This window comes from Sprattus sprattus, assembly GCF_963457725.1.
Source record: "Sprattus sprattus genome assembly, chromosome: 19".
NCBI classification, from domain to species: domain Eukaryota; kingdom Metazoa; phylum Chordata; class Actinopteri; order Clupeiformes; family Clupeidae; genus Sprattus; species Sprattus sprattus.
The window spans coordinates 923902-995990 of NC_137917.1; the positions used below are offsets into that span (position 1 = coordinate 923902).

The 72089-nt window shown below is 43.4% G+C and overlaps 2 protein-coding genes across 2 annotated transcripts in view; one reads left to right on the forward strand and one right to left on the reverse strand.

Moving 5' to 3' along the window:
- Positions 1 to 17593: 17593 nt before the first annotated feature.
- Positions 17594 to 52724, reverse strand: mroh1 (maestro heat-like repeat family member 1; the record flags this gene model as incomplete). The annotated part of the gene is made up of 42 exons (XM_080857344.1): positions 17594 to 19265; positions 19410 to 19475; positions 20316 to 20418; positions 20740 to 20874; positions 21026 to 21175; positions 21378 to 21566; positions 22955 to 23101; positions 23376 to 23490; positions 23769 to 23906; positions 24609 to 24811; positions 25127 to 25292; positions 25598 to 25752; positions 30449 to 30601; positions 30803 to 30915; positions 31253 to 31388; positions 34972 to 35076; positions 35186 to 35281; positions 35757 to 35895; positions 36138 to 36217; positions 36588 to 36710; positions 37694 to 37720; positions 39476 to 39622; positions 39888 to 40010; positions 40366 to 40485; positions 41126 to 41233; positions 41513 to 41565; positions 42108 to 42249; positions 42743 to 42786; positions 43272 to 43416; positions 44492 to 44602; positions 44690 to 44812; positions 45239 to 45312; positions 45741 to 45854; positions 46553 to 46631; positions 47282 to 47374; positions 47462 to 47602; positions 50287 to 50438; positions 50684 to 50782; positions 51212 to 51374; positions 51576 to 51707; positions 52350 to 52495; positions 52676 to 52724. The coding sequence occupies 42 exons, from the start codon at positions 52722 to 52724 to the stop codon at positions 19189 to 19191; spliced, it is 4974 nt and encodes a 1657-aa protein (XP_080713470.1). The 3' UTR covers positions 17594 to 19188.
- Positions 52725 to 71586: 18862 nt separating this feature from the next.
- Positions 71587 to 72089, forward strand: part of scxb (scleraxis bHLH transcription factor b) — a gene marked incomplete at its 3' end in the record, with an annotated part of 3987 nt that continues 3484 nt past the window's right edge. Inside the window, exon 1 of the mRNA XM_080857345.1 lies at positions 71587 to 72089. This exon is cut by the window's right edge and continues 104 nt beyond it. Within this exon, the coding sequence (XP_080713471.1) occupies positions 71633 to 72089 (457 nt within the window). The 5' untranslated portion in view covers positions 71587 to 71632.

The window sequence follows — 72089 nt, forward strand, 5'->3', positions numbered from 1 at the left end:
TATTGCACATTCACAGACTTCACAACCAAAATAAAGAGATGCAACAATGTTTCTTTTTTTTAAAGATTTTTTTATTTTGACAATAGTAATATTTATGATACAATCGCTATAAATAATTTCTCCATTCCAAACACACACACACACACACACACACACACACACACACACACACACACACACACACACACACACACACACACACACACACACACACACAAAACACCTGTGCTAATTTACAAGATATAGTATTTACAGGCTATACTTTTATACAAAAAGGAAAAATGATCAATGGATGGATGAATGGACAATGTAGAAACTGTAACAGACATATTACTAATTAATGTCAAAAGCTAGATGTGGATTCCCATATCATAACAAATTACATTACGCATTTTCACTGACTTTCCACTGATATGATTAATACTTTTTAGAATTTTTTTGGCAAACAGACAAACATACAACCCACAACTGCTCCCGTCTGTCTGGTTGATGAAATAACTGCACTCTTTGACATTATTAATAATGCATCTCACATTTATGGGTCCTCCAGTCATTGCTATGTACTGACAGACTAGATAACGTTGGAGGGAACTAATATGTTCTTCAATTGTTTTATTTTCTGAATATGAGGAGTCCATAATGTCCATGTGCACATACATGCTCTCATTTACCTGCACTGCCTTAGACATGTACATTGCTACACATATCCAATGTGTACCACAACAATTGTATCTAACTTCCACCAGTTACTTTTGTGTGGTGGTGTTGGGGGCATCCAGTCATAATTACTGAAATATAAACTATTAAGACTCTGTGTTACAAACGTTGCTGGTACACCCAGAACTTTTGAACTTACAACCTCCTTTACTAATGTATCTATGTAACTATCAATAACAGTGTCGTTTAGCCAACCAGAGCAATCTGTTAAACACCTTTTGTCTTCTTCCCCCAAACTACACAAAGATCTGTGGTCAGTTGAAGATACAAGTGTACTACAACTCACGACCTTGCACGTATCTGAGCATGTGTGATTCTCTGTGCATGCCATCACACTTTCTTCAGAATTTATATCTAACACTGCCAAAACTGCTGTACTAGGTCCTATCAATTTAACAAGTTCCTCCCAGGATATATGACGAGAGCCCACTCCTATGTACCACCCCCCAATGTGACTATCCTTTCTAATTAACATTAAATATGGAATCATCTCAAAACAAAGTAACACACCACAGAGTTTATAGATGTTTCTTTTAAAAATTGTGGAAACTGACAGACTGTCCTCCAAAGAATTGCCTGGACAATCAATCCCTACAAGTAAACTCTCGGGTAAATGGCAGGGGAAAACCTCCTCACTAAGCCCATTGCCACATACACATTTACATTCTTCACCGACCGTTGCACCACGTTGCATGTCTTTAAAATCTACAGTAGTTCTTACTACTAGTACTGAGCTCTTTTTTAATCTAGCTCCTTGTCCATTTTTACACTGAGAACAATGAAAAGCGTGTATATTTTGCACACTAAAAGCATTTCTAAGAAGGTTTTTGGCTTTGAATGTATCTTCAACTAATTGTTCAATAGCCAAAATGCTTTCTTCAAAATGTAATGGTGCGCTACACTCTACCTCAGCCTCAGTATTCCAATCTGTCAGAGCAGTAAGTGTTTCAGTCAGAGCAGTTGACTGAGTAATTTGGCTTGCTCTTTCCAAATCTGCTTTTGATCTGTGGTACGACGCACAAGAAGAAAGTAATAACTTTACCTGAGAGATTACAGCTAAGGTGGAATTTGATTTGTCAGTTACACAATTTAGGAAGTTTTTTGAAAGTGTTAATGACCCTAAGTAAAGTTAATGAGCCTAAGAATAGCAGATTGCAGATTGATTCACACTTGTTAAAAGAGAGTTAATGTGTTAATGAGTTTGTGACATGTTGTGTGTGAAATGGTGAGAAATAATTAGTCTGTATGAAGGTGAGGAATGTTGTTGAATTACAAGTTAAAGGCACCCAGTGCAACTTTCGAGGCTTAAAAATAAACATTCAATTTCTAGTCTTTTTTACACGTAGTAAGTTTCAATAACTCTATCAGTTCTCACCACACAACGACGTCTCATCTTTGCTCCTAGAATGTCGATATGTAATGGTATGGAGTTATTGAAACTTACTACGTGTAAAAAAGACTAGAAATTGAATGTTTATTTTTCATTGAATGTTTACATAAAGTTGCACTGGGTGCCTTTAATGTCTGAAAGATCATCATTAATGGTAGGCCCCATAGGTTTCAGCACCATGGATAGGGTCGATCACGGGAATACGGCACGGGAACACACCTAGGTTAATAAGATAAGATTTCAAAAGTCAAAATAATTCAGCAAATAGGCTAATACTAATATACAGTTTGCTCTGAGGTCGGAAATTCATGTGGCCTTTTCGGATTTCTTGAACACCTGATTATGTAGGCTACGCCTGGCCCATATCCAGTAGCCTATAACAGCGACGAAAATAAGACAGTGTGGACACGTTCATTCTGTGATTTATAGCCTATGTGTATGGACATATGTGGACGTGTAGGGCCGAAAATATAACTCTGATAATATGTTCTGTTGTTTGTGTATGGACGTTCGCGAATAGAAAATATGACTCAGTGTGCACAAGTTTGTTCTGTTGTTTGTGTATGGACGTTCGCGAATATCAATGCCAGCAATAAGATACAAAACAGTCATAAAACAGTCCGCAACATAAGATACAACACAAACATTAAACAGTCCGTTAGTTCGCTGAACAGTCCACAACATAAGATACAAAACAGTCATACGTTGGACTACTAATTTGATACCCATTCACCCGTTTTTCGCTGGAAATATCCCGTAACCCGGAAGTACGCAATTCTTATTTGGGCGTCTTTGGGCCAACTTCACACTGCTGATGAGGCACAGAAACCGGAAGTGATTACGTCATTCCGATCTCTAGTTGTTTAAAAAAAACATTTTTTATACATAATACATGTAAAAATGCATATGGTTTAAAATGTGTCATCTGACCAGGACTGAAAAAAACGTTATGTTTCATTGTCTAATACTATTACTTTTAAACGATTGTTTCTTTTTTATTATACGAAGTTATGCGGCTCAATACTCAACTGACTTAACCTCACTTTTACAAGGCTATAAGCTTACAGCTAAACGTACAACCGGTGTGCTAATTTAACTTTTACACCCTGTCAAATAAGATATTTATAGTATCAAGCGAGCGTATGTAGCCCTCCCACCAATGATGTGGCTCATTTCATTTTGTCTAGGGACAATATAACTATAGCCTGGCCATTACCAGCCTGTGACTCCATTTCATTCCGTCTTTCAGTCTGGGCCAACCCAATGCATTTTGGTTTCCGAGATGGGCGGGTGCTTATCTTGAGGTTTAAAATCATTGGAGTTCCCTTAACCAATCAGCAACGTTTAGTAAGCATTCAGTAGATTAAACTCTTCCCAAAGCCAGTTGGGAGAAGAGCTACGACGTCCTTTCCAATCATAAAACTTACAAGAAAATACTCTTGTTCTCCTTTTAATTTTCTGATGTTCTCGAGAGTTGAGACAACTTTTCCGATAGCTTTTCGTGTCTTTTCCTCCAAGGCGAGTTTTGCGTCACAGCTCTGAACTGTTCGCTGATTGGTCCTGCAAAATTTTTAGTTCTGGAGACGATTGTCAATGGGGTTGGGCCAGACTGAGTATGAGCTTGAAATCAATTCAGGCGGAAATACGTAGGCTGGTGTCACCAGGCTAATATAACTACGGTTTTGGATGCTAATTTAAATGACTCTGACAGAGTTTTGAATTCGCAGTTTAGACAAAAACAATTGCATATTGAATTACACAACATATTCACAAGCAAACAGTTGAACACCGCAGACATAGCACACAATACCAAAATGTTCTACTGACCAGTATAATTTAAAGTTGGTGCACTTTCGAGCTCGTAACCGTCAATTAGAGGTGAAACAAACGTAATCCACTCACGACTTCCAAGGCATTTTACCTGCGCCAGCAGCCTTTAGCGAGGTCCGTGTTTCGCATGAATATGAAGCAAACCTTTTAGCTCCGGCATTGGTCTCCCATTATCAATCATTTCTTGTTTGGACTGAAAGTCCAGTTTTGAGAACTGCTTCAGGTTAGCAATGCAGTCAGCCACATAACCAATCTTTTCGGGAGTACCACTCCGTCTGAAAAGAACGATTTACCTTCTGCCCCGTCGTTTGATCCAAACCTTTTAGCTCCGGCATTGATCTCCCATTATCAATAATTTCTTGTTTGGACTGAAAGTCCAGTTTTGAGAACTGCTTCAGGTTAGCAATGCAATCTTCCATTTTCGCCGTCAAGGTCAAGTAGAAGTGTGTAGAAGAAGTCCAACGTCAGACTATATACCCGAGAATTGCGCTCATGCTCGCCCCCTTCACTGAATCCGTGCTACTGCCTGCCTCAGTAGCAATATTTTTCAATGCATTTTGAGCTCAACTCAAAGGGTCTGCGCTTGCGCACGCATGCGTAAAACCCAGTTTGGAGTGATTGCGCAATCCCTACTGAGGCACTGGCTCAGCTGTCCATAGACAGCAATGCATTTCGCTACCTCAGAATAATAAGGTTCTATCTGCGTTCAGGTAAGTTTTGAGATATTGAGGTTTAAAGTTTTAGCATTGCATACACCAAAACTGACAAATGGGGCACATTTTTCAGAATAAAACACTCAATTTTTTTTTTTTTTTTTTTTAAACACCTTAAATAATGTTCATAAATTATGCCAGAACAGGAATATGTAAATAACTCAATTTTGACAAAAATGTCAGATAGAACCTTATTATTCTAGGGTAGCGATTTGCCCCAGTACACGGCACGTCTATGGCTGATCACTGTCACTGGGAACCGGAAATGCTCAAATTCAGCGATTTTGATAATAAAAATGCTCGAAATGATCGGAATCATGCACAAATGACACTCGTAACACAGATAACTAGAGAAATATGAATATTTATTTTATAATACATAAATATATATGATTATTATAATTTAAAAATATATATATTTTTTGAATATTTTTTTTTTTTACTTTTCAAAATGACTCTGCCTCCCCTGCCTCCTATGACTGCACGTCCCTGAGTAGCCTACGCCATCGGTGTATGAATGGGTAGATTTTGTAAGGGACAACGGCCGAAGAGCTGTCCAGTTCTACGAAGTTAATGGACGCTGCGGGGCAAAGAACACCACGACGCGGAGCGGTGTTGCTCCGCAGAAGTCCATTAACTTCGTAGAACTGGACAGCTCGGAGGCCGTTATCCCGCTTATCTCCCGTTTACAACATCCAAAAATGTTGTTATTATTATTATTATTATTTAGAATTTCCTTTATCTTTAGGAAATTTAATATGCATAATAACCTGATGAATTCTTGATTTGAAGCCTAGTGCTCCCGTTAGAGAAAGTAGTGAGAAAGTAGTGCGTGGAACTGAACCTTTAGTTTCCCCGGGCGTTGCTGCAAAGTGACACTCATGAGCTCACCTCTGTAAAGTAAACGGACACACGGACACAGGTATTGTTCATAAGGTTTTACTATTTACAGTTGAACTCAACGTTTCCGTTGATGGTGAAGTTGGACAGAGCAACAGGGAGGTCAAGTTTAGTAATTTTGGTCGAAGGCTCACAATCGAGCCGGCTAGTTAGCCGTGTGAGCTACCATCTGTTTCAATGTTTTTTTTTTCTAAGCGCTAACAGCCGCCTACAAATAATATTCGAGACTTTCAGTTAAGAATTACAATACTCTGCAACATTCGTGTAGAACATAAACAACTAACCGAGTCAATTTAGACATATAAAAAGTCGTGTAGATAGCTTAATTGACATAAAACATTGCCCACTAACTTGTCCCAACACGCCGCCATCTTGGTTCAAATTATCCTAGCTGTCAAAAAATAAACGTTACGTTGGTTGTCAATGGTAACCATTCAAGAGCATTGATATGGAACGGCGATTTAACGTTTCTACTGGGACTACGTCCAAGGTGTCCGGTTATACGAACTTAATGTACACCCCATTAGCCAATCAGAAAACAGTATTTCGTTCCAGAGGGAGATAAGGAGGCATTAATGTGTAAGGCGCTTTGAGAGCTCTATGAGTATGCATGATTTGCTCTTTTAATGGACAGGATAGCCAGTCCATCAACGTGTCCTGCCCCATGCTGCTCAGGTACGTCTTAATCAGTTTCAATTTGGAAAAGAATCGGCCGTTGCCCTGTCACATGTAATGTCAGAAACAATAGCAGGGCAGTGCACCGAAAGTGGATGTTATGGAGTAAACTTTGACATGTTTACTTTCCCAATACAATAGCCAAAGTATCTTATTCGACCATTCAATTCAACACATTGTTGGTCAAATATATACGCCTTATGGTGTGTGTGTGTTTGCGTGTTTTGCGTGCACACCATTTTTTTTCTTTTCTTTTTCTTAATCCGTCCATGGCTGCAGCAGTCTGGTCCCCAATGGATTCCTCTTCAAATAAGACCTCAGCATGACAAAAGCATGCACAAACAATCAGCCTGGCACTGATGCACACACATGCACAGCCCAAAGCTGTTCCTCTAGATGTTTTGCCTATTCAGTCATTTGGGAGAGCAGAGACATATGTAACATGAATTGGTCATCAAGAAAGAAAGACCAGATTGTTCATTATTAGCCCTCATTATCAGACGGTCAATTATTTTTGATATTTTCATTAGGACATCAGAACTCCAAACTAATTTTATTCCAAATTCACAGTAATGATTATTTGAAAGCATAATTTCAGACAATGAAAACTAGCACCATCAGCACAGCTTAGAGCCTAGAATCGCCACACGCCTCCCTGTCCTTTTTCAGGCTGAAGTGTTGCTTTTCTTTTCCGCTTTAAATGCAGAGAATGCAGAGTGCCTCTCCCTAATGCCTCTCAGTCATTTCCTGCTTACTTACCCTTCCATTTCGCCCGCCCCCGCCATGATTCATTCCTGTTGTTCCGTCTCCTCACAGCCACTCCAGCCCGTCTGAAGGGCTCTCTCTCGGTGTCTCTGAAGTGTGCATCCACCTTCTTAATGTCCTGTAAGAGCACTGCCACAATGGAGAGCCTACTGCCTGCGTGCAAATAGAACAGAGGCGAGCTGATTCAAAGGAAAAGAGCAGCCCCCTCAGGAGCAAGCTCTTTTACCTGGGAAAGCTCTCTGCCAAACGGGGAAAAACAAACAGGTGGATGGAGTGGACCCTGGGAGAGGGGGGGTGAGGGGGTGAGGGTTGCCCTGACTGTAATGAGAATTCAGTGAGGTCTTGGCATGGGAGGGAGGGTACATCAACCCTAGGATAGTATTGTTTCCCTGCCGTAACTGGGGCAATTATTCTCACCGTTTTTTGTGGGAAATCTAGATTTAATTTTGTTGCCGAGTTCCCTATCAGTCCTGAACATGCGGGCGTCCCCCAAGGTCTGACGGAGCCTGATAAGACCCCTGCACCAAGCTAAGCCTGATTAGTGCCCCCCGCCCACACACACACACACACACACACACACACACACACACACACACACACACACACGCATACAGATGCAGACACATGCACTCTCACCCATACCCCACCACACACATAGACACACACACACACACACACACACACACACAAAGCTTTGTTATGAGAGGTAAATAGAGTCTGGAATGATGCTGGGGGACATAGCTGATATCAGAAACCACACAGTGGCCAGCCTTTGAGTACACTGCTCTGTGTGAGTTGGAGAGAGAGAGAGAGAGAGACACACACACACCATTCTCATATGACAGAAAAACATGGGAAGCAACTGTTGTCAGTGTGAGTGTGTAACAGTGGCTCCCTCAGGTCTGACTGTTGTCAGTGTGAGTGTGTAATGGTGGCTCCCTCAGGTCCATCTGTGGCGCTGGGCACGCTGTGGGCTGTGAACACGGTGCAGCGTTGGGATGGAGGGATCATTATGGGATGCATGGAGCTCTAATATATTCCCAGCACTGTTCAGGGGCAGCGGCTCTTAGCATGCGCCACAGGTTCCCTTTGTCCCCAGAGACAGTGATGAATGAGAACTCCTCTCACATAAAGACCTGGGTGTCACAGCCAGCAATCGCCTCCCCCCTCCCTGCATCTGCCTGGGCCGTACTCTCCCCCACCTGGAAAGTCACTCTGAGGAGCGCTCTAATTAAAACAGGCCCTGCAGGAGAGCCTGAGCCACCTCTGCTATAGAGATGTAAAATCAAGCATGAAGTCTATTTTTTTCTGGCAGTATGCAAAGTGTTTCCTGTTACTGTGCAAAACCCAACAGCAGTAAAATCAAAGGCAGAACCATGGTTTAAGCAAAGAATCATTTCATGAGTTTGAAATGTAATGATGGTTTGTTGGTGGTTACTTGGACCACTTGGCATGTGGTTAAGTTAAGCTTTGACGATTCCCAATCTATTCTCAAATATGTCTTCCAGTATTATCTACACCAGAATATGCATAAAACATATGTATTTCTTTTGCATATGAGTGGTTGTTCATGAGCCAACTCTGGGTTTGAATCCATAAGACCTTTTAAAAGAAGAACATCCATATGCTGAACTCACACCTCCCACTGTCAAAGGCAACTTATGCAGGCTGTGGTATAAAAACCTCTATTTATGGAACACAGTGAGATAGAAAGGGCACTTATATGTTAGTGGGGCAACTATATTCCCTTGAAGGTGTGGCCTTTTTTGAAAGAACACTAACTGGATTAAGGGTACATAAGAACATGAAGTGGATATTTATGGTCCTGATCCATGGCGGGTAGAGAGCAATGTCATGCAGCAATGAATTGTCTCTCCGTTTAGTGGGGGCAGTGATCAATCATCACTGTATCCTCACCAGGTTCCAAATCTAATGTAAACATGACTTTCTTTTGAAGCATCTTTGAGCGTCCTCCTCGGAGGATTAGTGACGGTAGCACATATGCTGGTGTGTGCTGCCAGGCAGGAGGCAGGGAGAGGGTTCACCTCCAGCGGCTCCGTGGGGCCATCGTAAGGGCAGGCTGAGAATGGGCATGGCTGGGTGCCATCTGCAAGGCAGCAGAGGGCACAGGGGTGAAAAACGCTGCTTCATTTGTTGGAGGCAGATTGGGTTCTCTCCTGCGCCACCTCAGCGCCAGCTCTCGGTCGCCCTGCCTCTCCCTGATGTGCCCAGCACTAACTGCTTTTTTTAATTAGTCTTTGTTGCAGACGGAGGGTGCGAGGAGAGGAGCGTTGTTGGAGGATGCGCACGCCATCAGCACATCCATTAATAAACCCGCCACAGGCTCCACATCTGGACTGTGATTACATCTCCCTATTTTCAGCCCAGCTGTCTCTCCATCCCAAATCTGACGTCTATCCTGACTGACTCGGCGCTCCAGCAGGAGAAAGTCGGAAGCGATAAACCTGTGGGGAATGTGTGCTGTCGGTGTCAGTTTTATCAAGACATATATTTTGGAGAACAACTCAAGGGTAAAGGAACTGTTGAACCGAAAGGGATGGCTATCAAAGTGGTGTAGGGTCATCTTAGATGAGAGAAATGGAGAAAAATGTCCCAATAGAATTTTTAGTTTCCTTGATTTTCTCAGTTCTTCAGGGTGTGTCATTTACCTTAGATTCACAAGCGGAGAGCTCACGATCAAGCATCAATTTCTAAAAAAGAAACATTACTCAGGCAGGATCCTCCCTCACTGTTGGAGACAGGTGACAGACACTGACTTATAACTCTCAGGTGTCTAATACCTGTTGTGTTTTTCACTGGTCCTTTCAGAACATGGGAATTTCTGGACCAATGGGGGCGGAGGCAAAACCAATACAATCAGGATGGAGGAATCTTTCTGGGATGTCCTTAACTGCCATGTTTTCCCATGACCATATGGAGGCCACGGGTCTTAGCCCACAAAGGGTGACAAATCTGCACTTTTATCAAATACCTTCGTAGACCCCTGTCAAACATCGGCTCTGGTTCGAAACTCATCCCAGGGCTCTCTTTGAGAGCACTGGACTCTGTATGACAGAGCACCATTTTCTGCACCACTTCTGCATCACCCCCACCCATCTTTATCAACCACCTCCATATTACTCGACCGGAGAGATTCATTACTAACAAACACCTCTATGGGTCTAACATATTTCACTGGTGTGCATTATAACACATTTAACTGTTATAAGAATTTTAAATAAAAACATTCAAAAATAAGCCATTTTGATGTATGGTGACCAGATGCAAACAGAGCGAATGTGGGACGAGTAGTACATTTATGACGAACAATGTGGGACATGTTACTAATGCTAAATAGATAGATTTGATATACTGTATATATCACGGAATAAGAAACATTTGAAATTCTGCCTTTCGGCTCATAAACACCTATACTTTGTCCTCTTGTTGCACACAAATTAGGCCATAAAAGATCCAGGCTACAGCTTTTATTATATGAAAGAGGAGCACATTGCTGTATGTTATCCCAAAGGCACACTACATTTGCAATGCAGGCTAACATGTCTTTAATGATAGACGTCCAACATGCATTGGCCATTCCAGGCTAGTCAAAGGCAAATGTCCTTAAGCAATTAAAACCATATGACCAATGAAACTGTGGGACATTATCTCAATATGCACGATGTGAAATAAAGGGTCAAAATGCTGTGCAGTACAACACAAATCGGGACACATGGTCACCCTAATTTAATGTAATGTATGGTTGGTGTTGCCCAGATATCCACTAAAGTCAGCATGCTAGTCAGCTAGCCCTGGCCTGTCTTCTCTCATGATAGCGCTTTGTACCTCAGAAGGCACTAGTGAGTCTGTGTAGCAAGAACAGAAAGGATGTCTTCACTGGCATAAAGCCACACTGTCAGGAACGGTGTTGTTTGCCTTCAGCCTCCGCCACTTTGAACAATATTTGTGTTTACTTCTGTGAAGGGAGAGGAGGTAGGGGTGTGCAAACATAGTAATTCACTACCCCCAGTCTGCTTGGGGTGGTGAGAATCACATAATTTAGCTCACTAGCCGAGAAAAAGGCAGGCATACATATAGCCCCTTTAAAGGCTCTGATATAGGCCATGAGTGTGCGTGTGTGTGTGTGTGTGTGTGTGTGTGTGTGTGTGTGTGTGTGTGTGTGTGTGTGTGTATGAGGATGTGACTGGAGGAGACAGAGACCTGAGCTGCTGACATCAGAGACTGTGGAGCCACTGCTGGAGCTGACTCCCCCCTGCTGGCCCTCTGCAGCCGCCTGTGAGCAGGTCAGAGAGGATCTCCTGCCTTCCACAGATGTGGGCGCGAATAAGAAACCTCTCATTTGAATAAATATCCTGGGAGGGGGGCTTTTAAATAATCAAACATCTATTAAATGTATGGCAAACCATGAAGCAAACTGAATTCATCTAAATAATTTTGCATTAGATGACAGCCGTTGTGCTTACAAGTAACTCTGTGTGTGTGTGTGTGTGTGTGTGTGTGTGTGTGTGTGTGTGTGTGTGTGTGTGTGTGTGTGTGTGTGTGTGTGTGTGAGAGAAAGAGAGGGGGAGAAGAATTAGCTTGAAAGATCAAATTATGAACTGCTTATAACTGCCTTGGGTGGCCAAGCCTTAGTCAATACCAGCACATGTAACACAAGTTCTGCACCGTTGTCTCAAAAACCCAACAGAATAAAGGGCAGTAGTGTCTATATGGGAACTGGATAATGTGCTCGCTGTTCCATAGCAGGAGGAGACAGGTGAACCATATGTGTGAACCATCTCCTCTCCAGGCTCTCTCCAGGACATAACACACTTGTTAGCTAGTTAGTGCTTCTAATTAGGAGCAGGATGGGGTGATTAGGCCTCTGCATATACAACTGCCTCGTCTGAGGGAGGTTTTCACCAGGTGGCCCGAATTCACAGTAGCTAGACAGAGGCAGAGGAAGAGTGGAGGAATTCAGAAAAAAATTACAGTTGATAGACACAGATAGCTTAAAGCATAAACAGAAAACTATAAAAAAGAAAGAAAGAATTTGACTTTCATAATGTTCTTTATTTAAGATGGATAAATCAAATCAATATGTGACTAGTTGAGTCATCCAGAGTCCCTTACTGTCTCAATTGCCTCCATCACACCAAACTCCACATTATCAGTTAGATAGTAATAGTTGAACACTCCTCAACGAATAAGAAAAAGAATGAAAGAAAAAAAATAAGAAAAAAGAGTGCAGGAATGAAAGAAAAGAAATAAAGATTGAGTTTGGGGGTTTCGGTCCCTGGCTTTTATCAGAGCCCTGTTACGGTCCAGTCACTTGGAGGGAGAAAGCAGATGCTTGTGAGAGTAATTATTCCCTGTTTGGAGACTGGGAGCTGACACGTTGAATGTACATCACTCTAAATTGGCTCTCTGTAACCCCTGGCTCTGCCCAGGCAGCGCAGGCCAGCGAGGTGCAGCGGAGGGCCTGGCACACTAACGAGCAGCCTGGCCAGGGACACACAGGGCCGCTGGCATCGGCCAGGGCTTGCTCTCTCTCTCTCTCTCTCTCTCTCTCTCTCGCTCTCTGTCCTTTTTTCCCTCAGTCTCATTTCTCTCCCTCTCTCCCTCTCTCCCTCTCTCCCCCCGTCTGTACGTCTTTCTCTTTACTCTCCATCTCATCCGTTGTGTTGTCTGTGTTGTGTTCTCCTGTAGCAGACACGTGCCTTCCTGTCAAGAGGCAGACACCAGCAGCAGGGCTGGATCACAGAAAGATGAGCTGCACGCCAAACACATGTGGGCCAGAAGTGATGAGCTGCACGCCAAACACATGTGGGCCAGATGTGACGCCAGGCCCCAGGCCTCAGGATGGCCTGAACATGGCAGGCCACGGACAGGTCAGCTCTGAACAAATTCCTTTCAATCAAGCCAATTACGTTCATGGCAAGATTGGGAAGGATTCATTTTGGGGTGTGTGTGTGTCTGGTTTGTTTCACAGCTAAATGTCCCCCCAAACAGAGCCTTGAGTTAAACTGGAGAGGATGCTTGGACAGATTCACATATTTTCTTGAGTCTGAGGAATGAGACAGATGAGATTCTGATTCTGTGGTCATCCTTTAAAATCAATTCTCTGCTCACCAATTTGACAACATAATGTGGCAAGGAAGACCAAGTCAGCGAGAACCCTTTTGACTAAACACTTAAGATCCTCTCCAGGGGTAGCCACTGACTCAATCCACTAAAAACACTTTAAGAGCTTTGCCGATTTAATGCTTCAAGTGACACTTAATGATTCTGAGGAGGTGAGTGATTTCTAGTTAATTAAGAGCGCATTAAAGAGGGGTGATTCGTCATTAATAGTGTAGCCTAAATAACCAGATAAGGTGCATTAAATTATTTTATTGGTGTTATTGTAAAACCTTGGAACTCCTGCATCTCTGGCTAAAATACTGGGTGGCTTTAGTTTTTAGGGTTCTGTTGTTTCTATTCCTATGGTTAACATCTACATATGGTGGGATAAAGTTTTCTTGCCACAATGTTATTTGATGATACTTAATTGGTTGGAATGTCTTAGCACCTTTAGACAACTGACATAGTGGCTAGGAGTATTTCTGGTGACATGATGTTTGGAAGCTGCCTTTGCGGGGCACTAATTGGTGCTGTTTCACAATGCAGTCTGATGTCCATCTGATTCTCCAGAAATATACTCGGCCGCTAAGGGTAGGTGTTGTCACTGGTATGTTTATTTGGGTATACAGTACATACCTATGTCCGTTTTCATAAAAGACTAAAACTGGTCTACAATCAAATGTTACTTGTAGTATATATTATATTTAGAAATGCATTGCAAGGTTTTTGCACATTGATCCTTGTTGCTGTCGCAGACAAATATTCCAACAATACACGTGGAACAGCCAACAGGGAATATAGTCTAAATTGGATGGGAACAGTTCACACATTAAGTGTATTTGAATTTTCTAAATATAGCCAATCTTTGCATCTGACTTATGTTGGGAATGTTTACTCCTCTTAGATGTCTTTCACTGAGACCTTTAAGAAACGCTGTGAGAGAACAAAAGTATTGCCATCCTCTGTGACACTCCATACCAGTGACAGTGACATCACCCTCCCAGTAGTACACAGAAGATCAATCACCAGGGCTTAAGTAGCTATGATTATGACGTTCATCATCTGTTGAAGTGATTTGGATAGCAATATCATAGTCTGTCACTCGAACGGATTTCCCTTTGCAGAGTTATAAAGAGTCATAAATCTTCGAATACAATTTTGCAACACTCCAGGGAATATATTGAATGAAAAACTGAAACAGGGAGATTTACAGTGCAGTTCCCGTGCAGACATAGAAGACAATTTAAAAGGCCATGATAATGACGAGAGTTCCATATAAAAAAGTGTAATGACCGTCATAAACATTTCCAACATTAAGTGGTGGAATTCGACTTACATTAACTGTGGTTTTGTGCAGTTACTTGTAATCCCCCTCCACTTTCCTGGGTTAAAATATTCAGAACATGTCCTAATGATAAGGTGATGCAGTTTGTCTACGAGACAAACTGTAGCCACAGAAGACCTGAATATAAAGGGTGCAGGTGGACGTGCGGTACTGTAATGTCTTTGATAAGAGGTGAAGTTCACTCAAGTTCATCTTGGTAAGAGCATCGCTGCAGCACCACTTGGAGCATAGCAATGGACTCCCTCGGCTCACACCTTAAGACAATCTCCCTGCCCCTCATCCGCCATCAAGATTAGTGCCGGAACTGAAATATAATGGCTCTCGGAACGCAACACGGATTTTCTTTCATTGCATCGTGGCAGTATAAATTGATGGCAACTATCACATGTGAGCCAAAAGCAATCGGGCCAAAGATTAGATCCATATGTCCCCACAGTCAGGTCAGAGTCTGATACAGACCCTCTGTCTCCCCGCTCAGCTGCCAGCAGGGAATGAATGACTGTAATTTCAGAGAAAGAGAGAGAGTTTGATAGAGGGAGAGAGAGGAGTGAGAGTGAGAGAGAGAGAGAGAGAGAGAGAGAGAGAGAGAGAGAGAGAGAGAGAGAGAGAGAGAGAGAGAGTGAGTGATAGTATTGCGTTCAAGGGAGAGATGCCGTGAAAGTCCTTGCTTAAAATGACACCTCCCCTATTTTAATGGAAACGCTCCCTGCAAAATTCCAGGTGGTTGCGGTCCGGCAGGGAGTAGGCCTACGTTTGAAAGTGAGTGGTGCAGACCATAGACACCTATACATGTCTATGGTGCAGACTGGCACCGCGGTTCCAGCAGAAAGGGACTGTGAGTAAATGATGACCGTTTGGCGGGGCGGCGTTGGGGGACGAATTTGTTTGCTTGCGGCTGATAAAGCTGCCAGTGATGAGAGAGAGGCCGGGAGCTGGCAACAGCATAAATACCTCACCACACACAGCCAACACAGGCACCTCTACCTTGACCTCACCACAATATCTCACCATGGTAATCTCTCACTTAAGCAGTCAGGCAGGCGTGAAAGTCACAGTCGAGCATATTCGCAGTGAACTCCGCAGCCATGTCATTAACCAGCAGTCAGCCAGTCCGTCAGTCCATTCAATCATTTTATCAGCTGCATTGAGTAGGGTAATAAAATGAGTTATCAAAATGCTACAATTGAACTCTAATCCTTTCTAAAAGGCTGGAGGAGACAGAAACGTCGATAGGATGCAAGTGGGAGATGAGCCTGAATACAGTGGAGGACAGTTCAGTGTGGTGGCTACACCAATTAGCCTCCCCTGCACCCTTCATCTCCATCAGAGCAGTCACACACCCGCTCGACCTCAGCTCTAATCAACCAAATAGCCTCGTTTAGATAAGTTTTCTTTTTAAAATGTAGGCCGATTAGTTTGTCAGAGTTAATGGATGGAAAATAAAAATCTAATCACAATAAGAGTGACCTTTTGACCTGGGCTTTTTCCTTGGAATGGATAAGCATGCTCTCGGCATCCCCTATGTTAATATATCCATCCCGTCAGGTCACCGTGGAGGCAGCGAGGAGAGTCCAGGACACAGCGCTAAAGATGAGCTTCAGCGCCCTCAAGTGGCTGCATTATGTGCCTACACTGACCTCATCTGAGGTGGCTGCAATTGTATGTGGGGCCAGATAATGTTCTTGCATTAATTTATGAAGGAGGAAGGGGGGTGAGCAGGAGAAGCAGTATAATGGATCAAATGGGCAAAACAATATCTCTTGAGGTTCACTCATCAAACCTGTTGCACCTATAAACTCTACGTGTTGTGCAAGAACTGTCTGGACCTTTGCTATTAAAACAATGGCTAGACTCATTGAGATAATAACTTTAATTTGGTGACATCGTAGTGTTGCATGGACGTGTGACACTATTAGAAGCAAGCAGTAACAGATGTACTTGACCCTGCAGAAGTCCTCCGTCAGGTTGAAACTTCAGAACGAAGCCATTGCCCTCCGAACAGCCACCTCGGCTGCTCACTCCTGCTCTGCATACAAAGTCTGTCATTTCTGCCGCTCCGTTGTAATGAAACATCAGCCTCAATGTCACCAGCTGGGGAGGATCAGCAGATGTCTGAAATTACCTGCATCTCAATGTAAACACTCACAGGTCACTCAGGGTGAACCAATCACATCTCGCAGCGCCGACCTGCTGAGAACAGGTTGTCGTTCAGATGCGCGAGCGCAATTCAATTCACGGCGCTATCAGGCTCCTCTAATTAGATTGCTTCAAGCCTGGGGTTTTCATGCCACCTCGTCATCCCAAACTGATGCAGAGCGCCTTCACTCCGAGAAATGGGAGCTGTTAGCCAATTTAACACAACAAACCCATCTGTTTTAACACTGTGACATAAATTGACTTTGGTCCGGGCGTCTTTTGATTGACATGCATTTTGGGCAATCAGTGTGATTAATGGGGCACTGGGGACCTCAGTGTGCTGGCATCAGATCTGTCTGCGCTGGTAGGAGGCAACTCGACAGGCTATTTTTTTTTTATACAGTTTGGCTGTTTTGCAAATCTGCAAAATGCTTTTACAATGCATATGTAATGCAGCAGATAAGCTGTGAGTTCAGCTTTTTTAGCTGAAGGAGCATAAGAAAATAAATGAAGGCAAATTCTGTGCCTTGCAGAAAGGGTTTCAGTCCTGAGCAGAGAGCCTTAGAGAGACACTCCATGCTGGGGCTGCAGTCCTCGTGCAGGTCTGCCACAACACTGGAAGAGCATATCAACTTACGCATAAAACAGCTGCTTCACAAGATCGAAGTTAAACCACCATTGTACGTATAGAAATAGGTTCATTTCACTTCTGAGGATTCATACATATCCTTTACATCTACGGATCAATGTATAAGCAGTGTTGTATATATCATACATAACCATACTGTACCATCCATCCATCCATACATACATTTTCTCATGTTGAAAGAAAGAGATGCTCTGTGTGGTTGTCAGGAACGATATCTTTAATGATTCTTCTTAAAGGAGTTGATTGCCATCACTCTCAGTAGTCTGATCCCATCTCATGGGGAGTAGCAGTAACATCTTCATATTAAGGACCATTATATAAAACACATGACACAACAGAAGGATGGACACGACACTCTCCCTCCAATTTCACTCCACCCAATGCTACTCACAAGGTCCATTACATACTAAAGTATTTCTACCAACACACACACACACACACACACACACACACACACACACACACACACACACACACACACACACACACACACACAGCATCCAAAAGAGGAGAGTGGCACAAAATCCCCCCTATTCATGGAAAAGTGCTCCCACTACTGAGACAAAAAACACACAGACACAACTGAAGTACCACAAACACTCAAGAGTGTGTATATGTGTGTGTGTGTGTGTGCAGACAGGGCAGGATGGCTGACAAGTGCAATGTACTGTTCAGTGGCTCAGTGTGAGCGACTGCAGTAAGAGCAGCCTCCAGTAACCTGACACACACTCCACCCACACTGTACCCGATGAGGAGGAGGAAGAGGAGGAGGAGGAGGAGGAGGGATGGGGAAGGCTGGATGATACAAAATCTGGAATTGCAGACGGATTCGAGAAAGGCATAGTATGAAAATGGCAAACGTTATTGCATCACTAGAAGGGTAACTTATTTTTTCTACTGATATAAAATATTTGGCACTGTTTCAATCGCAGCTCTCTCTCAACAGGCTGGGCTTGTCTCGGGGTCTACACTTAAGTTGGAAGGAAGAAGAAGAAGCATCAATCTGCAATCTAAACTCTACACACAACCGACGCCAGCTCTCTGGGGAAGTCGTCAGGTCCTACCCTGGCTTTGCGTCACTGATGATCAGTTAAGAAGCTACACACAGCATTTGGGCTCCATGCTACTGCTGACTGGTAAAGGTGTAAACAGTGTTAGAGTTTGCACTTGATGAGGAATGACTGACTCTTCTGGAGCCACCGGACATTATGCCCAGGACGCCTGTACTCTTTACTAGTGTCACAGGGAACAACCACTTCTGAGAGGCTGATGGAGACATGGCGGCCATGCTGTATGAAGGGATCGAGGGCTCTCAACCAACCAGCAGCCAGAGGGCATCTTAAGCGAACCTATCCATTAAGACTAAGAGCTGAGGTCAAGTCAAAGCCCAGCCCCAAGCCCAGTACTCAGGGAAAGAGGGCTGGGTTGGGTTGGTCCAACACCACCACCACTGGCTAGGGAGGGAATCAAATAATGCAGTTACTTTTAGTGCATTAGAGAGAAGAATGGCTTGTAGCAGGCTTCAGCATTGATGTTGTAGTATGGGAGTACTCAGAAGAAAGGCTGCATGTAGCAGGCCTTAGCATTCATGTTTTAGTATGGGAGTACTTAGCAAGCTGCTTCCCTCCCAGCTAATGCTGAACTCGGCTCATTGGTTGAAAGTGACCATCAAACCCACTAGATGGCCTCTCGTGGTAATGACTGCACACGTGCCACCAGGCACTCTTCTCACACCAACACCAGATTGTAAACAGAAGAATTTTGGTAAATAGTTCATGAATGGAATCCCAAAGGTTAAGACTACAACTGAGCTGGATTGGTACACACTCTTTGGTCACTAAACTCCTTCCAGGGCTAATTAAAGTGCAGTGATTCCCCCCTCTCTGTTCTTGAGCGCTTTAAAGGGGAAGAAACAGTGCTAACTCTCCATGGCTGGGTGAGGTGGTCAGTGGAAGTGGCCCATGGCCTCTGCTGCCTTGGCCCGCACTATAGGGTCAGGGTCTTGCAACAGCATCACCAGGCCTACAACCAGAAAGAGAGAAAGAAAGGAAGAACGAAAGAATCAGCTGCCAGTGGATAAAACATGATTTATAAATCATTTGTGTTACTTCATAACTTTCAGTACAACATGTAACACAAATTAAGGGGGAAAAAAGGATTACCCACCCCTTGTTATGTTTCCCATATTCATGTGAATGAAGAGGTCCTCAGGAAGATTCCCCAAGAGAAAGCCTGTTGGAAGAAAAATATAAGAATCATACATTCATACTGAAAAAGCATGACTGACAGAGTGGCTGTGATTTCTGTCCTATTTTACAGTGAAAGCTAAACTCAAGTGACATATGAACAGCTCCCTTCAGAGGTATTATTCCTGAGTAGCCACTGAAAGCCGGATGAGCAGAACAGATGTTCATGACACTACACTCACACAACAGGGTCTCTACACTTCAGCCGCACTGCATTAGATCAACCAACCCAACTCTAGTCTGATCAGTCTTAGGTGATCCTTCATGGGATAGTTCCTTTGACTGTTCTTTCATTCTTAGGTGATTCTTCATTGGATAGTTCCTTCGACTGTTCTTCCCTATCCTCTGCATGTGTACCATACCACATGAGAAATCTGGGTCACAGCGGCGTTTGTTTTCAAATGTTTTTAGAAATATGTACTACATGGATGTAATTCTATTTAAAAAACTAGTGTATCCTTTGAGTAAATGTACCTAATGACAATCATGTCGGTATAGAGATGAATATCAAATTATACCAGCTGTGTGAGTGTGTGTGATGGAATGAGTATGTTTGTGTGTGCGCCTGCATGTGTGAGTGTGTGTGAAGGAGTGTGTATGTTTGTGTGTGCGCCTGCATGTGTGAGTGAGTGTGTGTGTGAGGGAGTGAGAATGTTTGTGTGTCACCTGCATGTGTGAGTGTGTGTGTGTTTGTGTGTGCGCCTGCATGTGTGAGTGTGTGTGAGGGAGTGTGTATGTTTGTGTGTGCGCCTGCATGAAGGCGTTTGTTCAACAACAGAACAAGGAGTGCGCTCTGATAAAAAATGTTGCTGTTATCTGCACTCACCGATAAACATTGCAGCACTGGCACGGATTTCAGCCCAGTTGCTTTTGAAGAACTGAACGACACTGTTGTGGTAAAAGTTCAGCATGGTCGGGAAGTCCTGGATCTGCAGCAGGATCAAAAGAGTCATCAGAACTTTCATCTGGCTCTCACAGGGGTCTCACTCTGAGAAATGATGTAAAAACCACTGAAGCGCGGAAAAAGCGGATCATCATTTCTATTTCAATGCTAATAAATGACTGTGTAACAAGTCTAACAAGTCAACAAGAACCGTATGTACACTTCAAATGAAGTGCCTGTGCTTACTTGGTGCGCTGTGAATGCCAACAACGCTGATGTTGTCTGAGGACACTGGCACATATTTATTTAGGGCTGAAGGGAGACATGAGATGGGACTGGAAAGTCAATGAGGGTGTCTGCAACTCACTAGGTATTTGGTGAGATCGTTGACAAACTCGCCGTAGTGCAAGCCTTTGTCCTCGTGAAGATGCTTCTGGAACATGCTGGTGATCTGCTCCGAGCCCACCAAGGGTGCACACACCCGGATGGAGTACTTACTCGCCTGCCAGTAGCAACAACACAGCACTTCAGTTATAGGCTTTTAAGGTCACTTTATTATTGAAAGGAGTGAGGGAGCCAATTGTAAGTGGAAGTGGATTCTCCTCCTAGGCTGTGGAGCAATGATAATGCCTTAACTAATGATAATGCCTTACCTTGACTACCTGTTGGTTCGGGTCACAAAGATGCAGCAGGAGACTGACCAGTACGTTATGGATCTGGTCTTTGAAGACGGGTTCTCCCGAGCCAAATTTGGACAGGTTCCCCAGGAGCATGATGGCAGCACACCGTATTTCATCACTCTCCTGTTGCAAAGGATACGTTCATGGGTGAGGATTAAACACAAGCCTGCACAGGGGCTCTAGCACTGTGATGGCATAAGATGGAGTATGGACAACATGAACACATTCTAGAGCAAAAATCAGCATTTCACATAGGAACACACTACACTGAGAGTACAGCTAAATATGAAGTGATGTACACAAAGACAAAGGCTGCCAATCTCACATTCTCTAGGAAGGGTTTGATCTTCATGAAGATGTAGACGACCAGCAGCTGCACGTTCTTCTGGTCCAGGTAGAGCAGCACTTTGGAGAGGCCTGACATGGCCTCCAGTGTGATGTGTTTCCCTGGGTCGTCCTTCTCCTCCATCCCAGCACTCATGGCCGCCAGCAGCTCCTTGGCATATTTATTGACCTGAGGACACAGACACCCAGCCATCAACCTACACCACCCATTAGCCTACACTCACACTCAGTCAGAGTAACACCTCCCACAGACACAGGCTTATAATGACTAAGATGTTACTACAGATATAAGTATATAAGATATTTAGGGCCTGATTTACTAACATTGCGACCGCAGATTAATCTGCGGTCGCACATTAACGCACAGTGTTTTTGCGCATTTTCCGTGGTATTTATCAAACCAGATCCGCGCTGGGCAATCTGTGTTTACTCCGCCCTTTAGATCCTGATTTACTAACATTGCGACCGCAGCTTAATCTGCGGTCGCACATTAACGCACATTTTTTTACGTTTTACGCAATTACGTTCGGAAAGTTTAATTTCAGCTATCGTAGTGGGGAAATGTATATTGACCAGTGCACCGTAGCAATGCGTCGAGTACCTGGGTGAATATTTGGCTGAGTGAAGGCTGAGATATACCAACTGCAGATGCTATAACTGTTTGAAATTATCCGGAGGCCAATATTTGCAAATGTTGCCAGGAGTTTAACAACTGATGGAATGGAATGTGATCAGCGGGTGGAGGGTTCGATGTCGTCTCTGATCTGGTCCAGTAATTGAAGTATTGCGTGGCTGGTTAACCTGTACCGTCTAATGATTTGTAGTTCGCTTAACTGAAAAAGTGTTATAAGAGTTGAAAAAATTATTTCTGTGCGCTGTCTCTGTCTTCTTTCTTCGCATTGCTCATATAACTGCTGCCATATCAACGTTTTCAGACTCAATGGAAATGCGCTTCCTGGTTGAGACGTGCTTTTATGAGGCGGAGAATTAGCCCGCAAATCAGAGACGTGCGCTCGCCAGGCAGTTTTAGTAAATACCACGCAATACATCATTAGGCGCACTCCTCCCATTAAATTGCGCTTCACGCCCACGTTACCACCCGCGTTTCCGTGCCATCCCACCTGTTTGCAGGTACACACCAACAAAGCGTTAATATGCGCCTTTACTCAAATGCGGCCCCTTAGTAAATACCGTTTTATGTTTACGACCGCTATTTTACGCCAGAAATGAGCACAATCCTGTTAGTAAATCAGGCCCTTAGTATATAGGTGTAAGACTGATTTTGCTGATGAAATGTAAACTGGAATGATCCTGCTAATGCATATCCATATTTTAACCATGTGATATCTTCTACCCCTAACTACCTCCCACCAGTCACAGTGGACAAATCATTCCCAACTTTGCAGAGGACATGTGACCTAGATAGTCCCAAAGTGAGCAATTATTTTCAAGGCAAAGGAAAGGGAAATACAAATCCATGGGTCCGTTCCCAACTACCAGACAGGAGCTGTGATGGCACAGTAAAGACAGACACTAAAGCAGCCCACGAGAGCCCACCTTCTCTGGGGAGCCCACGGCGATGTTGCCCAGGCCACGGAGGGCCAGCATGCGCACGGTACAGCAGGGCTCCGAGATGCGCTCCATCATGTTGTTCATCAGCAGGTCCATCATCATCAGCTCCGTCACCACATGGTGGTTCAGCAGCTGCAGGACACGCAGGGAGAGATGACGAGGAGCCATAAGGGCTAGAGGCTACAGACTTCACTGCACTCAAAGATCTGTAGCCAGCTACGCTAAATACTGACACATGTCTTTACTCATGAAGGGCAAACCTGTTGCAAAGATATGAGAGAAAGTGCAGACTTAATTTGTCACTTTTACAGGCAAGTAGTTGATGTAGAGTTAGGGTATTAGAGCTGATGCTCTCTATAGTGTTTGGAGGTGAAGGGAACAGCTGTTAAGAGGGTCTGCTCCTCACCTCTGCGAAGAAGGCAGTGACGGTGATTCTCTGGCACTCGTAGATGTTGTTCAGATAAGGACACAAGGCCTCAACGATGGCAGGAAGACGAGGTCCTGCGTGCTTGGCCATGGCTCTGCGGGGAGAAGGAACAGAGCATGCAGTCAGTACACCACACACAGCAATAACTGCAAAGTCATTTCTAGATTGCAGAAAAACTCTACACTAGCACTTTCTAATGTGACATAACTCCAAATAAAGGGCTTGGGCGAGTCACAAGGGACAACACTCAGACCTGCACACTTCCTGCCATACAGCTGAAGCTGCACACACTCAGAAAACTGCATAGTGGAAACTCTCACACACTCTGAAGGCAAACTTTAATGCATTTAATGCTGCGTCAGCCGCACTCACCTGGCCAGGAGCGTGATGCCTACTATATGCTGCTGAGGATCCTTCATTTTGTCCCAGGCGCCGTCCTGGTCCAGGGGCTTCATGACCTCCTCCAGCTGGGCGCGAGCCAGGAGGATCCGCAGGGCCTCCACCGCCACCCTGTGAGCGCGCACACACACACACACACAACAAACACAACACACACACAACACACACACAACACACACACACACCACTCTCATCAGGACCGCCAATAAACATCCAGCCTTGTTTTTGTAAGGCTGGAGCCAGACTCTACTAAAGGACACAAACATTGAAAAATCAATTGCTAGTATTGGTTGCAAATTAAAATGTGTAACACTGCAATCCTTAATGCAGTACAAGAACACCATGCATTAAGTATGTTTCGAAAAGGGTAGTTACAGCAGACAGTAGTCTTCTATAGCCTATGTGACGTGCAGTCAACAACTTATCAAAGCTACACAGCAGTCTGATTCTCCATCATTCCAGGCCCTCTATCCCCAAGTACTGAGGTTTATATCCAACATAATCAGGTAACACATGCTCAATGCAAACGACGAGGCTTTGTCATTTCCTTGTTTTGTATATTTACAAGTAGGTGCGTCTCTATGCATATCGGTGTGCAGTCAAGCGTCTGTAACAGGGTTACAGCAGTGTCACATCAAGGCTGTGTTGAGATGTTGACACATCAAAGGCAGCGGGGCCCTTACACTCCACTCACTCACACACATCAAAGGCAGCAGGGCCCTTACACTCCACTCACCAACACACATCAAAGGCAGCGGGGCCATCCACACTCCACTCACATCAAAGGCAGCGGGGGCCTTACACTCCACTCACCCACACACATCAAGGGCAGCGGGGCCCTTGGCCAGGCCCTTCCTGTCGGGGCCGATGCTGTTGCTGTTGATGTCTTTGGGCAGCTGCACCCCCAGGCTGGAGCCCACCCGCACCAGAAGCGCACTGAAGAGCAGAGGGAATAGAGACGCCACCGCATCCACCGTCTGACCATTCAGCATCAGCTCCCTCAGCGCACAGGTCATCTGATCTCACACACACACGCACACGCACACGCACACACACACACACAGAAACAGACACACACGCACACACACACACACACACACACACAAACACACACAAAAACAGACACACACACACACACACACACAGAAACAGACACACACACACACAGAGAAACAGACACACAGAGAGACAGACACACACAGACGGACACACACACACACACAAAAAAAAGCATGACAATACACACATAAATACAGACAACCTGATGTAAAATGTGTTGGAATGCATAAGAAATAAGTTCACTTCAGTTTATTACAGACAACTGTACTCACAGCTAGCGGTTGGCTGGTGGCCACTTTGGTAAGGCCTGGCCTCATCATCGACTCCTTCTTGTCCACATACGGTGCCAGAACATTCAGCTTCTCAATCATCATCTCCATAATGCGAGACGCAATGGTGCTTTCTGCCCCCAGAGCAATCCACATCTCACAGCTCCAGCTAGATAGAGGGAAACACAATCCGCACCTCATATCTCCGGCTAGACAAAGGGAAAATCACTCCACAACTTGAGGATCTTGACCTCAGTGGAGAGTTTTTCTTGAAAGATTTTTCTAGAAAGTCCCCATGACTCCTATCCAGTCCCCTCCGTTTCTCACTCGCTCATCTCATGACCTGCCAATCAGATTTGCTCCAAAGTGCATGTGGGTTAGGTGTATAATCTCCTCTAGTACTCATCCAAAGTGCATGTGGCTTAGGTGTATAATCTCCTCTAGCTCTCATCCCTGTTGAGTAAGGAGGCTCACCTGTCGAAGGGCAGTGGGTAGGAGATGAGGGTGCTGACGACAGTCTGCAGGTGCTGCGTGGCGAGGATGAGGATGGACTGGGCCACGGCCACCTTCACCTGGTCCTCAGAGATCGCCTGCATCCTCAGGTGAAGCACCTCCAGCACCTCAGGGACCTGCCGCATACACATGGAGTCTATTCATCTGCATGTAAAGAGGGTCTTATATGGCAAAGATTGTGGGAAAGGGATATGGAATGACTGGTTTCACTGTGAAGGAGACGGGGTCAGTGTGGAAAAGGAGAATGTAGAACTAGCAGTACAGATGAGCAGTGGTGGACGAAGTAAACCAATTGTGTACTTGAGTAAAAGTACAGTTACATTGCATTGAATATTACTCAAGTAAAAGTCAAAGTATTCACCTCATTTTACTTGAGTAGAAGTACAAAAGTATCTGCCTTCAAAAATACTTAAGTATTAAAAGTAAAAGTTTTTTTTTTTTTTTTTTTAACTGTCACATCAAAACCCCTACTTGAACAGTTGAACAATGCTTTACATTTGCCTAATCAAACCCAAAATACCCAAAACTATATTATCTTTAAGTAAGACCAAGTGGTTTTGAAGCAACAACACAAAAAGCATTCCTTCAAGTTTCATTATTTTATTTTCCATTAATTTCACTTGTCATAAAGAGTGAAAGTAGTCAATAGCATTCATTCATGAATCAGAGATTCAAAAGTAAAATGGAAGTTTTTACAAATGACAAATACCAATCACATTCACAACTGTTTAAACTCAAGAAAAACAACAGAAATCATTCAACATAAACATTACATTTGCCTAAACATTACCCAAGTTTTGAAGAGGCCATGTAGTATATGAAGACAATAACAAAACGCAACCATGAATTCGACTGTGTCCCCGGCGTTAACGTTTGGTGAGGGAGGCTGTATTAAACTGGCACTTAGCATCTCCACAGATAATTTGGGTGCTAGCATATTGCTTTGGATAAAAGCACCTGTTAAGGCCTAAAAAAAAAAAAAGTTTGGTTCCTGTTGGTTGTCAGTTGAGGACATGGGTAGGTAGGGAATTTATTTTATTTTTTTTATTTTTTTATTTTTCCAGTGGCAGCGAGTGATAGGTAGATTTTTTTTGTATTTTTTATTTTTTACAGCAGCAATGGATACTCCCAGCATATTAGCGAGACAACATCCAATCAACCCGGAAAATGTTTTAAAATCATGAATGACTCCGAAGCTGTTTAGATAAAGTGTAACTCTGGTGTTCTGCGTCTCATAGCCCTGTTGTCCGACATTACTGCCTGCTATTAGTAGGAAAAACATTGGTACAACCGAGAGCAAATAGAGGTCTGTCAGCTAAAGCTAACCTATTCATGGGACATTCAAACTGAAACTGAAACAAAAGCCAACTGGCCCATTAGGCAAACTCTTCCAGGTCACTATTCGCTCTATATTGTACCACATTTTCTCATTGTTTTCCCACAGACAGCACATGGTGACCTCGCACAACAGGGCTATGGGTTGAATAACACTAACACTAACACTTTAAGTTAAATTAAGGAAAATACAACTGCAGGGCCTCTTTAAACCACATGAACACTGCTCATTTCTGCTTGCCATAGGGTCTGGCCACAATGTGCTTTTTTCCAGCCCCAATACAAATGTGGCAGCAGGGCAAGACCGTCTTAAATTTCAATAACAGGGCTAGGCAGGTGTTGCCTTGAGGCCCGCCACAGTGTGCACAGAGATCTTGCCTCCCAAAAGGTGCCCGGTAGTAGTCCAGCTCTATGGGATCACCACACGAGAGAGACAGCCTGACCTGCACAGTAGATGAAAGTTGATGTTTGGGCTCCAGCATGTAACTCCCACATGTAAAAATCCATACCATCATTTGACAGGGCCTCGGCCAGTGTGCAGAGCTGGCAACATTGTGATTCATAAAGTAGTAGCAAGGGAAAATAAAACATTGTTAGGCGGGGGGTCTGAAAAGCCAGAGAGTTCACGTGCTCTGAGATGCAATCTAGGTCATATTAGGACATGTTTTTCTGCAAAATAACTGCAGTAGGCCTATTTTGAGTTTATCATTTTCTCTTTTCCCTGTTGCACACAATTATAGACATACACGAAAAAGTGTTTTATTACCCAAACACATGGTCACTAAGCACTGAACATTAGTTAACATAAAATAAATATGAATATGTATCTACTGATCTATGGTATATATGTAATATCTGTAGGATTCGAATTGTTTTAAGCATTTTTATAATCAAAATCGCTGAGGAGACACGCGAGGTGAGGCAGCGACGAGTTGCGTCTCTGCAGATGGCGCAATCCCTCTCAAACTGGGTTGAGTGCATGCCTTTTGCGTTCTCATTGTCTGTTACCACCGTCATATTTGTAGACACCTTTATTATATGCCCTTTCTATCCATATAAAAGTTAATGTATTTCACGTCTGTGTAGAAGCTATTTAGACTTGCTGATCTTAAAACCGCAGTGAAAAAGCAGTATCTCTGCCTCAATGAAGGGGGCGTGCGGGAGCTTGAAAACGGGACTTTCAATCGAAATGTAAAGTGATATTATTTATAAATAATGGTGGGAGACCAATGCTGAAGCTAAAATGTTTGTTTCAAAATACGGGACAGAAGATAGCTCGATCGTCTTCTCACATTCAAAGCCAAATTGCTATTTGGAACCTCAAGAATATGCTTTGGACGAACAGCGGACTGACTAAATATTAGCAAGGGGGAGCTTCTCACCCCTCATTCGCTAACATTACATCGTTATTAGAGTAAGCCCTTGCTCCGTTGATTTCACATTATTTATCTGAGGATTGTTTAATATCTATGCGAAGCCATTTAACATCATACAAGTGGTTGTGATCACTTTGAACCCAAGACTGCTTTTTATTGGTGAGCTGATTTTGAGGGATTACACTTTCCAGCTGAAGTTGTTTCCTGGTTGATACGTTTAACACTCTAAGTTTTGCTTAACTAAAAACATTGATGCACAAATGGAATATATGATTCTATTCTAGAAGACCTCAGCAATAATATTAGAAAAGGGTTCAATGTTTCCATGGTTGTTCTTTTTATGTCTCTAAGACGAAAACTCAAAAGTAAAAATATCCCGGACGAGGGATATAGACCTTTTAGTGTTAAGTAGTTGCTATGCTAGTTTACTAGCTAAGGACACTTTGAGTTACCTTCAACGATTTAAATGGAAGAGTTCAATTTGCATGAAATGATAGCTAGTTATCTAGCTGATGTTATAGCCTCTTCGATTTAACTATACAATTGTAGTGGGAACTTAAACCCTCAGGGTGCCTGTGTAACTTCGTATGAAACAGTTCATATTCACGAGTTCACATATCCAGATATTAACAAGAGTTTATCACAAGCTAGCAACTGCCAACTGTATACCTTACCAATGTGTGTGTAAAGAATGCTGATATGAAATATGAAAAACAACCAGTTGTCAATGTGCAAGCTGCCAATTGAATGGTGATTTAAGCTACTCTATTGGGTTCATATATTTGTAAATCTGACACTGAAAGAGTCGGTGCTTCAGCAGCCACGAACTTCACCGCTAGTCACTGGTCAAAATTGGTAACGGCATTTAAAAAAAAAAAAAAAAAAAAGTACGGCCAATCCTATTGGCGCGTTACCGGCGCAAGGGACGAATCATAATACGGTTTATATGTGATCTTTTTGAAGTCGTTGTTTTCACGAGAAAATTCGCTCAACCTTGTACAGAATGAAGAGGTGCTGTACAAAAACGTAATTTAAGTCTGCCTAAAAAAATTATAGTCTGCCTTGTGGTTTTTTTTTCTTCCCCCAAGCTCATAAAATAATTTGGGTCGCACATAAATTGACAGGGTCGGTCGGAAACCGGAACCAAAACAAATTTTTTTTTAGGCCTAATGTAATGTATTTCAATGTAATATAATCAACCGGGGCATATTTATAACCACTCTGTTAGTAGTAGTCATGTAATGGTGAACTTGCCTCGATGTGCTTTTTTAAATTTGATGGCGAGTTCCAGAATGCCGACAGCGTAGTGTTCTTAATGCAGAGGCGACACTTGAAGTAATAGGACTCTTTTTTCTTTTCGATGAATTCAAACAATTCGGCTAAATAAGGCCAGGGGTGTTGGGCACCAACTTCTGTTTCATCCGATGATGCTGCAGTCAGCTCCTCAGCCATTTACCTGACAAATAATATTAATCATCTCTAGGAGTAAGAACTCTCAATGACCACAAGCACGTACACCACCTTGTGCTTCCAACTCCAGCGTGACTTTGCAATTCTTCAATCAGGACGACACCTTCAGCAGATAATCGCGCGCTGGGCGCTGCCGCTGATTGGTTATAGTCGCGATACACTTTGACCTTTTGGTATTTTATTAAAAATAAAAAAGGAACGAGTAAGGAACAAGTGTTTCTGTAAATGTAAAGAAGTGAAAAGTAATAATTTTCGCTTTAAATGTAGTGAAGTAAAAGTATAAAGTCTAACCAAATAAATGTACTTGAGTAAAGTACAGATACATGGAAATGTTACTTAAGTACAGTAACGAATTACATGTACTTCGTTACTGTCCACCACTGCAGATGAGTGAAGGCAAGCAGACAGAACTTGAAGGAGGGAACAGTGAAGATGACTCTAGACACACAGAGAAGTGGGGAGTAGTGGAGGCAGTGGAGGCAGTTGAGGACAGTGGGGGCAGTAGAGGCAGTGGAGGACAGTGGGGGCAGTTGGGAGTAGAGGAGGCAGTGGGGAGTAGTGGGGACAGAGGAGGCAGTGGGGGGCAGTGGATGTAGTGGAGGCAGTGGAGGTAGTGGCAGTGCTGCTTTACCAGGTCCTGAAGGCTGGCCCCTCTGTTCTTCATCAGCGTGTTGAGGATGACACTGGAGGCCCGTGAGCAGTTGGACTGGGAGTCCACCAGCCCCTCAAACAGCATGAAGAGCAGCGTGCTGAGCTGCTGCTGGGGCAGACGCTTACTGATGATCTACCACAGGACAGGAGAGACGTCACACACTGCTCATGCAATCCAACACACAATCATCCAAAAGACATCTGTCCTGCTCACTGCTAAGGTCACAGAAGGCCTTACATTGAAGAATGCTATAGACTAAGATTCACACAAGCTCAATCCATCTATGTAAGTTTTAGTTTAGTATAAATTGTGATGTCAGTAGGCTGCTCTCACCTTAGTGAGCTCTGAGCAGGTTTTATAGAGGACCGAGTGGTCCGGGTTGTCCAGCCTCTCCCGCAGGCTGATCAGGCCCTCAACTGACTCATCTCTGTAGTCCAAGGAAAACCCTGTAGAGGGGGAAGAACAACAGATCCATTTGGTAACCGGAGGGAGGTGAGACCTCTGAGACTGAACAGGATGAGTCACACAGACCAGCATCAAATCAAATATTAATTTGAACTGGAGACGAGGGTTGCGAGGTCAAATGAGGCTTTTCACGGAGGACGTTACATGTTCCAGTTTCACAAAGAACCACCAGAGGTTAAACTGAAATCACCATGATAACAATATTTGTATTCCATGTCAAACGCATCGTGCCAAAAGCTGACAGCTATATGAAAGTACTATTCCAAATGAGATGGACATGGAGCCCTGCTTTAAGAATGTGCTGGCTGTGAGCCCCACCCTCGTAGCGCAGCTGGATGTGCAGCAGTGTGTAGATGCAGTCCACGGCCGTCCTCCGCACCAGAGGGAAAGGGTCAGTGCAGCGGGGGGCCAGACGCCCCAACAGGGCGCCCAAGTTGTGGAACGTCACCATGTTCTAGAGACACACACACACACGCACACGCACATGCACACGCACACACACACGCACACACACAAACACTCATACATACACACAGACACACACACACACACACACACACACACACACACACACACAGAGGAGCATAATCCATAGCCACAAGGTCAGAGACATACCATCTGTACAGATACTTTTTGAAACACACTAAGATAGACATAGACGGTGGGCCGACGCTCCATATCTGTTCAATTTGGAAAAATGAGCCATGGAAAACTACTTTTTTCTCCATTCCGTACGATCAATTTATTTCAAGTGATATTCCACTTGTTGTCACGGATATTTCTGTCGCATATACTTGAAATAATAGTTTTATTAACTCCTAGTGGTACAGGCAAACGCGGCGGTTACCAATGTCAATCTAGCCAATAGCGTAGTAAAATAATGATGTAGGAATATGACAAGCCTATCATATTTGGCTATGAGAATCAGCTGTTGGACCACAACAAACTTTTTGAGCAGCCGAGCTGAACATCGCCGAGGAGGGTGACTCGTTTTGTGGGGGTATGTATATTTAATATAACGTTATTGCTATATACCATGTTGGTTACGTAGACAGCGTTGGTCATTGAGTGTTGTCAATGTAACGGTAATCCTAGTTAATTGAGGTAGAAACTTGTATTCGTCTTTCGGGAATGATACATGCAGCTAGCGTGTGGCTAAAACTGTCTTTAGGGTACATTTCGTTTGAACAACAGCCCCGTGTACAAAACTTCTGAGATTAAGTTAGAATGCAGTTGTTTAAACGGGAGGATTCATGGTGCTACCTGCTAACTTAGATTTGAAATCGTAATATATTGATTATCCGTCTATACTCTGGCACACGTGCGGCATACGTAAGTCACATAGTAGTTATAGTCGTAAATTAAGGAGACCTCGTGTCAGTGTTGCATTCATGAAGAGACATTACATTTATAATAAAACATTTAATGAACAGAATTTCTTAAGCAGAAAGAAACAGAGCTCAATATGAACATGTGTGAAATGTTTGAGGCTACAGGAGAGAACCTGCCACCCTAGTCATCGCTGGATGACCTGTTTTCACAGTCTGTGCACAGGCATAGGTCAGTACATGGCAGATCATGCTGTTTGCATGTACATTTGCCCTTCTTAAACTGTTTTTTTTTTTGCAGGCACAGTGTGCCAGTACAGCCTCTGGAGCTGGTGGCAGGGACATCTACTCCACTACGTAGCCATCTCCAGACATCTTCCACCCATGGAGGTGGGATATCCGACATACACTCAAGACTTCGTCGGTGCGCTGCAGCCTGATAGCTTGCCCGCTGAATGTGCTTATACAAGCAATCTTTATTTGGAGGTAAGTCCCTCTCTGAACATTTCCCTGCCTTAAAAAGTTTGGCCCTTGCAACATTCACTTCCCTACAGTCTCCCTGTTCATATAGGTGACATGTGAAGCCCTCCAGTGCTTCACAAAGGTCTGAGGATGGGGTGAAGCTAGTTCCTAGCTCTTGGAACAGATGGATATATTCAGGTCTTGAACAGAATTTTTTGTAGGCTTTTGCTTTGCCAACTCTATAAAGAGCACTCACAGTGTCACATCCAGAAAAGGCATGTAGACCTACAAGGGCATTGCATTTGTCGTCACCAAGATGGCTGTGTACCTGGCTTATGTTAGTTATGTGTGCTGCTTCTCTTCCCTTGGCTGTGTGGAAGTACAGATCACTGTTTATTTGTGGACTAAAAGTTAAGCCAGCACAAAAACATCAGTGTCTGGACTCATAATTGAACACAAACTGGTTCCTTAATATGTACCCTTATATGAGACTTGCCACTAAATGTCATTTATTTTCTCATTTACAGGTCCAAGTTAAGTTCAACATTAACACGACATTCATCTTTTGATACCAACCTTTTGTGATGTTTTGTTGAAATAAAGCTGATTTCTCTCTCCTCTTTTGATCTTAGTGATATTTGTGAAATGGCAGTAGCATTCTCGTTGGTAGCCACTGTTATCTGGTATCAAAGATTCCTCCTGGCCTTTCAAATGTAATCTTTGCACTGCCTCTTCTGCCACAAGACTCTCTCTACATTCAAGTTCTCTTCAGAGAAACACAGATTCACAGAAATTTCCCCAACTGACAGCTGTAAAGGGGCTTATTGGGCCATCAACTTTACTACATGCATGCAGCAGGTCATTGTAGCTGATACAGGTAGGTACCATGTGTCAGAAGAAGCTCCTGCCTGGCTCTATTTTATGACGTGATAGATGTGTAAAACTTGAATGAAATACTATCCTATCCATCCATTCTATAAACTTTTTTCCCCTTTGCCATCTGGTAGGCGTTACCGAAGTATTCGATCTTGCACCCGTAGATTGGAGAGCAGTTTCTTTCCAAGGGCCATCAGGCTTTTAAATGGACAGTGATAACAGTCTTGCACCTTTCACTTTACATGTTAGTTTCCCATTGTTTGCACTACAGTAATATTGCACTACCTGATACGAGGCACATTTGATTTGTCTTTAGGTTAGTATAGGTATATTAGGTTAGTTTAGGTTACTATATTTGTATTATATGTTTAGCAGATGGTATTGTATATTTATTTTGTAGATTTTGTTTATTATATGTGGAATTTATGTTCAGAGTACTTATATGTTATGTTATTTTATGTTATGCTATGGTAGGTTGTTATGCGGTGTCTTGTCCCAAGAATTTCAATGCCCAGTCTGACTCTGTTTTTCTGTGTATATGACAAATAAATACTTGAACTGAACTTGAACTATTGATTCAGACTGCTTTAACGTTACCTCTACATTCATAGTTGTTCTATTTATAGTTGAGTAAAGAGTTCATCACCTCGATTTGAAAACTGAATCAAAAACGTCTAAAAATGACCCATATATTCCACAATTCACACTACATGGACAAAGATGTAAACAGTGTTGTTGGACTGCTCATTAACTTTACTGGCGCAATTCCAAGAACGCGATTGGATAACAACGACAAAATGTCACGCGTATCGGACCCAAAGTGTAGCTGCCCTCTCTATTTGCCTCGGAAATAATGGGAAATAAAGTTATCGTTAACAACTTAATGAGCAATAACTGCAAGTGGCAACAATTTTTGTCTAACGTGAATACAAACGTAGAACATATTTACAAAAACGTGGCTTCTCCATATCCAGGGAACGTTAAAATGCACGAAATCGCACCTCGGCCCACCGCCTAACAAGAGCAGACACTTTACTAGGAATGATAGAAGGGACATGATGAACATATAAGCTCTGTGCAGCAAGTTAATAATTCAGTTTAGGGGAAGGCATGAACTTTAGATATTTACATATAACATTACATATGGGAAATTATCTTTATTTGGAATAACACCTTGAGATGTACCATCTGGTTTTCGAGGGGGTCTACAACACCATCAGACAGTAAACATACATAACATGAACATAAACATATAAACAACAATAAGAAAGGACGAACAAAAACAACACACAACAAACGATAAGCAGAATTGCAGCACATATGCTTAATGATAGCCTTGCTTTCTATGATCCCTGAGTCTCTCCATCTTACCTTCACAGTGAGACTGTCCAAGTAGAACTGCAGGACTTCCAGTGTGGTCAGGATCGCCCTCTCTCGCTCATGGTCCAGCCCAGAACTCAACCATCCCTCTATGTGCTGACCGTACCAATAGACCCAATACAGGGGTGGAGAAGGGAGGTCAAACACCAGGAGAAACTCTGAAGGTGAGCGTATAATAATGTGCAGACAGAGGAGTGCTCCTTACCTTAAAGACGGTCTGAAGTCCATCTGGACTCAGGTCATGCGCCAACACACTCCTCAACAAGTCATTCAGAGCTCTGAACGTCTCGCAGTACAAGACCTGCAGGGAAATTCCGATTGTGAACAGCGTCAATGGAATACCCTTTTCCATAGCGTAATTAAACAGGTCCATATACAGTTCAAAACAGTGAATTGTGATCCAGCGTCCACTGAAAACATCAACTCTCTCTACTGTTTGAACCGCCAAGGATAAATCAGAATACTAAGAGTAGTTGGAGCTGAAGGACCTGCCATCGCTGCAGTGATCCTACGCTAAGCAGCACGCAGCAGGGAGTGGAGGACTCTGGGAAACTCAGGGGGTCTGCATAGCAGCGGATTCTGTGTCCACTCTAACGTAGGTATGTTAAAGACACAACGGATTGAGCAGTATCCCAACGACGTCTCGTTCATTAGTACTGTATTAACTGAGAATGGAACCCTTACCAGTAGCACTGCTAGTGGCAGGGTTACAAGCTGAACTCCAAGCAGGGAAAAGAGCCGAGGGGCACAGAGCTCTGGTTGCCATGGTTTCTCACCTCTCTCTGCTGAGGGTCCAGGGCCTCTTCCTCTTTGCCCTTGTCGGGGGTGTCCATCGGAGGCAGGCAGAACACACCGTTCAGGCAGGTCTGCAGCATGTCAAAGTTCTCATTCTCTGCCAGATGAGGGTCCAGGTTACTGACAGCCGTGTCAAGGACCAACCAGGATCCAGAGAATGCAATCACAACATCACAATATCAACAATGTCCTGGAGTTCAGTGGTATCATACTGCCATACGCAACACACTCAGTTCAAACATTACCCTGCACAGCTCAGTCACTCAGTCCAGATCATCCACACCTTCCACTGAGAGGTCACGCCCTCTTCCTGAGCCCATGACTAGATGATTCAGGCGAGAGCAACAGCTTTTCAAGGATACATTAGGTTGGCACACGTAGTCATGACAAGGTGGCGCACTGGCGTCCGCATCACGTCACTGGGCTCTGCTTTAATAAAGTCCTGCAATGACAGTTCAGCATGCTCATGTGCCTGTGTAACGTCATATCATGACACATCACACTCATAACAGATGACAGAGTAGAGTAGCATAGTGGAGAGCAGAGGGAGTGTGTGTAGTGGGGAGCAGAGGGAGTGTGTGTGTGTGTGTGTGTGTGTGTGTAGTGGACAGCAGAGGGAGTGTGTGTGTGTGCGTGTGTGTTTGTGTGTGTGTGTGTGTGTGTGTGTGTGTGTAGTGGGGGGCAGAGGAAGTGTGTGTAGTGGACAGCAGAGAGAGTGTGTGAGTGTGTGTGTGTGTGTGTGTGTGTGTGTGTGTGTGTGTGTGTATATGTGGTCGACAGCAGAGGGAGTGTGGCTCAGACTGAACACTGACCATCATGACGCCCATCAGCTCCTGCTTGCGAGGGAACATGTAGGTCTGGCGGCGCACACATGCACTGACAGCCTTCGCTATGAGACCAACACTCTGGATCAGACTCAGCTTCATGGTCATGTCCTTCAGGAGTGGAGGGAAACACACACACACACACACACACAGCACACACACACAGCACAAAGCGCACAGCACAAAGCGCACAGCACACAGCACACAGCACACAGCACACACACACGAACACACACACACAGCACACACACACAGCGCACAGAACACAGCACACACACAAAGACACACTCTAAGACTGTGGAAATGAGACAGTGGCTATCAGAAAATCCCCAAGCAAAACAATGAACCATTCAAAATAGAACAGAGTGAAAGGTTGGCCAAAGTGTATTACATTTAAAATTCATCTAACTACGATTAGACAGCTCACACAAGCTAAATGACATGCCCATTGAGCTGTACACAGCACACCTTAAATGAGCTTATTTTAAACCAGCACACATATAAACATATTAGAAGACAGGAATCCCAATCTGCATCTTGAGTTGGGATTGGCAGAGAGGCAGGGCAAGAGGAAGTTGAGAAGATCCCGCAATCAAGAGGGAGTTCACAAAGCGCCAAGTGTAATTGCGTGAATCAGATATGACGACTATCTGAAACCCAACATGGAGTGAGAAGACCATGAGCTCAGAAACATCATTGCAGCGTGATTAGTCAAAAGAAAAAGACGATTGAGTTAGTACGTGGGACCTGGATGAAAACACCAGCTTTCTGAACTTCTGGAGAAAAAAGTACCCAACTCTTGGCAGACATGAATGTGTTTGTCTCTACCGCGGAGGCCTGCTGGATCAGGCCCAAACCAGCAGCTTAGCAGCTCATCAACCAACGCTCACTCCACAACGCCAGTCATTTGGCGCTAATGACGCTTAAATGGAGGCCAAGCCAATTAGCACCGTTTAAAAGAAGGTCTCAGTTTGTTCTAGAAGTTCAGGAAGTTTGGCCCCCTAGAAGTGCCCCAGAGGCAGCAGAGAGGAGCAAGTGGCATCAGAGCGAGGGGACAGAGGGGTCCTCCTCCTGTAGGCTTCCGCTCACGGTACCTTGGTCTCTACTTTTATCCCCAGAACCTGCACAACATAAAATTAAGAAGGAGTTTAAGGCACTGTTGAACATGTCTTTCATATCAATATGATATCATCTCCTCTTTAGGAACACATAGCGTTGCCCAGTTGTTAATACCAGTATTAGCTGTTGTTAGTCAGCCAGTAACTTAGTGACAATGATGTTTACTTGTATTGTAAATAGGAATAGTACTTTGCAACCAACACATTTCCTAAAGTTGCCTTTTAATGAAAGCATCTGAACATTGCTGCATAAGTGTATAATTTGAGCCAGTCTGACAGCAAAGTGAGTAGCCTACTGTTTGAACATAAATTAATTCAAACCAGATGATGACTGCACTATTAGCGGTAAGAAAATGAATTGTCATTTAAAAGTGTGTTTTTGACTGGCAGAGCTCTACAAAGGCATCATCTTAAAAGACTGTACAGGAGAGGTCAACCATTGAGGCATTAGAAAGACAAAGAGAGAGGGACTTCCAGTCATTTGAATGGGCGATATTGTGTGTGTACAAAAGGAGTTTAGAAAATGACAGCTACACAAATTTGACATGGTTCTGGCAACAAACATAAGTCTGAACTGCTTACTTACTTACTTACATGACCAATTCACCACAGTGACCAAAACCCTATGCTGATTAGCCACATTCAGGCAAAATTGAAACAAGCCGATGGGAAACAAACGTTTTGACACCAAAATAGCCCATGTCAACGAAGCTAATTGGTGTTGAAGGTTACAACCTATGCCCCTACATTAGTCAATTCAACTACCAACTATTAACTATTAGTTAACTTTAGTTTAACCCAAACTGGCCCAGAGCTCTAAATTCATACTTCTGTGAAACTGAGAGGCTTCATACAGATGTGAGAAGACAGTTTTAGAGGCTTTCGCCAGGAGGATGAATGTAACAATGAAAACCACAGCCAGCAGTTTTCCATAACCACAGACGCACACATACAAACACACACATACACACACACACATACAAACACACATACAAACACACACATACTCTCTCCTACACTTGCAGAGGTCATGAAATTAGAAAGGAGTGCTTCAGTCAGTGAAAGTTCACTGGCAAAAATGGAAAACAATGACTTCAATGACCTTTCAAGTCATACACCACAATCATTACAAAGTCTGTCCAAAAAAGCTTTTTACTGGAGACATTGTGTCACTCTTGCATGACTGCAAAGTATCTTCCAATTTGCCAAACTGCCTCGTGGCCAGCCTGTGGTGGTCCATTGGTAAGGGTTAAGTGGGCACGGGCGGTGCACCGAAGGAACGGCCACACGTGTTGGCAGTGGCCCGCTCTGCCCGGCAAATATTCCACTGTGAGAGGCGCTGAGTGTCATGAGTCCCAGTGACATGAGGTCATCCCTGCGGACGCCAGCTAGCGGGGCGGCTCGCCTCTGCCTGTGCCTGCTGCTCTGACGGGCAGTGGAAACAGGCCGGCTCAGCCACGGGCTCAGACACAGATATTTGGATTGTTCTCAGCGGCCGTTAGGAAACTATTACGGCTCGCAGCAAAAGAGCAGCGTTTCGCACCGGTCAGGAGGGACTACCTCACAGAGACTGTTTGTGTCAGGCTCAATAAACAAACCCCTCTCGCAAGAATGGCAGATTTAATGGAGTGTGATCGCAGTGTTTAGAAATACTAGCTATGGCTTATTAACCTGCTGCATTTCGAGAGGGACATCAGCCTTCAGAGGGCCCACCCCAGTGCTCTGTGGGACATGTAGTTCTATTTCTAAACCCCATACCTTAGTGTTAAAGTGCTTGCTGATGCTCTTGAGGATCTCAGAGTCGATGCGGGTGAGGATCTGGTCCTCAGGGGCGTGGAGGGCCACATAGCCATAGCACAGGATCAGAGTGCTCTTCATCTTCTCCACGTCCACATCGTTCTTGTCCTGGAACACCACAACACCCCAGTCAGCCAGCCCAGCGCTGATCTCATTACGTCTGATCAACTTAACAATCAGGAATGTAATCTAGTACCCTGCTGTTTTCACCAGGTCTAAAACTGGACTTCAACAAATCTCTTCTACACACCCTGGGTCAGGAAAATACTTTGCTGTCATTAGTTTAATTGAGAGCAAAACAAACAAGTGTTTATTTTTCTATTTGTTTATATTTTCCTCTCCTCCATATCAGCCAAATCAATGTGTTGCGTACTTTGAGCAGACCAAAGATCCCAGAGGATTTTTTGAAGGCATCAGATTTCCCGAACTCCTCCAGCTTTGCCAAAGCGGCATCAAGATGGTTGCTGGCACAAAGCCCGATTCCCATTGCAACTCCCTGCAAAAGCAATTACAACACAAACACAAGAGCTCAATGTATCCCCCAATAACCACACTCTGATTACTGATGCAACATAAAGAGGTTATTATATTCAATTCTGATGAAGATGTTCTGAAACTAGGGATTAACTTGAGACAAATGATAGCTCTAAAAACAGACAAGGCTGTGTTTGAAAATTCACTGAAAATGAATTGCATTTGCGGTCACAAGACTTCTTGGGCAGCTGGGTTTAAGGAAGCACGTTGGATGTTATTCAGAGAGAGCCGATGTTGACAGGAAATTGCACTGCATGTCACATTAAACCACTCAAAGACAGTGAGTTTAGTCTGGGGTATAGGCGGAGGGGCTTCACCTCTCTCTCTAGGTTGTCATGGTGACGTGCATTGATGAGGACCTCCTGCAGCTGCTTCTTGACCAGGTCTCTGTTGAAGCACTGCTGAAGGGTCATCCCTATACACCTGTACAGGAAACTCTGGACAAACACAGCGCAGTCACAAACATGCTCTCAACAAAATACATTCATCTGTATAAAACTGTGAACTTTAAAAGGTATTTAAAACAACTGTATACACTAATGCCCGTTTTCTTTTAATTCTACACTACTTATTAAAGTTAATTCAATTTCACAGCAACAGTGTGATTGTGTTTTTATGGTTGTGTGTGTTTGAAAATGGATCACACTAAGTAACTAACTAACACTAATAACATGAGCAAGATTCTAAGTGGAGCGTTCCATGTATAAATTAGTTCCTTCAAACAACAGGTTTTTCCATGAAACTCCTAAATGATTTCATGTCGGGCAGACTTCCGCACAAGAACCTGGGTCTCCTCTGGTGCAAACCACTCTGTTCACGACCAGAAATGTGTTGTTTGCTCTACTGTAGAGCATTTATTGAGCTCTGTGTGAATGTTAATAAGGTATGGTCATCATTGGGATTGGCTGAAAAAGAATGACTGTGTAAACCTTTATGGTGCAAACTGATGGTACCGACACAGAGTATAGAATGGCCCCTTGACTGACCTATAGGCCCTATAGAACCCCTTGACTGACCTATAGGCCCTATAGAACCCCTTAAATGACCTATAGGCTCGACAGAAGCCCATTAACTGACCTTCTCCTCAAGGTAGTGGTTGTAGGTGGACAGATACCGCGTCGCTTCAATGGCCAGCTGACAGCTCCACTTGTCATCAGATATGGCCACCAGGGTCTTGGCCAAGAGCTTGAAACAAAAACATATATATCTTTACCACCACCAGCACCCATAGAAATGCTAAGTCAACTGTCACCAGTTTTTTTCATTCAATTCTATATAATGTATTAGTTAGTAAGTTATGAATATTATTTCATAGTTGATGAATGAGAATGAATACTATTACTGAGAAATGAATAACATTCGTAAAGCAATAGGCTTATAGAGTAATTCAACCACAAGATTGCCAAAGTGAGAGTAGAAAGAAAACCATCTGATAACTTTGCCTTACCAACTATACAAACCCACCTGCAATATACTTTCTTCCCAGTTATACTGGTCTATAGTGTCAGGAGAGGATTCTGTCAAAGAGAGACAGGAACATTGAGAACATGAAAAAAAAAGAGACAGACAGACAAATAGATCATAAAGATTGCTGCTGACAAGAATAAACAGTTCAATAAAAAAACACTTTGTGTGGTCCAGCAGTACATAAAAGTCAACATAACTCAGAACAAGCGATTACATTCAGTGGAACATTACCCAAGGGGCAAGATGTGCACTTTCACAAGGGGATTACAACATAGCCAAAAGTGAGAGAAGATTTCCTTTAAAGAAATATGCCGTGCTGGACTTGTAAAATGCCATTTCTTATAACATCCCCTTAGCGGAAGTATTGTGGTAGAGAGAAAGGGGCTCAATTCATTTACTAAAAATCCATTTTTATGGAAAGCATAAAAATACCTCCAAACTATCAACCACCATGAAATAAATCAGATGTCAAAAAGCTTTCAGAGTCGGTATTTGAGTAGATGGAAGACTGTGTGGGCCATAAACCCAGGGTTAAGATCTGAGTCTGCCCAGTCTGGTTTTGGCAGCGCTGCCGGTGGCCCAGGAGACTCACCTTCCAGCTGAGACAGGAGCGGGGGGATCTCCTTCTGCCACACCTGCTCTGCACTGGGGTGGATGTTGGGAGAGAGAGCATCCAGCAGGCTGAGAGACGGAGCGCCGTGGCCACGCCAGCGGAACGGGAAGGCAGCGTTCACCTGGGACAGATCACATTAAACATTTACAAACCAGCAGCAGCAGCAAGGGCTTTTAATACAGGACTCTTAAACAATAAGCAATTAATTCTACCAAGTAAAAAGGAACATTTCTTTTTCATTAATGGTCTGTTATGGAAGAATATAATCTGACAATCTCAGGTTTGTAGTTTTGAAAAGGAGGCCTGTTCTAAAAAGGTAAAAGGGGCAGAGGAACCATGAGGATCTCAGTAGGAGAAGATATAGCTATATATATTTTTGCGTGTGCATGTGCGTGAGCGTGAGCGTGAGCGTGAGCGTGAGCGCGTGAGCACGTGCATACGTGCATGCGTGCAGGTGCGTACGTGTGTGTGTGTGCGTGTGCTCTGATACAGCGAGTATGTCTGCTTAGGCTGCATATATAGGTTTAATCAAAGCTGCATGGCATCACTTCCTAAAGGCACAAACTTCCATGTCCACGGGACTAATGCGGTCTGAGGAGCGTCTGCTGGCTTACCAGGAGCCTGATCATCAGGACGTACGGGGACGGGAGGTTGGTGCCTGTGGGAGGAGACAGAGCCAGGGTAAAGTCAGGGGAACACTCTCACGGGACACACCAATCTAAAGGCATTACAATTAACGAGTAAATGATTACCAACTACAGCGCGCTCACAGAGAGGCCTAGCTTAATCATCGTCTCCTCCAAAGAAACGATTATGGCTTACAGTTCAGGACCCTGCACACATTATTTCAGTGATAAATATGGCTTTTCATTCAACTAATTAAAAGCAGACACGTCTGGCCCACGGAATGGGCCTTTAATGAAAACAAAATGTCTGCGGCTGCGAGCTACTTCCAGCGGCCGGGTGGAAAAAGAGCGCCTGGCCACTCTGAAAGCGCTGACGTGTCGAAACTGCAGCCACACTCAGGCTGTTTACAGTTTGCACCCTGGGCACGGGCACGGGCCTGGCCTGGAGCCGCAGGAGTGGAAAAGCCCTTGTCACGGCAACGCACACTCATTATGTCATCACCGCTGCCGAGGCTACCTGGGGCGCTGAAGTCGATGGTGAAGTTGAGCTCCTGGGCAGCTCGTTTCTTTCTGGCCAGCAGGATGAGGCTCTTGCAGAGGGGCGTGGTGGCATTGGAATACTGTGCTGGAGTCAAGTAGCCAATCAGCATTGGCCACAACACCTATGGAGACCCATAAAAAAATGAATAAAATAGCAAAAGTTAATCATCTGGAAATAAGTAGTTTTTGTGAACAAATACTCCATGCCGTTTTATGAAGTACATGAAATAGAAAAAGGTGAAATTATTTCACGGTGTGAAATTACGGTTCCATCTCTCTGAAATTACGGTTCCATCTCTTTTTTCAGGGAGATGAAAAAGAGCACCTTATAAAATGAACAGCTACCATTTTTCTGTAGCCGAGACGAGTGCAACAAACATGAGATATTTCAGCAGCTTGTAAACCATGTGAGGAGACATCTTGGCAACATCAGTGCAGTATGTGTTGGTGTTGGGAGCGCCGCTGGAAAAAGGGCTCATATCTTCTGACTGCTGCTGTACTTGGCTGTCAGGCTGAGGCGCCGTATGCCCAGGGCTTCCTGAGATCATCCATTACTGCGTGAGCACTGATGGAGCCCTAAGCCTGCACTAGATCTGTGGGAAAGCTGAACCCTCAGTGGGAGGCCTTCACACGGGAGAGAGATGAGGACTTCTGGCCCTGGTGGCTGATTTATAATGTATCTTTCTTCAGATGACGCTTTTGTCAGCGATGTCCTGAGTGTATTCCAAAAGCACATACAATCTTACTGTCAGTAAGGAAGACAGAGATTGGGGGAAATGGAAGCATGAGAGAGGGTCAAGGGATGTTGTGTTTCTTCACCTCAAATTCAATTACCTCGAGGGTCACATGCACTTGTGAAATTAAATTTGTTTTGCTGTTCAAGTGCAGCTATTCAGTGGCTCAGATATGCAGGAGAACAACAACCAGCCCCATACTGACCCACCATCAAACATAGTCTATGCACTGCTTTGTGAAATAAAGTGAAACATACTGTATAAAGCATGTGGTACATTCCAATTTATATGACATAGCAGGTATGAATAGGGACTGAACCTGTTCATTTAGGGCAGTTTGTCCAATGCCATCAGTAGAGCTCCAGCGAAGCACATTTAGAATAAGACCATTTGGAGAGCAGAGGGGTGATACAGTGAGGAGCAGAGGGGTGATACTACAGTGTGGAGAGTGTTGGAGACTCACGTCAGTCAGGCGCCCCACAGTGGTAGTGAACAGGTGCAGGGTGTTGTCACACATGCTCCTCAAGGCCTCATTCTTCACCTCCTCTGGATCTGCTGGACCACGCTGCCCACGCTACAACCAACAGGAAGGCAGAGGTCAAAAGGCACATATCTAAATGAAGACTGACAGGTTGAGACTGAGCTGAGGAGACACACTCACATAGCAGGTGTCTGGGAGAGCACAGTGCTGAACTATAAAGCGCACCAACAGATCTCCACCGTCCAGCTCCAGATAACCGTGGTGGGCCATGGCACTGATCACCTGAACCACCATTTTTTTCACCTTAGGAGGGATTCATACACAAAAAAATATATTCATATTCATCTCCCAGAAATTCATACTGAGAGACACATACACAACAAAAACATACAGGCATCTTTGTTTGTAACAGATACAGCTCATTACATTGTTGCACCAACACACCGCCTTCCAACAATGTGTTTGACTAAAAAAAGGTGGTCCCAAGAATGTAGACAATTCTGTTCATCACCCACAAAACCATATTAGGCTCTGCATTTTAATCGGTGTATTGAAACTTGAAGAGGCTATTCAGAATACAGATGTCTTTCATTCAAACAAGTCGAATAGGTTTGTTCGTCATGAAAACCAGGATGGTTAATAGGCTACGACTAGAAGACAACAATTAATACAACTAACAAAACACTATAAATATTGCATACAACACTGGACATGGGTTTGCTGCATTACCTTATTGCTGTGGTCTGCCAGTGGCGGTCGGATGCTTGCCAGAATGAGCAGTTTCTTGCTCTCCATGATGGATGCTGAGGGAAGAGGGTGAATCAGCACAGAAGCGCTGCTGCATCACAGACAACACACACAGAAACTAAAGCTGATCTACACACAGAGATTGAGGATTTTTAGCACATTTAACTATACTAGCACATAAAGAATGTTTTTAAACTATGTTTTTAAGCTATGTTTTTAAGACATGACTTTTAACTATGTTTTTTACTATGTTTTTTAACTATGTTTTATTATAGGCTGTTTTAACTATGTTTTTACTGTAGCACTCTGAGATTAATTTGAATGTAGAGTGCGTTAAATGAAATGTATTTATTTATTTTATCTACAATATTGAGCATATCAGCCTTGTGTCAGAATGACTCAGCAGAAGCAGCAGTAAGGCAATAGGCCCTGAGGCAGCACGGCGGGGGGAGATGGGCAGCCCTGTGGTGCCTGTGGCTCTTACTGGAGGAGTTGATGAGGTGTCTGAGGACCGCCAGAGATCCAACTCGGTTCCTCTCGTTACTGTTCTCCAATTTCTGCAGAACGAACACCAGCAGCCTGTCAGGGAAGGTGTTGGCTGGAAAACAAAAAGGAGAAAAAGAGTCAAAACATCGCCTCAGATATCACAAAGCAGGGCTTCTACAAGCTATGCATGTCGGTTTTTTGTTGTTGTCATTTTTTTGTTGAAAAACACCACAGTCATACACCAGACTTCTAAAGCAAAATGAGAATGCTTCTCTTCTCAATTTTCCTATGATTTCTCTCCATCTTCCCACAGGTGTTTTTGACACTTTGTTCATCTTTGCACTGGGCTAGAAGTAAAGAAAACATGAAGACTGAAAACCCTCCTTTCATCCTGCTGTCTGAGTTACATCACTGTTGCAGGTTTGGAACAGTCCCATTTCTCACTGACTAGAACTACATCTCAACGCTAAACAGAAGCTCTGGGCTATAACGAAAGCTTAAAGAGCTCTTTAGACTCCTGACATTTCATATGGCTTAAATGTGTTGCTAGTAAACTATAGCTCCCTGTTAAGTGTGGACTCTGTTTCTACTGAGTGTCACCTAAGAGAGTAAACATTTATTACCCCCACTGTGCCCGTAGCGACTGTGTGTCCAGACTTCTGAGGCCTAACTCAATCCTCCTCACATGACTGCAGGATTACTGCCCTGGTCAACTGATTTTGATTGAGCATAGAGGACACCCTAATCCAAAGGACAGATATGAAGAAACACAGAAATGAAGATGAAATGTGTCCTCAGGTCAGAGCCTACCCAGAATACTGAAGCATCGTAAGACCTCATTGTGGTTCTTCACCGTTGGAGGGTTACTGTAGTCGATGGGCGCACAAATCTGGAATGGGAGAGATGAGGGAAGAATAGTAACCAGCCAAGGAGAGGGATGGTTTCATTCACAAAAGAAGCTGTACAGGCAGATAAGCCAGGATCCCTCCAAATAACAGGGTTCTACAAATAAGTCATCCATGATGTTGCTCCTTCAATGTTCACAGGCAGTTCATTAAACTTATCAGCTGTACCTCTAGGGTCAAGGATCTAAGATCTGAGAGGAACCTTCTTTCCCAGTCGATATCTCACCAGAGGTTCACAGGCTAACATTTCCATTCAGCTCTAGATAAGTTCACTTCAACTCTCACATCTCTACAGCCATTGACAGGAAGCACATCAGTGCAAAACACCTGATGCCCTGTTTAGAAACACTACACATCCTCAGCCTATGTCAACATTTCAAATTGCAATATTGAACCATATTCAAATTGTAAATCTAATTGTAATATTACAAGATAAACAATGAAGTGTTGCGCATCGACAATGATTTGCAATGTAGATGAGTTTAAAGCCTCAAAAGAAAAGTACATAACAGTCAGATTGACAGCCCAGCGCAGTGACACAGCACTGAAACCCTGCAGTTGTGTATGACAGGACACAGAGAGCGAGTGGGTGTGTTGGGGCTGTAACTGATGTAGTCAGTGCTGTATACTTTACCTGCTGGTGCAGAGCCAGGAGCAGGCTGTCCAGCTGAGTCTCCAGCACCCGGCTCCCCATGCTTACAGAAGCATCTAGAATCTGGCACAGACTCTGAAAGACACCACCAGTTTCATTAACACACAGAGGCCAAGAAAGCCAGCAACATGTCATCAAGAGGAGAGTCAAGGGTGAACCTACCTTGCTGATGATGTAATGCTCTGGGATCTTCTTGTAGAGAGAGAGGATTGTGGGTATGAGTTTGGGCAGCTGCTCCTCAAGCTTATCATGCGCCATCAGGTGACTCATGGACCCCAGAGCTTCCGCCACAGTCAGACGCAGCTGGAGCACACAACACAGTCAGGTTTCAAGGTGTCTTAGCCCAGTCCACTCAGCTTATCTGTGCGGCTGACTCCATATCCCACACATCCCAGGGAATCAGGAGAATAGCTCCAGCCCCAATGTGGCTTTGAGTTTTTGAAACATCAAAACAGGGTCCCTGACACTACATTTTAACTTGGTCTTAGCACGTACCATAGCAGATACTTTGTTAATGACCCTTTAGACTATTTACAAGGGGAAAAAATGTAACTGAAAATATTTTACAAAATGCATGAACAATACAACTCTGGTAATTCAAACTCAATGACCAACATGTTAAGGGGTGTAAAACAGAAAGGTGGTCCTCCAATGGTATCATTATTTCCATATTTTAAATTCAGTCTAAAACTAGACGTAACGCAAAGCGTTACAAAATATGACCGCCGAACTGTTCAGTAGGTTTTGGCACAGAATGAGTCATGGTTGTCAGTGTGTTTGTGTGTTTTATGTGTTTTGTGTGTGTAAATTGGTTTGTGTTTCATTTTTATGTATTAAAGGAATTATTTGTGATAGATTTTGATGATTTGGTTATGTAATGTTTTGTGTCCTACTTTTTTGTGGATTGTTTTGGTATATTTTTCTTTTGCAATGTAGTTTGTTAAAACAGGTCAAATAAAGAGGTTTGGAAACAAAGTGAAGTTTCCAACCACCAACAGGTGGCGCTATAGGTGATATCAGTCAGGTATATGAATGCGTTCGGGCTGGATCCAGCGTCCACCCTAAGACATTTTCTCTGGATCAAACAATGTACGCAAGAGTTATAAGAGACTTTGTGTTTTGTGGCAAGCACTGGCAAGTTGGCAAAGTTTGAGGGTCTGTCACGCCCACACCTTACCACTAATGAGAAAATCTTATATAACTTTTAGTCGCCCATGGCTGAAGAGTAACCTGACCACATTTCAAGGCGTTACCATTAAATTTGTCGGAGGAGTTTGATCAGATGTGAGGTGTGCAAACGCCGTCAAAACGCATCTTCCACTCAAAATGGCCGACTTCCTGTGGACCTGCCACCATGGCGTCAAGAGACTTTTTAGTGCGTCCAAGCATGATGAAGACGTGTACCGAATTCTGTCCAGCTACGCCAAAATAACCCCAATGCACAGGTTTTTTTTGCAATGTTCTAGGGGGCGCTACAGAGCCATTTTGCTCCATCCATGGACAAAAACGCTACCGAAGATGGACGGTTACAGGCTTGATGTCCCTGGCAAATTTGGTAATTTTTCGAGCACTTTGTCATATATGCGATTGAGTTATAAGACACTTTGTGTTTTGTGGCAAGCACTAACAAGTTGGCAAAGTTTGAGGGTCTGCCACGCCCACACCTTCCGACTAATGAGAAAATCCAATATAACTTTTAGTCGCCCATGGCTGAAGAGTAGCCGGACCACATTTCAAGGCGTTACCATTAAAGCTGTCAGACGAGTTCGATCAGATGCGAGTTGTGCAAACGCCGTCAAAACGCATCTTCCACTCAAAATGGCCGATTTCCTGTGGACCTGCCACCATGGCGTCAAGAGACTTTTTGGTGCGTCCAAGCATGATCAAGACGTGTACCGAATTCCGTCAAGCTACGCCAAAATAACCCCAATGCGGAGGGGTTTTTGCAATGTTCTAGGGGGCGCTACAGAGCCACTTTGCTCCATCCATGGACAAAAGCTCTACCGAAGATGGACGGTTCCAGGCTTGATGTCCCTGGCAAATTTGGTAATTTTTCGAGCACTTTGACATATATTCGATTAAAACACCAAATTTTTGCTTTTTAATTTTTAACTAGGTGGCGCTATACATGTAATGGTGATAGTATTGGTTGACATGGCCCCTTGACACAAACATACAAGAACAATTTGGCCCTCCAAGGCCCTACGGTTCTCTGGATATTCACCTACAGGCCAGTTGGTGTATAATCATATAAATCAATTTATTGCATGCCCCCCCCCCCGTGAACGGAATTCCACGAAACTTAACGTGCAGTCAGAAGGTGTCATAATGATCCCACACCTCCAATTTCGTGCAGTTCTGACCTTGTCAACTTACAATTAAAATGTTTTACAACACTCCATTTTGGCTTTTTCATTTGTAACTAGGTGGCGCTATACATGAAATAAGTGGTAGTGGAATGGTTGATGTGGCCTCTTAAGACCAACATACAAAAGAAATGTGGTCCTCCTAAGCCCTACAGTTTTCGAGTTATTCACAGAAAACTGAATCGCCCCACCCTCTCTAAAACGGGTCCAGTCCGACGGGGGTGCAACGGATCAAAACGAAAATCAATGGTTCCACGCTCATCTAGTGGGGCTACATGCCCACCAAATGTCGTGCACCTCTGTGTTTCAGTGTCCCGGGAATCGTTGACAGAAAATCGTCAAGCAGATAAAAAAAAAAGAAAAAAAAAACAGAAAAAAAACTCCGACTAAACCTATATGACCGCCGCTGCGCGCTGTCGCGCGGCGGTCATGATAAGAGGAAGATCTTGAAATGACAAAATGAGGCAGCATACTGTAGTGTGAGCTAATTTTGGACACTGCAGAAAGACTGATCAGGGGCCTGACATTCCGTGACTTCTATTTGTACAAAAAGAAAGAAAAGCCCTTCAGCACAAACTGGATTAGCCTAATTGGTGCTGTGCTCTTCCTCGTTAAGTGTACCTTAGGCTCTCGGCTCTGAAGCCAGTTGCAGAAGAGGATGTCGTAGGAGGCGTAAATCTCGCTGGAGAAAGTGTCCTTGCGCACCGTGGGATCCGGAGCTTTGTCCAGGTTGGCCAGGTACTCCAGAATGCTCTCACTGAAGTGCGAAAGTGCTGTGACAGAAGGGGAGAATGCACAGGTACCCTCAGTTGAACTCAGACTCAGTTCAATCCACAGGAGTGGAATGTGCACGCAGGGAGATAACATAAAACACAGCACAGGTGTCATAACATGAGCAAAAGTAAAACATTTAGCCAAGTATGTTTTTTTTTTTTTTTTTTTAAAGGACAACCCTGCCCAAAGAATAAACTCATGGTGACTCAGAAAAATTTAAACGAGTGTCATCATGTTTACTCACCAGAAGAGAACACCCACTTCATATTGTCTTGTTTAGCCATGCCCAGCATTGGCAGCATGGTGCCCAGAATGGCATTGAGGAAGGGAACCATGCCATAAACTACAAGAAAATTTGATTTCTAAATTTTAGTACATGCAAAATACACATTTATGAGCATTCTGCTTCAGACAGACCACATACGGTGCATACTGTTCTCACACAGATTATGCATAAAGCTACTTTATGAGTGTTCTGAGAATACTTCAACTAGCTGTCTTTACATTCTTACAGCATCACTATAACACACAAGAACAGAATGATTTCTGGGATTCTCTTGAGATCTGTAAAAAAAAATATCTAAATGAGATGGATGTCGTTCAAAAGTATAAAACCAGTCTTTAACCCAGTGAATATTTCAGCACTCATTCAACACTGAGCATGACATCTTAAGGGATCCATTCTGCAGGGCACTGTGTCTACAAAAAAGGCTACAAACATGTTATCTGCTTTTGAACACAAACTGTTAAAAGGGCAGGTTGCATATCTCACCATTAGAATCAGAGAGACTGGCTAATGTTTGGACCACAAAGAAATGCGGTAGTACCCCTGGTTGGAATTTGCTTAGGATCTCTTCCATTATATCATTGATGTGTTTGTTACCAACAGCAACCAGAATGTTGCTAGCTGCCTGTTGCCAATCTGGAACCACCTCCTGAAAGGAGGAAAGATACCACAGTTCAGATAATGACATTAGAAACTCTTAATATCATGTCAATAAATATACAGAAGCTTTGTTTTGAACAGATCAGTCCATAAGTATATCTGTTATTAATGTCAGGCAAAAGCTTTCAAGGTGGGGTTCAGAAAAGCGCTATAAAAATATGAATTATTATTATTATTATTATTCTCTCACCTTTGACCTTGTCATTTCATCTGAGGCCAGAGAAATGATGCTCTTGATTCTGGTATAACTGATCTCATTGATCTTGCTTTTCACCACAAGCTCAATAGTCTGTAGTATGACAACTCTATGTCCAACAATGAGCTGGGGAAAGAGTGAAGGGAACAACTCTTGTCATTCAGGTGAGACTGGCTTTGGGATCTTGCATCACCCTGAAGGGTTTGCCAAATCAGACATCTGAGGATGTAACATTAGTCACACAGCTTCATCACATGCTTAGCATCATAGGTTAGGCCTAAGTGTTTCGTCACACACTTCCTCCAGAGCAGCACGGTGCAATACTCCAGGAATGAGCAGATGATCTGAAGTCTTCATACACAGAGCATCAGAGTGACAGCAATCTCACTGGCAACTGATCACAATACTGCCGGATTTCCTGTTTTGCCCTGATACAGGCCACAGTTCACATGACACCATGTGACCTAATCATAAAAACCGCAACATCACCATGACAAGAGAGAATGGCATAAGGCATCTCCCCTGCCTATGGTCTATCGCACTGTGATCAATCAATTAGAAGACACAGCTTGCACATGCAGGAGAGGGACAGAGTGTATACAGCACGTTCTACAGGTCTAATGATATAATGATCATGCCAACCATACAATGGGCTCCGCATAAAATCTGCACAAATGAGCTACACAGACTACACAACAGCTCCTTAAAATAAATTACTATCAACAAGAAAGCAGTGTTCTTTTAGAACCTCTGGTAGCAGTAACCAACCTTAGGGTGCTTCACCAGGTAGTCCTGGCACATGGAGAGAACCCTCTCTGACTGCTGATTGCCCAGGGTCAGTATGGACTTCCGAACCTGCTCCTGCACTAATGAGTCTTTATCATTAGCAGCATCCAGCAACGCCAGGGTCACCTCTGGGTAAGATAAACACAGACAGAGAAGTCATTCACCTGAGCAAAGCCTTAACTTCACTTTATTGTCAATGGTAAGAATGCAAAGGTGGTTCTAAATCAACAATAATCCGTAGGTCAGCTGAGGATGACAATTTTTGAAGACTAGACACTAGTCTAGGACACAGGAACCCCAATCCCTACTAAAAGTTGTGCTGTTACATGTAGGAAGGATGTACATTTGTTGACACATGTCGACTGGACCCAAAACCAAACACAACCTTAACGGCTGGTGATGCATTCATGCCAAGGAAACAGTAACAACATAGGTTTACTCACGGTCCACATCTACGTCCTCCATTTGGCCTGTTGAGAGGCTAACAGTAGCGAATTTAGGAATGCATTTAGGAATGACGTTCCCTCTTCTGTTACCTTCCTATGGATGATAAGAACGTCCGGGTACAGTGATTAACACAGGGTGTGCGTTAATACTTTCAGCCTCCTTCAGGAATCGACTTTATCAACACCCTAAACACTATTAGGCTAACATACGCGAGACAAATTAATCAAATCACCAACAAAAAGGATAGAAATGTAAGACTGTTGGATACCGGTTGTATTATCAAGCTGTCTGTAAGCTACGCAGCTCCACGGTCGGAAGGACAGGATTACTGCACTTCCTTGTACCATCCAGTGACGTTAACTTGCATGTGTGCTTCAGATGACCGCTAGCTCGCTATAGCCACACACAACAGTCATTGGCGTTAACAAGGGCTATTTACGATAGCTTTAAGAACACAATACTCGCCTTACAACCTAAAACGGTCCAACGAATGCGGAACCAAAAACATATTTAATTCAAAGTAAGCTTGTTTGTTCAAATTTACCGTTAACTGTGTAGCTAGTTCTAGAAGGTGCAACACAATACGAAGTTGATCCAATCCCTCTCTTCAGGCCAGTTTCATAGGGAAAATTGTAAAATTGATGATGACAGCAACACACATATAAGGTCAGTGGACTGTCATTAATGTTTCGGTATAGTAATGCTATTTCTCAGTCGCTATGATGAAATCGCTGTCATGTAGTGTATGACTGCATACAACATTGCAGGTAAACACGCCTAATCATGTGCTTCTACTCAGTAGGGGCGTAGCGTTGCTGTGTGGGCGTGCCAGACAGACCAGTCCTCCAAACAACAACCAGGAAGAACTACTGAATAAATGGTAAAGTATGGTAGTAGGTTAAACCCTCGTGTCTATGGGTCTAGATGTCTGACTAAAGGGGAAAGGATGGTAGTAGGTACCCTCATGTTTATGGGTCTAAAATGGCTGATATAACAATGTATTACTTGACCACGGAATAGTGAAAATAGAGTGTGGGATTGGCTGTCGTGATTTTGTATGCGGCCTATTAGCATTTTTTGAAAGATCTTTTGTTGTTTTTTGAGAGAATTAATTAATTTTTTGCAAAAGTCAAAGAGACCTGTTGGAATCTGTTCAATAAAAGGCACGGTATCTACTCTCCGTAAAGACATTAGAGCTCCCCTTTACTTCCTTTCATAATGACCCAATTCTAGCCAAACCAGTCTCATTTTGTCTATCTATAGGCTTGAATGGCTCATTCATGGCATTTCTATTTTCAGCATTATCACCATACTTTGGGCAAATAAATTGCAATAGATAATAATTGTTAAACCTAATTTTTCAAAGAACTACAAAGGAGCACATCACTCTGTTACTCCATCTATGTGTTAGATGCAGATAAACGGGCCCTTCACAGTTAGCAAGTTCCACCATTCCCTTCCTCCATCTAACCCCAGAGCCATTATGAGAACATGTTTGCATATCCAACTCAGAGAGTTTACATGGGGATTTACTTTGAACCTGTGTTTGTATCTGCAGTTCCATGACATCAGCACCAGCCCCAGTATTGAAATAGGGCACATGAAAACATTTCTTAGGTAAACGTCTTATGTTGATACCGACACTGTGTGTGTGTGTGCGTGTGCGTGTGCGTGTGCGTGTGCGTGTGTGTGTGTGTGTGTATGTGTGTGTGAGTGTGTGTGTGTGTGTGTGTGTGTATGGGTGTGGGTGTGTGGGAGTATGCGGGCAGGTGCAAAAGTGCATGCATTCACGTACACTCACTCCCTTCCGTCCTTTGACTCTTTATGTCTTTATGAATGTATTGATTCGATGATTTGGGGACTTCTGCAGAATACTGCTGGTTAGCCTAATTTACCATTAAATGGATGTAAAGTCAAATCGAGGTAGTATTCCCCTTAATTAAAAACACAATTTGCAGATGGCAGTTCTATTCTGCACAGTGGCCTGGGTCAGCCTGACTTCCCTATTTATTCTTTGGAGCTCAGAGCTGTGATGTGCCACTGGAAGCTTTACAGAGGCGCAGCAGATAGAGCACATCACTGCTGTCTCATTAAACCGCACTACACTAACGACACGCCAAAAGACCAGGCCACAGAGGCTGTGTCTGAGAACAGAGTGTGCTCAAATCTAGAACTGTGTGTGTGTGTGTGTGTGTGTGTGTGTGTGTGTGTGTGTGTGTGTGTGTGTGTGTGTGTGTGTGTGTGTGTGTGTGTGTGTGTGTGTGTGTGTGTGTGTCAGTGGCTTGGGTGGTGGACAGGTGCCATCAGGACATCAGTTTTTCTTTTCCTCTGTTGGAAGGCCATGGTCAACTGTGAGGTTAAAGACGGAAAGGCAGGAAACACGACTCACTAAAGTCTGAGCAGTATTGGCACTGTTGCTGAGGGATTGAAAATATTAAAATATAAGCCAGAAAGTCTCAACTGGTTTTCACACTTGTCTAGGCTCTCTTCTTTTTTAAGGAAATTATTTTGTTATTGTAGAAATGTGTAACGTTTTAGTAACACCAAACACAATGAAGACTACGTAACTGCTGTGTTACTGCCAACAGTTTTTCAATAACCAAATTAGCAATAAACAATGGCTGAGGCACAGTGATGTGAAAATAAATGATACAAATATTTGTACCCTTTTGGCAAGGTCTTTTTCCCCATGGTTGAGCTTTCTAAACACATGAAAATGAGCCCAGTGTAATTTACAATAATAGGAGGGTTGCAGGCTCACAGCAGAGCTGTTAATACTGTCCAGCGCCAATGACGACGGGGAAAGCAGGTGTGTTTGCTCAGCTGAGGGCTCGTGGTCCCACACTCAACCCAAACACCTCTGTCCAGGGGGACCAGATGGAGCCACTCATTTTTATCTGCAGTTTGCTGGAAAAAATCCTTCCATTCCATTTGACATAAGTCACGTCGTGGAGATTGGCAGTTTAAGTGGAGCTGGACAGATGGAGAAGAGGATTCTGGGGGACAGATGATGCTAACCAGAAGAAACAGCTACCATTGGTTCATCATGCTGGCAGCTCAAAGCCTATTGGTTCCTGTATTTGTAGTGAGGATGTACTTAATATTTTCCCAAGATACATGGCTGTGGTCTGAGGAGCTGTTGATTTGGAAATGTAGCCTCAGCCGAGAGCTCTAAAGGCAAATGCCGTAACAATCCAATCAATCTAGATGCCGTAGGCTGGGCGCTGTGTAAATCTATGATCCTATTGGACCTGAAGGGGAGAAATGGTCATATAAATGTGTGTATGTCATGTCCACTGTGTGTTTATGTGTGCATGTCCATGTGTATGTAAAGTATAAAATAGCTAATCCATCACCTCCACCACCTTTGTTTTCACAATGATATTTAATATGTTTTCTCTTTAAATGTGAAATAATCACCCGTTGCAATGTGAAGTGAACCTGGGTGACTCAGCAGAGGGGGTTTGTGTCACGTGCAGCTGATTTTTGCAGAGCATGCACACAATCTAAGAGAAGCCTTTAAAGCATTGGCCACATATGGCACTCATGATGCATGGCTGGCTACTCCACTCCACCATTGATGGACTCATTTTCTCGCATTCTGATCCAATTAGGGGTAACTAATCAGTTGGATTATAGCAGATGATGCAGTGTCTGGTGAAAACAGCCTGCAGGATAGTCAAGGATACAGAATGGTCTTGATTTAGGAGATGTTGATTTGACTTCATACACAACCCACCTTTGTTAGAGAGAGAGAGAGAGAAAATGTCAAGGGTTAATGTCATGTGTTATGGCTATGTGGTGTCATATAGTAAATATGTCAAGAACTTGGTCCAACCCTAACATCAGATATATGAAGCAGACACATAGAATGAGCTGTTGGCTCCATGTGTGATGTGATGATGAGGGGTGACTTGGCAGAGCTAGTATATCCTTTAGTGGTCTGTTGTGGTGTACCTTAGGTAATATGTTACTTGTCTGATGGCCAGCTAATTATGTTTTTTAGTCAGATGGTATGCTGCAACAGTAGAATATATACACTATGTATTTACAAATGTATTTTAGAGCTGGTCCAGATAGTGCTCAACTCAATTCACATGCAAACCTTCTTAACAGGCAGTAGCTGACAGGTAGCCTGGCCATTACCAGCCTGTGACTCCATTTTTTTCCGTCAGTCAGTCTGGCCTAACCCTGTGCATTTTCGTTTCCGAGATGGGCGGGTGCTTTAGGTTGAGGTTTAAAATCATTGGAGTTCCCTTAACCAATCAGCAACGTTTGGTAAGCATTCGGTAGATTAAACTCTTCCCAAAGCCAGTTGGGAGAAGAGCTACGACGTCCTTTCCAATCATAAAACTTACAAGACAATACTCTTGTTCTCCTTTTAATTTTCTGATGTTCTCGAGAGTTGAGACAACTTTCCTGATAGCTTTTCGTGTCTCTTCCTCCAAGGCGAGTTTTGCGTCACAGCTCTGAACTGTTTGCTGATTGGTGCGGTTGGATTGTGAAGCCTGGAAACGATGTTCAACGGCGTTGGGCCAGACTGAGCATAGATATCTTAGATAAAGGCTAGATGGATTATGAAGGACTCTTGCATGTCCGCACAGGAGGCCATTTTAAGGACGAAATAGCTTCCGGGAGGGATCAGTGGTACGTTAGGTAACGTCAGTGATCTTCACAATCGTTTACACTTATCTCGCGGAAATTTTGACGGATTTACAAATGACTTGATTTACAATCGTCATTACCTTGGTAATAATTCTGGATCCTTGAACATGTTGAAATGTGCAGCTTAATTGTGTATCACGGCTATTGTGTATCAGTCATTTTACATCAATTGGCGAGGCATTATTGTTTCTTTTCAATATAACTTAAGTTGCACATAATAAAACTGAAGTTGCACATGATTTCCAATCGGGTTGGTTTGTTAAACATCTTACATTATGATTTCGACAGGAAATTACTGACTTTATTGCCAATGAAGATGCCAGAATTTTGTGCAGCCGGCTCTATTGAACACTCCCTTGAAACGAGACCCCGTGGGATCACCTTGATTTTATTATTTCAGTAATATTGTTTTTGTAAAGGTGAAAATAATAGTATACATTTATCTCCTGTTGCCATTCTGTATGCTGAGTTTTAGTAGCCTAGATGTTGATTTCACATAAATAGCTTGTGCATGTATTTATGGTACTGTTATTTTGAAAACCCATGTTTATAATTCTTCATAAGTATGTAGTGCCGTAAGAAATATCTTACGTTTATAACAAACCAACCCGTTTGAAAATCGGTTGAAAATTGAGCAAGTCCAATTTTTTTTAAGCTGTTATTTTAAGGTTAAACTGCTTATCCTAACCCTAATCCTGAAGCATAATTGTTGCATATTGTGCCTTTAAGAGGGAGTGAGCTATACTGTCCTCAAAATGCCCGAAATGTGCGGACATCCGACTCCGTCGGCCAGAAACGCAGACAGGATATCTAGCCTTTATCTAAGATATCTATGAGACATACGTAGGCTGGTGTTACCAGGCTAGCTGACAGGAGCTCACAAGGTGAAACTTAATTTAAAAGAAATTAAAGAAAAAGGCAAAATTGGCTAAAGCCACGTGGAAACGTTAATTGGTCTGAGAACACGGGGTAAAAGCAACATGTTTGGATAAGTGGGAAATGTTAACAATCCCAAAATACTACATTCACTGAATGTATAAAGGCGTTTGATAAATTTAAGACAAAACCCACCATTTATGAAATGTAGGGACTTATCCCTTTAGTGGATTTAGGAAAACCGCGACAAAAAACATTGGGAGGTGTTTTCCTGTTTTGAAAGTTCTTCTTAAATTTAGAAGGGCTATCATGACTAGAGTACTTATGACAGCCAGTATTCTCCCCTAATAGTGAAAAACAAGGAGTTAGTGACCTTTGATAATCTTTTGAATCACGGCCTCCAAAAGAGAGAATGTAAAATCTCATGATTACAATAGTATAATCGTAATCTTACTAATTTCTTAATTTGATGTGATCATTTGATACAATTTGTATCTTCACTTTATCAAGGGAAGCACCTATGTTATTGGACAGAATTCACTGTTTTATACCAGGCCATATTATTTAGCACAGCACATTTTCCGCCACTGACGAACGGGGGACATCTCTGCCATTTTCCCCTCTGAGCAGACATGGCATTTTAATGGAGTTTTACAACCCAAGTGGGCTCTCTCTAACTAACTACTGTTGGGTGTTTGAACAGCTGTTAACTAGAATTTGAATTTTCCTGAGGGCTCTCAACACTTGCAAAATATGAGTATGCTTGACTTTTTTCACACTTCTCCGGCTGCCCTCTGCCAGATTGTTCATCACTAAATCTCTGCACATAAAGTTTGACTTCAGTCATTGGAGCAGGCCACCGTGGCTCCCACTCGCCCTCGCTGCCTGTCCCTGAGCTCATGTGTTTGTCTTGGGCTGACCCCGTCGCGCTGACATGGATATAGGGTCCGCATACGATAATGTTTGGGTAGTGGATCCCTTAATTTCCAGTTTAATTTCCAAATACCATAAATCATAGTTCCCTATTATTTTTTTAAATATGCGCTCATGAGGCATTTACTGAAGGTGAAAATATGCTTTCCCTCCGCAGTACCTGGTTTGATACAGAGAGACAGAGCAGCCTCATGTTTCTCTTGTTTAGTTTGGATGTTGTGCATGCCATAACACATCCCCCACAGACCTCTAAAGGGATGTAATATCAGCACATTGCTGTGGAAACTGGCCTGTTGTGGAGGCACTGGTGCTGCCGGACCCAGGATCAGGATAGCTGAACACCAAGGCAGCTTGGCTCATAGTGGATAATGCAGCAACACACATTTAACCACAATTGGCGTTCAATTATTTAATTTCACCAAGCAGTGCCAACAGATATGAAAATGAATAATGAGGATAAATGTTTTCCAGTTTATTAGTGTTAGAAGTGAATAAATATGTCAAAGAAACAGGCTGTTTGAGTGAGCATGCTGGATGACACATGACGTGATTAGATGCTGTTCTTGTCCAACACTTTAAGCGTCATAAATATGCTTACACAGCAATTCTGTGTTTTAAGAACAAAAGACAAACACGGAGAGATGCAAAGGGATGCCTTCTGATTGAAGTCAATTTTCAATTAAATTAAAGTAATTTCAGAAGCACCTTTGAATGTTTTGCTCACATTTTGTTTTTCATTTTCTCCACAAAATTGTGCAAACAACACTTTCTGTTATTCATGAAAAAGGTAATGAGTATTGTATTGTATTGTAATGAGTATTCTGTGGAGCAGAATGGTCATAAGGCAGTATGTCAGGCATTTGTTTGCCCCAAAAGTGTGAGCTTATTTTCATCCACATATGAGAAGTACACCCACCCTTCCTCTTAATGAAGAACAATGTTGTCAGTTTATTTTATTGTACATGGTGATTGTCCCTCATGTGTTTGTGTACAAAAAGTGAAGTGCAGTTGAAATATATAATAAAGGCCTTTGTACTTTTAGTACAGTTCAATTATAATATAAAGGCCTTAGTTCTTTTTGTTAAACATTTGCTTTAAGAAGTCACTTGCTTTTGTCATGAAATAATGCATTCTGTTCAGAACAATGAACCTATAAAACTGACACCACCTTTAATGACACCACTCATGTGCGCTCAGGACAGAGTGGTCTGGAGTTCTTTCAGCCGAAGGCCTGGACTGTGTGAGGTGAAGTCTATGGGTAGCAGCTCCATGGCCAACAGAAACAAAAGAGCAGCTCAAATGACAAGAGGGAAGCAGCAGAACATTTAGGGGAACAGAAATAGGAACACAAGGGCCCGTCTGGAGGCAACAGGAAGATCAGGAACAGCCGCTCTGGAAAATGGGAACCCATGCCTTCCACACTGGAGTTAGTGGCTTGCATAAATTACACCTGACTCATATTTATATCATAACATTGACATGTGTCTTGTGAGATGGGAGAGGGGGGTTCTTTAGGTTTGACAGCCGCCAGGGAGAAATCTGTGTGACTCTCCGTAACAACTCTCTGTCCAGGCCAGTCATTTCACTGGAAGGCAAAATAGAGGTTTTGTATTTAGAAGGTGCATAATAAGAAAAAAAAAGCAAAACCGTCCAGAGCAGACTGCTGCTCATAGATCTTTTCGGTTCACTTTGCAACGAGGCACGTACTGTTAGGATACCACACTGTACCAAAAGCTCAGGTTTAGTGGGATTCACCCTTTGAAGACAGAAAGAAGGAGAGGCAGGCGGACAGACAGACGTACTATTTAGTAGCTTTGATTCATGAGTTCAGATGTGAGCCTAATGGAGGCCTGTGCTGAGTTAGGGCAGGGGACCCCTGGGTGAGGTTTAAGATGGCGGACACATGTAAATAAAGAGATTGAGATGAAGAGTTCTCTGTACTTAGAGAAAATAGCTCTAGCCTCATGTTCCTTTAACTTTCCATGACTCTGACTCTTGATCAGATTCTATTATTTTTTAAACTGGGCAGACCTATAAGTCAAACTACTGATTATATTAGCAAGGAAGCATTGTATTACCAAAATTCAGATTTTGGTGTGAAAAACAGGAGAAATGGGACTCAAATGGTTGGCTTTTTCCATGAAGAGTCCTGGGGGAAACTTTATTTAAAGGCACAGTATGCAACAATTATGCTTCAGGATTAGGGTTAGGATAAGCAGTTTAACCTTAAAATAACAGCTTAAAAAAAATTGGGGCGCTACAATGACTTTTAATATGGAGAATTGCGTCCGTGCCAATGGCATAGCAGGGTCGATAGGCATATAACTGCCTTCTGTAGTTTTGCCTGCCGATGCCCGCCGACCTGACTTTGATTACCTTCTGCCGATCTAGTAAGTAGCTTATTTGCCGTCTTGCTTAGTCTTGTGTTGCACATGATTGATGTTTGACTGTGTAAGGACAGTCGTTGAGTAATTCGTTTGTCATAATGTCAAAGTCAGCACATTTCAAGAGATTTCGTTAGTTTTAGCTGCTAGCATACCTTTAGCGAATAGCTATTAATCCTTAATGTACCTTTAAGAGTTGTCGCCACAGAGTTCAGGGTTAGATGTAGAATACAATGGAGTTTATTTACTCCATCATTTCAGAATAGATTAAATCATAAAACTGAAAATAATTATTGGAGAGATGGTTATGAATTACATTCACCACTAGTTTATACTACTCTGCCCATCATATGTGGGTGCAATGTGAGAACTCTGAGGAGACTACTACCATACTGAAGAGTTCTAGTACTACAGGAGGATATTGTTGCACTGTGGGGTTAAATCAACACTGAAAAATCCAGCATGGTTTAAATAGTTACTGAAGTAGATTTATATTGAAATGAAAGTTGGTTCTGTATCCCCCGGACCACTTGTACAATAACAAAAACTTCAATGAGAGTGAATAGTGGCCTGGATGTTGTTTGCCAATAGTGAATTAATATAATGTTATAATCTACACAATACAATACCGATTACACACGAGAGCCATCAGTTAGCACTTAGCACAGTTATATGTGACAGTATTTTGAGGAAAAGTTCAGATGTCCAAAATGTTAAAGCTTTGGAGCAAGCAATCAGACATGACCTGAATGATTGATGCTGAAGGATTTATTTTTTGTCTGTGGCTTTAAAATAATCAGTTGGTCATCAATAGTTCATCACTGCTGTGCTTATAGAGAATGAGCAATGAACTCGCACCGTTGAGCACTGCAGAGCCAAGCTGCGCTGTGTTTGTTTACCTTATTGAGAGCTGGTGGTCGTTACCCATGATTCTATGATAGCAAACACACTAGCCTTTTCTATACTGTCTCATGTCACAGTGGAGTTCATGAGGGACCCATCATTGCATAGAGACGGGGGGTTACGAGCTGTATCCCATCGGATGTTTTTAATGTAGAGCTTGACCATACTCTTAATGTACTGTGTGTTGTATGAAATCAGTGGTCTCTGATTCTACCTAAAAGGTTCATGTTAAAAGTGTCAAAATAGCTCATAAAGATAAAAGGCTTCCCCATTATATAACTGTACTAAATAGCATGACTAACTTAGATAGATGTCACTGAGGTAAAAAGAAAGACCACCAGACCTCTACTACTCTAGAAATGCAAGCAGCCAAATAGCCTGACACGCCCTTTGACTTGGTGATATTCATGGCAACTCATGTTAAAAAAAGATCGAGAATCCAAAATTCTCAAGAAATATCTATCTAATCTAATTAATTGTGTGTATTTGTTCCAGATGCTATTTGTCTTTGTGCTTGAAAGTGTTCCTCTGACTCTAAAGCCACCTGTGCAATGCTTCAGTGGTGTGCTTTTCATGTTTCTCTTTTGTGTTGATAAAAATGGCTCTGTCTCACAGACTCTACCTGACGAAGGGTTATGGCCATTTAGTGATGGCTCTGCCCTCACTTTAGGTCAACCACTAAATGAACCTCAGTTCCATCTTTGGATCAAGTATACCTTAGAATGGTGTCATACACAAAAGACCCAACACCACAGCCTGAGGTAACCACAGTGACCCGGGCCTGGGAGCTCTCAACAGCACTATAACACCCGAGCTCAGTCTTTTAGATTCACAGCAATGAATCCAGGTCCCAGGTTGCAAGAGGAGGGGGAAAAGGTTAAACACACTCCACAAATTCAAAATATTATCATTTGTGGAATAATACCACTGACATAAACCATGTGGTAACCTAAAAATGATGGATCTACCATAAAGAGAAGAATGTCCTTCAGGCCCACTTCTGTTTTTCTGTCGACCGCTGTTTCCATTGGCAAGATCCTCCACGAAGATCTAACTTTCACGAGGAGTCTCATGGTCCATGCATGTGTGGTTGCGTTTTTTGAGTCGCGAGACAAAAGTGGCAGTAGCACATTTCATCCGTTGGAACAGCCTTCCCTGTCAGGTCCGGAGCTGCTCGGCAGTGTGAAACTGAGCATGGCCTTGCTCACGGACCAGGCCTCGCGGAGGCTCAGAGACCACTTAGTTCATGACTTCTGAGTGAACCTGATGGCAGGAAGTGGGCCTCAGACCTCTGCTTGTTGTTCTGATCTGCATACTTAAAATGGCAGATATACTCACCCTCCCCTCTGACGGGTATAATGACCCAACAGTTTCATATGCAGTGTTTGACTAACTGAAATGGCGGCTCATTGAGCGCTGGGTTCGTCCATCAGCCCCTGAGAGCAGCCAGGTTCACTTTCACATGACCTTCTGCCTGAACTATGGGGGCCCTCCAAGGCTGTGGAGCTAGCGCTGTTGTGACATACACTGATCTTTATAGCCATGCTAGTTTCTTTTACTATCGTGAGCTGTGAGAATGTGTACTGTACATGGCTAGATCACACACATGTAATATTCCTGTCAGAGTAAGAGGAGCCTGAAAGTAACAGTCATGAAATACGTCATGTTCCTCAAGAGGAAATACGGCTTCATTTGGTTTGTAATATAGGTGAATACCACCGTAAGTCCTTACTGGCTTACGGCGGATGTCACAAGTCTGCTAGCACCTCCCAGTAGTCTGGAGTTCTGTCTTTGCTACCAGCTGAGTTATAGGAGGCCATGCACTGCCATGCACTGGACTGACTGAGAAAGGGACAGGGATAAGGAGCTGCAAGTCCTCCGAGCCAGAGAGATTATTGTATCATAGCAACTCAAATCAGCAGAGACTCTTCCTCTCAACTCAAATCAGCCAAAACTGCTCTCCATCATAAATCCACAGTTTCCCCACTGGAAGAATGGAAAAAAGTTTGAATTCTTAGGCACAATAAAAACTCTATTGTAATGGGTCTTTGTGGTAATTTATGGTATTTCATCAAGCGTGCAGCAGATCTGAATCATAAGCTTCTCTCCCCACTGTTGATTTCTCACTTTTTACAGCATTCACAATATGCTCCGCTCCTGTGATTTAGCAGCCTCTTAAAGCTGCCCCTGATGCAGTTTGGGTGAGTTCCATGTTCTTATATGACCTGCAAACATGTCAGGAAACCACAGAGATCTGAAAGTGGACTCAGGCAGATACAGATGTTGTATGGGATTCCGTAATGCCTTTGATCGGAGGTGAATATGGCTCTAAACTGTTGTGAAATATGTGAGGGTTCCGAAGATTTTCTTTTTACTGAATACCTTCTCCCTTTTCACTGAAAATTGATCTAAGGACTCGAAGTTCACATAGACCTAAGTATGAACAGATGCATAGTAGCAGTATGAGGTGAAGTCTTACAAAGGATGTTTTTTATACAACATTTCCCATACTGGTACAAAAGTATATTTCTCTGACAACCCCATTCCAATCTCATCACTGATGAGGCCATATGGCTTATAGTCAGTGTGCTGTGGCCACTTGGTTAGTAAAGTCCATCTAGTTGATTGGCTACGTCATTTTAAAAGCATTACACTATTGATCACTGTATTGAGGCAGACTGCATAACATTCACTTGTGACCATTGTAATCCAAACATCATTTTAAACACACTTTGAGTAAATGCAATCTTATATCCATCCAAGTGTCAGTTGCTTTTTTAACAACAGATATTTAATTCCAAAAGCAAAATTCACAGGGGCTATGCTATAAACTATTGGAACATTTACGATCTGCATTAAGGATTTTCATATTATTTCCTCATCTGGCATATGGCTGCCAAACACCATAAAGCTGGAAAGAGAGAGAGAGAGAGAGAGAGAGAGAGAGAGAGAGAGAGAGAGAGCGCAGTGAAAAAAGAGTGGGGGAGAGAGCCGACACAGTTGAGTATTACAGCTAATACACTTTTCAGTTAAGGCTTAACTTTACACCACAGAGAGCCAGCAAATATCTGTACCTCACATCCATCTGCATGTACTCACCCACACCCAAAAACGGATGAGTGATTTTGGGCTGTAATCGGTGCAAACTGCGACTGAGAGCCAGATGCATGACTTCATAGTGCATATTGTGGGGAATGATATAAGCAGCTAGTTAGCTACTGCTTACATTACCAATGACCGCAAGCAGCCGTCTGAGGAGCAGGGAGCCCAAAGAGATGAAATGGATCTGGAGCTCGGCCCACTCGGAGAGGGAGGAAGTGAATCACTCGTCCCCAGGACACTGATGGCTATAGGGGGACATGTTAGATAAGCACATGATTTGTTAGGCAGTGTAATGGAATACTAATATGCAAGTGGGTCGAAATCCAAGTGCTTCAATGATATTCACCATAAAAAATGTTGTGTTGGTTGCTTTTTGATTGACCAGAATTATTTCATTAATTAATTCACTTCTGTTAGCTTGTGGGACTGACCATGGGTCAGTTATCAATTCTGTAGAAGAATGCTGAAGATGAGACGAGATGAGTTTTATTGCAATAACTAATGATGATGATGATTAAACATTTGATTCATAAAGCACTTTCCGTTTTAAATAAGTGGCCATCCATCATGAAGCCTATATACTATATAAAGCGACTTGATCTTGAGAATTGGATTCAACAATCTAACAGGTTAACTAAAATATTGCTATAGTTCAAATATGTTGGATTACTTTAATTGAGTGTTTAACTGCTGAAATTGGTTTTGATGAATCTAGGCTGACTCCACATCTGAAATCAATAATGTATGTTCAGAGGAAAGAGTGTTCCACTGTATGCAGTAGATGATGTATATGCTGGGGAATGACCCTGCTCTCATCTGCATCACTTAACAGCTGACCCTCCAAGCATATTAGTATTCATATGGAACATTTGTAATTGATGGACTTCATGTCTTCACACTGTGATGAATAAAAAGTTCGACCCCTTGCCCCTTCCCATTCACAGAAGAACTAATGTAGGCTCTAAATCAACTGTTAATAAAAACAAATCATTGCAAATTTGAAATTTCCTGTCTCGTGGGCCATTTTCAGTAAAGGAAATGTGCATTTAAATATGTGATTATTCTTCCTCCCCTCTCAGGTCAGGCACAGTGGAGTGTTTCTCTAAAGTGCTCATTACATGCTCTGAAGCTCCACCAGTGAACCTGAGAGGGACCTCTGTCCCTCCCCCACAGCAAGCATAGGGTCAGAAGATCAACATGAAAACACCTCAAGATTGCAAACTGGCAAAGAGAGCTTTCTTTATATCACAAATAAAGGCTCTTAACTTAATCTAAGTTTTATTTACAACTACTACTATTGAACAATGTTCAATTCAATTCAATTCAATTTTTTGATAAAGCGCCAAAACAAGAAAATTGTCTCAATGTTGGTATCCAGTCTCATGCAAACACACTAATACAGTCCAGAGCCCAATGCAACTGTGTGCGTTTTAGTTTTGCGTTTGTGGTTGGTAGGTGATGGATGGAGAGGTGAAGAACAGCAGAGAGTAGAGATGCACAGAGAACTGACCACAGAACAGCAGAGAGTGGAGATCCACAGAGAACTGACCACAGAACAGCAGAGAGTGGAGATGCACAGATAACTGACCCCAGAACAGCAGAGAGTAGAGATCCACAGAGAACTGACCCCAGAACAGCACAGAGTGATGCACAGAGAACTGACCCCAGAACAGCAGAGAGTGGAGATGCACAGATAACTGACCCCAGAACAGCAGAGAGTAGAGATCCACAGAGAACTGACCCCAGAACAGCAGAGAGTGAAGATGCATAGAGAACTGACCTCAGAACAGCAGAGAGTGGAGATCCACAGAGAACTGACCCCAGAACAGCAGAGAGTGGAGATCCACAGAGAACTGACCTCAGAACAGCAGAGAGTGGAGATGCACAGAGAACTGGCTTGTGTCAAAGTGGATGCAGACTGGCTCCAGAGCATCAGTGTGGGTGGCCAGAGAGACGACACACGGGTGGGAAGGTCACTCCTGCAATGTGCTTTGGGAGGTCTGGCCACACACACACACACACACACACTGTCTGTGAGAAGGTATATCAATAAGAACATCTCAATCTCCATAATTGATTGCAATGACCTCAAAGACACGTGTTTCCATGTATTACCATTAAGAATAAGTATACTTTTTCTCTTTCATTGGGATGCACTTGAGTGTTTTCTGCAGTGTTGAGTGCAGGAGTGCAGATGTTGGCACTGACCTGCAGGGAATGTGGGACAGCAGTTTCATCAGATACCTTGGCTTCCAAGGGACTTAAGTATAACGCCAATGGAACTTGGACGTGTAGCAGACTGATTCATTTTTCAAATGAAAAAATAAACCTCTGGATGGCAGAAGTAAGTGGGAGCCCGAGAAATGCCAGCACCAGTGGGCATCTAGAATAAGCAGGCTCTGGGCTGCCAGTTGAATTCGAACCCCCTCCACAAAGCCTTACCTCAGCCACTGTTCTCCCTGGTGTTACCCCAATTATACTGAAGGTCCTGGATCTCATAAAGCAGCAGGGGAACCATGATTTTGCTCTGAACAAAATTGACCATCACTGTGTGAGATCAAAACTAGTTGAATCTTAGAGAGTTTCCATTACAGTAAGACTGCTTGCTATTGTTCTCACTTTTGTTTCAATGTTGCCAGTTGCTTTAGTAGTGGGGATGGGTAATAGATTGAGACTCAGGTAGGTAACAGTGGATGTACATTCATAGGTGGAAAGGCAGTGGGGACTGAAAAGTTCAACCTTATGGTTTCCCCCAGTAATTGCATTTAATGATCTAACTCTCCCTGGTCTATTCGCTTTGATGACATTCAGAAACCAGAGAGTATTGAGGGCTGCTTGGAGGTTCATTGTCTGCTTTAATTATCTGAAGGAAATAAAGTTCCATAAAATATCACAGTGATCTATTATAATGCTATTTTTGCGTATTGTTCTGTAAAGTAACTCATAAGACCCACAATAAAAATAGGAACCAAATGGAAAAGTGCGAGTCAGCGCTAGTTCACAAAGGGCCTTTCAGCGAGCTGAGAGTTGTTTTTCCCTTTCTCCTCTTCCTGTGCATTTCAATTAAAGTCCTAAATAACACGACACCTCCCATTCATTCTCTCCAGCTCTCAATTATGAGGATGCAGGAAAATAACAACAATAATCACTTTTTACTTTGTTTCCTACCTATTCTCTTACTCTCCCATTGCTGTCTCTTTCGCTGTCTTCCTCTACCTCACTCTCTCCCTCTCTCCCTGTCTCTCTCCTTCTATTTCTCTCTCTCTCTCTCTCTCTTTCTCTCTCTCTCTTCTCTTTATCTGGCAGCAGACATTGGTGCAGCTGCTGGATGTTTTGTCCTGTCAGGAGTGGAGCGCTAGTGAGCTGCTGGCCGGTGCCCAGCCTGACCAGACAGCCCTGTCCCTCACAGCTCCAGACAGCCCTGTCCCTCACTGCTCTCCGGTGCAGACGCCTTAATGACCCCGCTGGGCCTCCTGTGCACCAGCTCTCCAGGATTATTTCCTAGTTTTGACAGCTCTTTGACCTGCACTTGTTTGGTTCAAGTGGCTCATTGGCGAGGGGGTCTTAAGTCATCAGCAGAGTGGATAATATTTTAGGCGCAAGCGAAGAAGTTGGGGAATGAGAATAATTGCAATCAGATGGTGTTTACTGGATGGAAATGGGCTGGCTCACTCCAAAGGAGATAATGAGTATTGTCATTTCTTATTCAACGTGTGTGCTTCACCATGGGCTAGTGCTGTGCTGTGCTGTCTCTAGGAAAAGCTCCAGTGCTGACCTGTAAACTAAGAAGTATCACACGTTAGCGCTCACTGCTGTTGTGGATTTCTATAGCCCTGTAATTGCAAATATGCTCCATGGATTATAACCTTGTCAAATCATACTATAGGTGACCTTTTAGAGAGACTGGACTTTCAGACATGCCTCCTCTAGTGGCTGGGCAAGTGTAACCACATTTCTAAATGGAGAATCTGCAGAATGAAATCTATTCTTCTCCAAAAAATCACCGCTGAGCAATTAAAAGGGGAACATTTGGTCTTCAGTTTGCGGCTTTCCTAATGTTACAAGAATGCATATGAGGAAATATGATGAGCTGTGATGTAACCTTTGGCCACTGGTGAGAGAATTTCACTATCAGGGAATGTGTTATTGAAAACAGAATGAATTCATAAAACTGTTTGTCCTGTTGATGTGTTACCATGGAGTGGAGCACAAATGGAGCCATATTGCGCAATGCTATACATTTTGAGGACATTTCATTGGCAAATGGGTCATTTCATTATTTCAGAAAAGTGTTTTGTACCATGAAGCACTTCATTAAAGAAAAAGGAATCAAGCGCTGTGCGTGCCACACTCTCCCACAGGTTTGTCAAACTGCGGGGGGAATCATGCCGTTGCATGTCAATGAAATGACGGGTGCAGATTCCCTCAGCTGCTGGTTGGCTTTGGCCTGGCTGGGAGCTCCTCTGTACTTCCTCCTGAGTCCTGACATGCCTAGAGCACTTCCTGTTTAATCAACAAGTGTGCTGCCCACCGGCCAGTAGCCATTATCCACTCTGCTGTGTAAATATTTGGAATGAATGGGAATGATGGGGATTGACATGCCCAGTGAAATATTACTCTGAGATATGAGCACGCTCACGAGCAGCAGTCTGGCATGCCCAGTGAAATATTACTCTGAGATATGAGCATGCTCACGAGTAGCAGTCTGCTCCACGTGGCCCCCACACAGATACAGAACCATTAGGCTCTGGCACTCTTCACAGGAGACTGGCATGGAAGGAAGCTAAAATTATACTTTCATCAGCACTAAAATGATTATGTGAATACCAATATATTACCAAGTTATTGAACAATTGATAGGAATATAAATATCCACAAAGCTTCAGTAAATGTGAACAATGAGGAATAAGATAAGATAAGATAAACTTGTATTAAAGTAAAGTAAAGGATGTGCTCTATGTGCTGGGGTACTTTATAACTAATTTCAGATAATGTTGAAAATTATTGGAGAAAATCTTATCCTGTCCATAAACACGGTCCTTCTGTCCCCACTGTCCTTCTGTCCCCCTGGTCCTACTGTCCCCACGGTCTCCCAGTCCATAAACACGTTCCTCCCGTCCCCACGGTCCTCCCATCCCCACGGTCCTTCTGTCCGTAAATCTCATCCTGTCAGACTGAAATTTCTCCCATTGCTGTCTCTTTCGCTGTCTTCCTCTTCCTCCCTCTCTCAAATTTCACATCAGAGTATAATGATGAACTCCCTCTTTTTGCTAACTTCATTCACACTCACTCACACACAAACACACTCATTCACTCTGTCACACTCTCTCACACTCACTCAATTCTCAATTTCACTGGTTACCAGTCACTTTCTAAGTATCTCACTTTTTCAGTAACTCACACCCTAACTCATTTTCAAACTTTACTCAATACCCCGCTATCTCCGTGACTAAAGCCCCCTCCCTGTCTCCCTGTTATTCATTCATTCTCTGTCTCTCTCCCAGTCTGTCTCCTTCACACCCTCTCACTCACTAACTCACTCCTGAGCTCTGGATCTTTCATGGAGGGGGGCGTGGACCAGAGGACCCTCCCACTGGCTATAAAGCTGAAGCATACGGAAACATTCAGTCTCACAGCACACGTGGAGCAGCGTAGACTGTCAGAGTGCAACACACACCTTCACACAGACAATATCACACGTATCACACATATACATCCACAGACCGGATCGCTTGGACAACAGCTATGAAACAGACGACGATGAGCATCTTGCTTTCCCTCTACAAAGCAGGGTGAGATTAGCGGTGGAAAAGCCTCATCTGTCAGGACTGCAGGCCTGCCCATCAGCTCTATGAAAGACAGATTGTGCTGTGGGTGACTACCCTGTCAGCCTGGGTTGAGAAGGTCTCGGGGGTGCCGTTCTACTGTTAAGTGGATTAGCAGAGGAAGTCTGAGATGTCCTTCACCATGGTGAGGCCCAGCGCTGGGCGGCTCCTGTGCTCTGAAATGGGGTCCCTGTCAGGGGACGAGGAGAACAGCAGCGAAGACTCTCAGTCCGACCACAAGTCCTTCTGTCTGGAGGCGGCCGGTCTGGGAGGCCTCAAAGCTGCCTCCAGGAAGCGCAAGCTCAGCTGCCGGCCGCCCCAGATGGCCGACCCGTGCTCACTCGTGTCCGAGTTCCGTCAGCGGAACGCAGCGAACGCTCGCGAGCGAGACCGCACCAACAGCGTGAACACTGCCTTCACCGCGCTCCGCACCCTCATCCCCACAGAGCCTGCCGACCGCAAGCTGTCCAAGATTGAGACTCTGCGCCTGGCATCCAGCTACATCTCCCACCTGGGCAACGTGCTGCTGCTAGGGGAGACCTGTCCAGACGGGCAGCCCTGCAACCGCTCCCCATCCGCCCTCTGCC